Source organism: Apium graveolens, chromosome 5 (assembly GCF_009905375.1).
Source record: "Apium graveolens cultivar Ventura chromosome 5, ASM990537v1, whole genome shotgun sequence".
Lineage (NCBI taxonomy): Eukaryota > Viridiplantae > Streptophyta > Magnoliopsida > Apiales > Apiaceae > Apium > Apium graveolens.
Genome location: NC_133651.1, coordinates 236,363,272 through 236,435,360, shown reverse-complemented (window position 1 = coordinate 236,435,360; position 72,089 = coordinate 236,363,272). Strand labels below are relative to the sequence as shown.

The window sequence follows — 72,089 nt, the reverse complement described above, 5'->3', positions numbered from 1 at the left end:
TTTGGATAAATTTGTGATTATATTCATTGATGACATCTTGATTTATTCCAAGACAGAAGAAGAGCATGCAGAACACTTGAGGATAGCTTTGGAAATTCTGAGGAAAGAGCAGCTATACGCAAAATTTTCGAAATGTGAATTCTGGTTAAGGGAAGTACAATTTCTAGGGCATATCATCAGTAGAGAAGGCATCCAAGTCGATCCAGCGAAGATTGAAGCTGTGTTGAATTGGGAATGACCGAAGACACCCACAGAAGTTCCAAGTTTCTTGGGATTGGCAGGGTATTATAGAAGGTTTGTTAAAGATTTTACGAAAATAGCAACGCCGTTAACCAAGTTAACTCGAAAAAGTGAAAAGTTTGAATGGAACGATAAATGTGAAGAAAGTTTCCAAGAGTTGAAGAATCGGTTAATAACCGCACCAGTACTTGTATTGCCAGACGAGCAAGGGAATTTCGTTATCTTCAGCGACGCTTCGTATTACGGGCTAGGATGTGTATTGATGCAGCACGGTAACGTCATCGCATATGCTTCGAGACAACTTAAACCCCATGAGCAGAAATATCCTACGCATGATCTGGAATTAGCAGCGATCATATTTGCATTGAAGCTTTGGAAACATTATCTCTACGGTGAAAAATGTGAAATCTACACGGATCATAAAAGTCTGAAGTATATCTTTACGCAAAAGGAGCTGAACATGCGACAACGTCGATGGCTGGAATTGATAAAAGATTACGATGTCATGATCAACTATCATCCAGGAAAAGCAAATGTTGTAGCAGATGCGCTGAGCAGGAAAGAAAGATTGAATCGGTTAACTGCATGTGAAGAATTGGCCAAGGAATTCGATAAATTGGAAATTGAGATTCGTATTTCCAATGAATCTGCAGAAGCTATCTACACTATGACTTTCCAACCGGAGTTGTTAGAGAAGATTCGCCGTTGTCAAGATGAAGTGATGAGTCAAGACGACAACTTAACGGGAGAAGAGATCACAACTCTGAAAGATAATGAAGGAATTTTATGCTTTGCATCGAGAATCTGGATCCCTAATGTGGCAGAATTAAAAGAAGAAATAATGCGAGATACGCACAATTCAAAGTATTCCATTCATCCAGGAAGCACAAAAATGTATCGCGATCTGAAGGAAAACTTTTGGTGGCCGAACATGAAAAAGGAAATAGCAGAATGGGTAAGTAAATGCTACACATGCCAGCGAGTTAAAACGGAACATCAACGTCCGAGCGGATTATTACAACCGTTAGACATTCCAGAATGGAAATGGGAACATCTAGCAATGGATTTTGTGGTAGGACTACCGAGGACTAGGGCAAATCATGATGCGATATGGGTAATCATTGACAGAGTTACGAAGTAGGCACATTTCCTACCAATTAACGAAAGATTTTCGCTCGACAAATTAGTGCACATGTATCTCAAGGAAATTGTGATGCAACATGGAGTTCCAATATCTATCGTGTCTGATCGGGATCCTCGTTTCAACTCAAGATTTTGGAGACAATTTCAAGAATGCCTTGGAACAAAATTAAACATGAGTACCGCTTATCATCCGCAAACCGACGGGCAAAGTGAAAGAACTATTCAAACGATTGAAGACATGCTACGAGTTTGTGCGATCGATTTTGAAGGCAGTTGGGATGAACATCTACCTCTAGTGGAATTTTCTTATAATAACAGTTATCACGCCAGCATTGGAATGCCCCCATATGAAGCACTATATGGAAGAAAATGCAGATCACCAGTGCACTGGGATGAAGTTGGAGAACGCAAGATTTTGGGTCCAGAATTAATTCAGCAGACGAAAGAAAAGATTGAACTTATTTGGAAATGACTCGATGCAGCACAAAACAGGCAACGCAAACATGCAGACCAAGCAAGGAAAGATATGGACTATCAGGAAGGAGAACACGTATTACTCAAAATATCGCCATAGAAAGGATTGACCAGATTTGTCAATAAGGGTAAACTGAAGCCACGATACGTCGGACCATTTGAAATTTTGAAGAGAGTAGGAAAGCTTGCATACGAATTAGCTTTACCGCCTCATATGCAACATATTCACAATGTGTTTCACGTGTCAATGCTTAAGCGATATAATCCTGATTCTAGGCATGTAATAGAATATGAGCCGATAGAAATCCAACCTGATTTGTCTTTTGTAGAACAGCCGGTAAGAATTTTAGATCGGCGAGAGAAAGTGTTGAGAAATAAGTCTGTATATTTAGTGCGAGTGTTGTGGAGAAATCCTATGGTTGAAGAATCAACCTGGGAACTTGAGAGTGAGATGTTAGAAAAATATCCTCATTTGTTTTCATAGAAGATTCTGAGGACAAAATCCTATTAAGGGGGGGGGGAGAATGTAACGACCGGGAAATTTACGTTGTATTATATCATATTTATAATAAAATATGTGTAGTAATATGTCAATTATGTGTGATTATTTGTTAAACCCTAGTTGCTATGTGTTACGTGTATTCCGTGTCATTTCTGTATTTTTACGGTATTTTTCAGATGTTTTATTTCGTATTCATAGGTTTCATTTCAAACGTTTTACGACCCAAACAATGATTTTAAAGCCAGTATTTCAAATAAAATAATGGGCCTTATTTTTCATCAAACGGCATTTACAATCGCATTATTCGGAACATCTAGATATTTTATAAATTTTCTCGTTTTACGAAAAATGAATTTTTCGGGCCTTATTGGGTGTTAAAAACCCCACAAAAATCACATTTTTATTTTTATAAAATTATAGGACTTTTATTTATACCATTTCTTTGTATTTTTGAATTATTCACAATTTTTGGGAATTTTTGGCATATATATTATATATATAATATTTATAAATTAAATTTTAATACCCAAAAATTATGAAAATTAGGGCCAAATATTTTTATTAGGAGTGTAATTAGCCCCTTAATTTTATTTAGGGGTATTATTTTTCATAGTATAAATAGCCTAATTTCTATTAATTAATTACAAAAATTCAGAAAAAAATTCAGAAAATCCCCAAATTCCCAGAATTAGGGTTTGGAGTTCTTGGAATCAAAGTTGATTTTGAAGGCGTTTATGTTCATCAAATCGAGCATGTAAGTATCCGTTTTGAAGCTGATTGATTGTAGTTTTCGATTATGCGATCATTTTTAATGTTTGATTGATCGAATTTAAATTTGTATTTTCGGGTTTTAATTGCGAATTCGGGTTTGAATTTCTAGTTGTTGTTTGTTGATTATGTTGATTGGGTTGATTAGATCGTTGAGTTTACAGTTGAACGACACCGGTTTCGTAGATTTTGGCTTCGGTTTCGTCCTCATCGGAGAACCGCTGCCACGGCGGTGTTCTTCGTTTTTCCGATGACGGTGTCGACGAATGGAGAAGAAGGAAGGTGGGAGGAGGTTGTTATGGTGGTCAGGAACGATCACGCAGAGAAACGGGATGGAAAGCATCGTTTGATTGCCGTTTTTACTCGCCTGAAAAACCCACCGGAACGACGCCGGTGGGCTGTTCTTCGCGACCCGGGTTCGACCCGGTTTGCAACCCGGTTTCGACCCGGGGTTGATCCTAAAATTCCCTACCTGACTTCCAGAATTCTGTTTCTGCAAATTTTATTAATTAATTATATTTTAGTATATTAAAATCAGTTTTTAATAATTCTAAAAATCAAATAAAAATTAGATTTAAAAATTTAAATATTTTTGTAAATAATTTTTGAATTATTTTATTTTAGAAATTCGAATTTAATTATTTATTTAATTACTTAATTATTTATCTAATTATTTATTAGTTTTAATTAATAATTAGGTAAATAATTAATAATTAGGTAATTAATTAATAGATAAGGATTAAATAATATGATTAATAATCCGATAATTAGTGAATATTACATGTAACTCGTATCTATACGAGTAATTGAACGATGAGTTAGATTATTATATTATTATTCGAACGATAGTTAATTATTCAAAGAATATTATAATAAATATTATTCGTAACGAATAATTAAATACCGATAATCGATTAAATCGTATAAGTTGTAATAATAATCGTAATAATTCAATAATTATACGAGAAAGGTGAATAACTCGTATTTATACGAGTAATTGATTATTGAGTTGGATTATGATTCGAATAATAACTGATTATCCGATAAATAATGTAACAGCTAGTTGTATCGATAATTTATTTATAATCGATTTAATGAAATAAATAACGATAAGTTGTAAATATTTGTAATAAATTGTGATTAATCCTAATAATTAGGGATTAATTATTTTAAATTATTAAATAATTACTTATTAATTATTTATTGGTTATTTATTTATTAAATATTTAAAAGTTTCGATAATTGATCACATATTTTCAATAAATCGTAACTTCTTCATTTTAACTCCAAAAATTATAAAAAACATATTTTTGACTTTGATTTTTCTTAAATAATTATTTAAAAAAAATTATTTTGGATTTAAAAATTAGCAATAATTATTTATATTGAATAATAAATTGAATTATCAGTGTTTAATTGATAATAATTCAACCGTTAGTCCGATTTGAGCGAAACGGAAGCCTGTTGACTCAGAAAAATGAATTCTTTTCATTAAAAATAATATGAAGACCTAATTTCTTCTCGAAATTAGTTGAATTTATTAATTACTTGATTATCAGTCGAAATACGTGCAGAGACGAATCCAAAAATTCTGGAAAAATGGGAAATGAAGCAAAAGGTGATCAACGGAGCAATCAGCGAGTCGATTTTTGATCTAAAAATTATTTTAACTATAGAAATGATTATGTGCTTATGTGCTTATGTGTATTATGTGGTTAATCGAGTCTTACTTACTTATATGTAATATAAGAGTCAGTCATAAGGGCATGGGTAGATAATAGGAACGAAATAAAGTCGATTCAAGATGCAAATTGAAGTACAAAATGACTTAACCAGTCTATTTTGCTAACAGAAGCTAAGCCAGCAAGGCAGGTCGAGTAGGTGATAGACGAAAGTGATTTAATTGCAGTAAGTCGCGCAGAAGGCAAGTTTCTCCCCTATTCTATTTTCCAGAATAGTGATATTCTCTTCAGATTCTTATTACATTTGCACTATTTTAATTCCTTTATTCATATTTCAGTTCGATTCTTAAATTATTCTTTTCATTTGAATTCATTATTCATATTCCAATTGTACTCACAATTATTGATATATTCTGGTGATTAGAATATATCAAAGCATACCGATTGTTCCGGTTGCTATTCCAGGGACTGGATAATATTACTTTTGGGATTAAGTTTACTTAATCCTAAGGACCGGGACATAACCAGATCCTTGAAACGGGCCTTAGTGCCTGGGTGCCCGACGGGATCTATATAGTGAGACATAGATCTACACTGTATCCTGGCTGATCAGCAGGGTATAGCTGCGAACTTGAGTCCAGTTTAGTTCAATTGTATTCACCAGTAATGGCCTTTTTTCTATTCTTGTGAGGTTATATCTTTGCAGATATACCTGGGTTACGGATATATTTATATCGCTTTAACACTGTTTATATTTTGTAGACTTGTTGAGCAATTTTTGGCTCACCCCTTTTTGTTGTTATTCACCTTATTGTTTTCAGTTAAGAAGGAATATGAAACCCATCAGGACACGAGTGGTAAAGAAGCGGGTGAAGCCTCGGGATCCTCTCATACCCAAGGTGTTGATCCCAATCTAGGAAGAAAGATTTAAGTTTCCCGAACAGGTGGAGTGTTGATAGATAGTGTGTGTGTTTGAATAAAAGCTGAACTTAGTTTAAAATGAATTAGACAATGGTTTGTAATAAAGAGAGTTTGTGAGATTTTAAATGTAGGTTTGTAATAAAAGTAGTTAGTGGTTCTTGTTTTCATACTTCAACCTAAAAAGGTCATGGTTAGTGTTAAAGGAGTTTAGTTTCATTTCTTTATTATTATTAATAAGCTTGTACGGGTTTGGTGATTAGCTCGTAACCCCCAGACTTATACCCCAGGTTTGGAGGGCATTACAATCGTCAAATACGACGCCTCGTATTCATCAACTAAAAAGGTATAAAGAGGACGTATAATAATTTTAAAATTAGAATAAAATCAAAATAAGATATTAATTGAATGTTACTCGACTTCTTTTTCGATGATACTTCATATTCTATCAATAAAAAGTATAACAGAGGATATACAATAATTTTGAAATTATAATAAAATCAAGATAAGTATTTAATGATAGTTTCTCAAACGAAGACAATGCCTCGTGTTCGACAACTAAAAAAGTATAAAAGAAGATTTACATTAATTTTAAATTGGAATAAAATTAAAATAAAATATTTATTAATTGTTTCTCATCCTCGTATTTAACGATACTTCGTAATCAATAACTTAAAAGTATAATATAGGAGATACAATAATTTTAAAGTTGAAATAATATCAAAATAAGATATTAATTGATAGTTTCCCGGCATCATCGAAAATTACGTCTCGTATTCTGCAACTAAAATGGTGTAAAGAGGATATACAATAAATTTGATATTGGAATAAAATCAAAATAAAATATTCATTGAATATTTATCAGTTTCATTTTCGACGATGCCTCGTATTCTATAACTAAAATGTATAATCTACTATATACAATAATTTTGAAATTGGAATAAAATCAAAATAAAATATTCATTAACAGTTTCTCAGGGTCGTCTTCGACGACGCCTCTTATTCTGCAACTAAAGAGATATAAAAAAGGGTATAAAATAATTTTGAAATTGGAATAAAACTAAAATAAAATATTAATTTACAGTTTCTCAACTTTCTTTCCAAAGCCGCCTCATTTTCTATCACTAAATATTTTAAGTGTAGTGACAGGTACCCAAAATTGGTTTCAAAAATGAGTTCCAAAATAATGTGACATTGGTGATGTGGAAATTTAGGCTATTTTAATTAGGAGGATTAATGTGAATGCATGAGGTCCATCTTATTTAATTATGTCATGACCAATAAACACGTGACACATGAAATTTTGGAATGCTTTTGGGATTCAATTTTGGGTACCTAGCATATTTAAAATCATAACAAAGGATATATAATAATTTTGAAATTGAAATAAAATCAAAATAAAATATTTATTGACAGTATCTCAGCGTCATTTTCGACGACGCCTCATATTCTGCAACTAAAACAGTATAAAAGAGGATATAGAATAATTTTTTTAATTGAAATAAAATTAAAATTATATATTAATCCATACATTGTACACCGTTGGATAATGCTTACTTAGTACCCCGACGGATAATGCACAATTTATACCCCGATGGATAATGCACACTTTGTTTCCCGGTGGATAATGCACACTTTGTACCCCGACGGATAATGTACACTTTGTACCCCGACGGATAATCCATACATTGTACACCGATGGATAATCCATACATTGTACACCAATGGATAATGCTTACTTAGTACCCCGACGGATAATGTACACTTTGTACCCCGATGGATAATGACACTTTGTACCCCGGTGGATAATGCACACTTTGTACCCTGACGGATAATGTACACTTTGTACCCGACGTATAATGTACACTTTGTACTCCGACGGATAATGTACACTTTGTACTCTAATGGATAATCAGTTCAGTGCATTTTGTACCCCGGTGGATAATCAATTCAGTGCATTTTGTACACCGGTGTATAATGCACACTTTGTATAGTTTGAATGAAATGAAATCTAAAAAATTATTAGAAAAAGGATAATTTTAGGTTGATTCCCAATATAGTGTATAGAATATTTAATTAAAAGTAGTTTGATTAGTCGAGACTTGAATATAATTATCTGACAATAGGTCATTCATTAATTAAATATTTATATCATTTATATATAGAGATATAAATTTAACTAAATCAACTTAGTTGAAAATGATTTATAAATTAATTTATCTTTAATTTTTTTCATATATATTTATATAATGAAGGAGCAATTGCCAAAAAAAATCATCAAAATTAAAAAAAAATGTTTTGTGCCTGGAGACCATACAAAAGACACTTTTTTTTCTTTTCAAATATGACTCTCAATTCATTGTCTTGGAATATATTTTAGAAGATTTGCTAACATTTTTTTTACTAAATTATTTGTTATCTACCTTCTTGTGAGAAAACATTTTCAACCAACTTCATCTCCATAGTCTTGTATCACATAATTGACATTATATTTACCTATTTAGTTAGACCTAGTGTACCAGATGGACTATGCATAGAAAATTTACTCAGGCTGTTGTTTCAAATCTGGTGCATCTTCCAAATGATAATTTGATCAATTAACTCTTATAAATCCATGACCTTTCTTGCTCTATAACTTTTGAAACAAATTTATTAAGTGGATCTTGTCATTTGCAAGTGCTTGTAAGAGCAAGCTATACCACCAGAAAATTTAATATATAGAGGCAAAACGTGTAAAGAATAATGTACACAGTTTGACAATATTATATATCAATCGGTAATCATCCTCAAATTTTGTATCAACAGAGGATCCATCCAACAAAGTCTAAAGTAAATTTATAAACCTATATAATAAAAAATGAATTTTGAGTAATGTTTAATGATTAACACAATATTTTTTAAAGACACGGTACTCAGAGAAGATAATCAATTAGCATACAAATGATTTGAACCCATGGATACAACAAAAAGGTACTTGTAACCAACATAGGAATTAGATGAGGGCTAAACTCCCATTTCTTTTCCTCACGTAAAATAAAAAGGTTCTTGTATCCAACAACTTTACCACCTGTGAATGTTGAGCCCTCTTGATACGTGATGTGGTATCCCTCAATCTATTTTGACCTAGCTGAAAATACAGAGTCAACATGAACACATACAAACATACCCAGCATTACCCGAAACTATGAAATAAACCTTGCTCGTCCATGTTGCAATAAGCTGAGAAAAAAAAGACCAATGTCCAAAAAGATGAAACAGTTGTTAGTATTCCCTATACCAGCATTTTACAATATTGACAAATTTAGTAGAAGTATTTTAAGATTTATAATTATACCCATAAAATATATGGACATATATAGGAGAAAAAATTAAGGTGAAAATATATATGTAGAATACCTTAGCAAGTGATATATGTAGAATAACTTGAATATCACTGCAAGTGTACTGTAGTTTTTGTTCCTTTTATAGTATGTTCTCTAACCATAGACAACACGTTATAATCTGAGTAAAGCATTCCACGGTATTGCTTCCAGCGCCACTCCTTCGCTGACCATCAAACTTCAAACCTCTATAGCTTCACACTGATATTTTGTATCTACCATGACTTTGCAAGCTCCATCGCAGAGAAATTGAAACCTGCACCAATACCTTTCTTATACATTGCATTGGTTATGTGATGTGCCTTGACTGTGGCCACTTATACGAACACAGGATTTAGTGCCGGCAGTGCCATATAATGTGCTGGTCCTTCTTGATGTTAATGTGGAATTTATATTTAATGAGCTTATGTACATCATTCTACATAAAAATATTTATAGACATGATCGTATTTATGTTCAGTTAAAATCCATATGATCAGAAAAAAATCATGTTAAGACCCCATGCAAAATGAATTACCTTAAATCATTAGTACCACCTGAGTTATAGAATGCTTCAAACCAGCACCTCATGACAATATCAGAACACTGATTTTTAATCCCAGTACCCTAATCTAAGCCTACATTAAAATATGATAAAAAAATCAGGTCAGGCATGTAAGAATTTAGATCATCAGGCAGTTCATTTGGACTTGGTTACAAAACCTCATACTTCTGAATTAAAATAAATAAACCCATATACAACCTACTATGTCTCCCCTCGATTCCTCCAAAGTTTCTAATTTCTAAATTTCTTACCAACAAATGAAAAATAATTAAGAAAAGAAATTATTTTACCTTTAAAATTAATAAGATCAACATATGTAATCAATAAGATAAACATAACTAAGTTATTATTGTTAAAGACATGAAACATTAAATTTTATAACAAAATTAATTATACTTTAGTTTTTCTACGAAAACACCGATAATTATGATCCAATGATGACTGCACACCATCATTAATTATACAAGTAAGCTGAGAAGGTGCATTAAGTTCACATTTATCACTTGATCTTACTTTAAGTGTTAATATATGAGTTGACCAACATAAGAGTCTCCAGAGTTTGCACACTAATAGCTAGATTGTTCTTTGATTCAGCAATTTTAATGCTCTCTGTGGAAACCCATTTCGATAAAGGTTCATCAGGCATATTTTCTTTTACTTTTAATTCCTCTAAAAGGTAAAACTCCTTTAAAAGGGCTATACATTGCCATATATAATAATGAAAAGAAAAATGTTATGAACATGATATGACCCATCATAAATAGTAAGACTGAAAATTTGATCTGCCTAAGCTGCGATTTTATTGGCAAGAATATAGTTTTGCAGAAGTAGTTCTTTCGAGCAGCAACTATTGCTCTGCCAATATCTTATTTATCACCTTTAGTAATGTGAGAAATCACATCTCCTGTTCTGGGGTCCAAATCTTAAAATGTATTTCATGTAACAATGCTCATGTTCATGCATGAATTGCATCTATCCGACATGTCAAATAGTGAAAGAAATTATTATTTGTGAAACATCTCATATAATATTGCTTTGTCATTTCTATGTACCTGGGTGATTGTAGACAAACTTTATAATTTTCAACTGATACAACATCAACAAATTTTCCATCACCCATCTTGGAAGTTGTCGATATAACGGTGCACGTGCAATACAAACCTGAGTAGGAAGAGGCTGAAGGTGTTAGGTTGTTCTCATTTTGACATGCACGTATTCTAACATCAAAATGTATTTTACATATTATCTTCAAAATTAAATAAAAACAGAAACTAAGAAAACATGTGTTACTTAACATAGTTGATAGTACAAAAGGACATTTACCAGGATCTGAGGGATTCTGCATTTATTAGAGGAGTTAGACCACATAGAATTAGGCATCATATACTTTGTTTCTATAGTCGGCATATATAATAAAAAAATTTTTTGATAATCATTATGAAATTGAATAATTTCAAGATTTTAATAAAAATATCATGACAAAGCTACATTGCATTCAATAATCAACTTTCTTAAAATTTAAATATTCTGAAGAAAATATGACAAAATAGAGTTAACGTATTGTAACATTCAAATAATACACGCAATGTGCGGGTATATAACCTGAATGGTTGCAACAGTATAAATTTTCTCTTCAAATCTCACATCAATTTTCTCGAGCTCTTGCAATCCCCGTTGTCCATATAAGGGGAGATGCCTCTTCAAAGTGTCTATTCTACACAAAAATAATAATAAAATATCACGTAGTCATGAAGCTAAAAATTAAAGACACATGTATTCGAAAACTTTAATCCCTCTTAAATAATAAGAATATAGAGTCAAAAGGCATTAAAAAATACCAGAAAAAAATACATAGAAAATCATGAAGTGAGGGGCCTTCTCAAGATTCTTCACCGGGCCAAGATTTGTAATGTACCGGATTAACAAAGTACTGATCTGGAACCTCCATTTTAACATAGAACATGTCCACAATAGTGCTTTAGAAACTGCTAGTGACATTTCCTCTAGAAGGGTGAGAAAACTTGATTCGGTTTTTAAAAGCAGAATCTACAAAAAATGAAGCAGTTACCTGAAGTTTGCATTGTGTGTCCTCCACCATTGCAGATAATTATACCATTGGTTTGATATTCTTGATGAGTCTAAAATCAAAACATAATAAAAAAAAATTGTTGCATACTTTGCTGAGCCAATCCTGGAACTGCTGATTCGCTGATCTAGCATTGCTACGCGACAATCCTACAGAACCTGAAATAAAAGAAGTAAAATAATTTTGCTGCATACTTTGCTGAGCCATTGCCATTCATACATCAAAATTCACTGTCCAAAATATATAGCCTAGATATGTCAACATAATATGATAAATACAATAGCATATATAAACATTGTCCAAACCCGCTGAACTCTAATAACAATGAAAGAAAATAAATACATATGGAAAATGTTTAATCTGAATTCTAATAAAAAAAAATCTTGCAAGGTTGTAAAATACTTCCTCAAAAAAAACATTTGATGTTATATTCTCACTTGATCAATTTTTTTTGATGTATTGAGCTAACTATTTTTGAGTACCTGGTCATAGATATATCTATAAAGTCTTAGAATATTAGGGTGACGTGATGGGAAGGTGAGAAAACTTGATTCGATTTTTATAAGAAGAATCTACAAAAAATGAAGTAGTGACCTGAAGTTCGCATTGTGTGTCCTCCACCGCTGCAGATAATTGTACCACTGGTTTGATTTTCATGATGAGTATAAAATCAAATCATAATAAAAGAATTTTGATGCATACTTTGCTGAGCCAATCCTAGCACTGCTGATTTGGTGATTTAGCACTGCTATGCGAAAATCCCACAGAACCTGAAATAAAAGAATTTTGCTGCATACTTTGCTGAGCCATGACCATTCATACATCAAAATTCACTGTCTAAAATACATAGCCTACATATGTCAACATAAAATGATAAATACAATAACATATACAAACATCATCCAACCTGCTGAACTCTAATAAAAATGAAAGGAAATAAACACAGATGCTAAATGTTTAATCTGGACCCTAATAAAAAATTAAATTTTTGGAAGGTTATAAAAAACCTCCTCAAAAAAATTATTGTTATATTCTTACTTGATCAATTTTTGTTGATGTATTGAGCTAACTATTTTTGAGTACCTGATGATAGATATATCCATAAAGCCTTAGAATATTAGGGTACCATGATAGTTTTGGATACCTTCTTTGTGGCGTAGCTGAAGCTCCATCAAGGCCAACTCATTGTGCATATACTTTCCAATCACCACACAATCATCAAAAAACTAATATTTAGTTTTTTACAAAACAAAAAGACAACATATGGTGGAAAAGTAGATGGAGATCATGTATATGAATCCAAATGCTTATATGAAAATAACCTAAGTTCAAGAATATAAAGATTGAAAAAAGGACTGACCCTCTTTTCCCTCAGTAGATACACATGCCCAAACTTTCCTCTTCCAAAAGACTTTCCAATGTCAAAGTCAATAAGCGTCAACCATTTTTTCTTCGCAGATACAACCTCAGTGGATGCTTAGAAAATCACATTATCAAAAACAACAATTGAGGTCCATAACAAAATAAACAAATCATTCAGTTTCATCAAACTTTAACTTTTAGCTAAAACCTACGAATACGAAAATATAGTTGTTCCTAAAATCAAATTATGAAAATGAGGCAACATCGTAAGACAACATTTACATATACACAATTAATAATTAAATAATTAAACTCAACCTAATTTTGACAAACTCTAATAATCACCTACTTACTAAAAACACGAAAAATCATCTTTGGTTAGACTAATAATCTATAATAACATTGAGAACAAATTAGTTGAAACAATAAAAAAACCAAGTAAATATCTCTAGATAGATGAAAAATACAAACATACATAAGATAAATTAATTTACACTTCCTCATCCTTCATTTTAAAACCATTCTTTAAGAAAACAACAAAAATAACAAAACAGAGTTATTTAGAATCACAATCAAACAGTTGGAGTGCAAAACCTAAGTTTTTACATAATCGAAACATTAATGAAAACATAGGCATACTTTTGAATCATTAATGAAGTACAATGATTACCCGCTTTTCAGAGGCAGCCATCGGTAATCATCTGCAAAAATACAATTCAAAATTATGAGGATCATACAAATAAAGAATCAAATACATGGATAAGCATATATATATATATATGTGTGTACATATTACAGATTCACAGGGATATGTATGGATAATGATATCGTGATTGTAGACGTAGTCGACAGAGTATGGAACGAATGAGAAGATCAGAGGAGGCTGGAGTTATGCAGCAGTTTTGAGAGAGAATAATTCAAAAAAATTCAAACGTACTATTCAGTTGCTACAATCAGGGAGTGGGTTAGGTGTATATTAGGTTAGTTTCTAAATGGTTATAATGGATTTAAATGTGAAAGATCCATGGATATGTGTATAATATAAAGTTTTATGTGTAAAAAAATAAAATGGATCATGGGTCATGGGTAAATTTATGGGTAAATTTAGTGGGTAAATTCTAAATGGGCATTAGTAGCCTTTAAGATAATATAGATTATTTAAGAATAAGATCTCATCAATCATATACATATTTATATTATTTGAACTTAAATTAAAATTATACATAAAGAAATTATAATTATACAATCATTATTTAGTATTTAATTATTTATATAAAATTTTAATAAAATTATATAAAATAAAAAAAAATATATTTTTTTAATCAACCATAAGCTAGTAATCTATACTATATTGTAATAATCGAAATGAGGTATTGTTTGGTTCAACGGCTATTCTCTAATTTTGATTATTAAATAAATAAATAAATAGTGTTATATATCCGCTAAACTACTAAATTGTTAAACTACTAGATATAGTCTACTTATCCTATTAAGTTTCGATCACAGTTTATCCTATTATTAAAAAATAAATAAATAGTATTATATAAACGCTAAACTACTAATTTTTTAAACTTCTAAACGTAGTCTACTTATCCAACTAAACTACGATCACATGGTATCCTATTATTTTTTTATAAATTTATAATCATTAAATATTTATATAAATATTTTAAAATTATAATATGACGAAATAAATAAAAAATTTATATATTAATGAAACCGTGCATCACACGGAATTTAAACTAGTATAATTAATAAAGAAGAGAACCAAAATTATCATATAAGGTTTTTGTCGTGGGCCTACTCGACAAAGACCAATAATAATTGAAATCGGAGTTTGAATTTTGAAATGAGTAGTCCCACGTTTCCCGAAATTCTTCCCCAAAATTTTCTCCAAATGATGTGACAAACACATCGCATGTTTTAATTTGTGGACGTATATTAATGCACGCGGGGTACTATATTATATTCAGAAAAGTTGCTATTTATTATACGGCACATCAGTATTTGGGGAATTTTTTGGAGAAAAAATTTGAGGAATCTATCATTTCTCTTTTGGAATAGTTTTGCATGGGAAATAAAATTACCATCTGTATCTTTATCTCTAGTTTGAAAACAATTAAAGAGGATTTCGCATATATTTTTCTATTTAATGTATTTACATACAATATCTCTCTCTTTACCTTCTATTAAGTTATCAATATAAAAAAATCTTCTTTCATTTCCACTCTTTCCTTAGTATTTATATTTATAGTTTTAATACTAGATTAGTTCCCCGGCACATGCCCGGTTATATTATAATTTTTTTATAAAAATATATTTGAAATAGTTTAATTTCAATATATATTATATTTATAGCATGTTATGATGCTGAGAAATAGAATAAAATTATAAATATAAACGTTTAAAAAGAGTATGACAAAAATTATAATATTTTTATTATAATTTTTTTATTAATTATAAATAATATATAATAAATTGATGAATATTTAAATTAGTGGAAAATAGAATTAGTGGAGATTTTAAAAATGGGGGGAGAAATGAGAAATGAGGAAGAGAGAGAATGTTTGGAGGATATAAATGAAAGATAGACGTTTTGAAAGTATAATTAATTAGATGAACATGTTAGTGAAAGATGATGATATCATCAAATTAATGTGAGTTTAACACATAAGATTTGATTTAATGAGAGTTTGACACATAACAAAAATGAAATCAGCTGTACTTTCTTTGTTTTAGTGTAGTGTAGATTTATTTATATTTGTTGACGGAGGAATTTGGGAGCAACAAAGTCTGAGGTTCGTAGCCGGAAACAAGATCTGTGATGGTGGTTATTCGTCAGAAATGTGAACAGTAATCGGTGAATCCGATGAACAGTATTCGTCGGAAAAGATGAATAGTGTTTGATGGTGATGGTTATTGGTGGCTGAGATGGCTTAGGGTTAGTGGTGGCTCCTTTGCGCTCTCACTTCTGACTCTTTACAATTTGCCTACGTATCCCTATTTATAGGGAATCAAGCCAATGTAGTTCTGGGGCAACAGGAAACCTAATGGGCTTAGATCTCTTGTCCCAAGGCCCAATGGGAATCCCACTGAAAACCGTATTCTACTAGCTTTAGGAATGTCCGTCGATGAGGCCCAACCACAAAGGCCCAAGGCTCGTCCACGGCTTCGAGACTTCACGGATAAGGCATCTCCCTGGCCAAGAATAACCCTCCGCTACCAGTTGTTTCTCTAGTCTGTGGACGCAAGTATAGTCGTGGTTCACCCCAAATGTTGAACGCATCCTTGCCCCCGATAAGGAGCCCCTTCCAGATTGCAGGACAAGTCGTAGGCAAATTGTAAAGGGTCAGAAGTGAGAGCGCAAAGGAGCCACCACTAACCCTAAGCCATCTCAGCCACGTATCCCTATTTATAGGGAATTAAGCCAATGTAGTTCTGGGGCAACAGGAAACCTAATGGGCTTAGATCTCTTGTCCCAAGGCCCAATGGGAATCCCACTGAAAACCGTATTCTACTAGCTTTAGGAATGTCCGTCGATGAGGCCCAACCACAAAGGCCCAAGGCTCGTCCACGGCTTCGAGACTTCACGGATAAGGCATCTCCCTGGCCAAGAATAACCCTCCGCTACCAGTTGTTTCTCTAGTCTGTGGACGCAAGTATAGTCGTGGTTCACCCCAAATGTTGAACGCATCCTTGCCCCCGATAAGGAGCCCCTTCCAGATTGCAGGACAAGTGATCCCAAGCTTTTGGGTGCAAAGTGCAGGATACGCCGAAGTCTCCCAACGAGGACACCCGTTGACTACAGAGACAGAGCTTTCAAAGCACACACCATAATTTACCCCCCATCCCAATGAGGACACTCATTGACTACAGGAGGAGGCCTTCCGTCCAGGCATACCCCTGGAGGTCTCTAACCACGGACACCGCCTTCCTGTAGATGTGCTACAGAAAGGAGTTCTTCAATAGAGTACCTGCATCAAATAGGTTAGTAATAATAATTTCCATCTTCCTTGAATCTTTCAAAGAACCCGTCCAAGTAACCATGTTGAAGTCCTCTTCAAGACATCCTACTCACTTAGGGCGCGTCCTAAGATTTATCATTGGTGGGCATTTTCCAGAGATTTCCTCATTTCCCTACCAAGTCACTGGGCGCGCCTCCCCTCCATGATGAGGGTGCGCCTCCTTATACATGTGTTGTATTGACAACAACTTCTTCATCAGCCATCCACAATATAGGGCGGTGCCTACACACAGGGCGCGCCGACTTTTCTTCCATAAGGAAGATAACCTTATCCGTTCCTTAATTTTAGGCATTTCTTCCTCAATTTCGACTATTCTATCAATCTCAATCTGAATATTGTTTATACCAATTTTTGGGCATAACAACTATCCCCCAACTTTCATATGTCATTGAAAATGGGATTAGAATTTTTTCTCATCCCTATCAAAATCCGCATAAACAATATTTTTCAACACCATTTGACTGGGCGTGCCTTAAACAAGGCGTGCCTTTTTTAAGTTCCAAATTTTTGCATTAAGAATTTCAAGCTACTGTGATAATCACATGAGGCGCGCCTTCAAGAGAACGCGTCCTAGAATTTCAAACGGTTCGAAACAGTTTTCCCTATTCTTCGGGAATCGTGATTGACATGATTGATTTTGACAGTTCTCCTTTTTTGGCTATAAATACAAGTCACAATCAGTCATTTTCTTTTTTACTTTCACTTTCTCCCCTTTTTTACTCTCTCTTTCTCTCCAAAAGCTTCAACTCCGGCGGTGTTCCTTTATTGCTCGGAATCCTCATTCTTGGTCACCATTTCCCAAGTTTTTTCCGATCAATTTCTTCTCCAATCAAAAAGGTATATAAAACTTTTTTTATTTTAGGCTTTCATCAAGTAAATCATACTGCATGTCGTATTGTCTCTTCAACTTCTCATTCATAGTTCATCCTTTATTTATACGCATCTATGTGTATATATATGTGTATATTTGAATTTATGTGGTTTAGATCCAAAACTGTTTGGTAAAATTTTCAAATTCTTGTTTCTGGAAATATCAACCGGTTTCCCCTTAATTTACACTAAATTTAAGAGTATATATTGCAAGACAAGGCGCGCCCTTACATTCATACAAGGCGCGTCCCCCTTTTATTATCAGTAAAATCACTGTCATATAATCTCCCAATATCTTAATGTTCAACCCCTATTGCAGACTTTATAGGTTTTATAATTGATAGGATGCACCTTCTTAGCATAAGACTCGCCCTAGAAGGAAGCTGACATAGGTCACCCCTAACACAGGAAATACCATTCTCTTAAGCCCACCATTACTTGTATGTTTCCTTCATATTTTCTTCTTTCATTCTTTCGACTTGGGCGCACCCTCAAATTTTCTTTGGTTTTCTTGACAGCTGGAAGATGAGGGCGTGTCTTCACCCTTTCATCCTTTTAAGGACTTTTGCACTAAGATAGGGATCTACTCCCCTCCATCTATCTCTTTCAAGCCAGACTTCCTAGACGCCCACAGAACTCCCCACTTTTTGGAACAAGAGGCGTGCCTTATTCAGGAATTTAAAATTAGCGATATAATGGCAGAATCATCAACCGACTCTCAAGACCACGTTATCTAAATCAGAGAAGGGGTAAACAGAAGTTAATCCAAAAAGAAAGATCTCCAATCCCTGCTAACACAGAACTGGATGATGACGACTGGTTGGAGAGCCTGAACGCGGATAGGTATAGGGGCATCGAGATTGGTTTTAACGTTGGTGCAGGACCATCCAAAGTCTCCTACATGATTTTTTCTCCAAGCCTCTCTCCGCAACAATCCCAGGGCACGCCTACTTCTCCCATTCCTGATGGCGCACCTGAAGAGAATATGTCGCCTCTTCACACGAAATGAATTTATTTGATGAAGACACTCTTCAGTTTTCCACCTCTCCTGAACCTTCTCCAATCCCTTTCCAGCATTGGGAAGTCTCTGACAGTGAGTTAGACTTTGACTTGGATGAGTTCAAGTCATGCAGTGAAGCTGTGAAGAAGCAATTTAGGAAAGAATATGGGAAGCTTTTTTATGTGGGCCTACCCTCAGCTTGCTCCGATGAGCAACTAGAATGGCTCATGGAGTTCTATGATATGAAAGGCATTTGGGCGCACCCTCTTAGCATGATATGCCCTCATATTTTCAAATATGGGAGAAATTTCAGGATCCCTAAAATGGTAACCAGTCCTAAGCTGGTTTCACTAGGTGTGGGCGCGCCCTTACACCCTTTTCTTAGGGAGGTGATCGAACTTTATGACGTGGCTCCTCTCCAACTTTCTCCCAACAGATATAAATTTATCCCCACCCTATTCATTCTCTACACAGATTTGGGCTTTCCTCAACCCTCGATGGATGAGATTAGCCATTTCTTTAGCCTTAGGAAGTCTGACCATGGATATTATTATCAGGTCGCAGACAAGCAACATAATAAGAAAGGCTTCTCTTCAGGAAAGCTTAGCCATGAGAAAGGCTGGAAGGAGAATTTTTTCTATCTATATGATGTTCCCAGGTTGAGAATCAGATTCAATACATCTCCAAGTAAGGGCGCGCCTCCTTAGTTTTCTTTTTCATATTTAGTATTTACTCCTTATTCCTCATAAAATCATATTTTTCTAGACAAGCCAGTGGCGAAGACACTCGAGGGCGAGCCCAAAAAATGAGCAGAGGCCCTCCTTAGAGTAGCCGCCGAAAGATGGAATCTGAAGACATTGGTCACTAGTGTAACGCCCCCAAATCCGGGGTCAGAGGATTTGGTCGTCACTATGAAACCTCAATCCAAATCAACATGTTTAATCAATAAATAAATGCCAGCGGAAGATATTTAACATCTATGACCCCAAACTAATCCAAGATCTTTTAAGGTTACAGTTCTAGAAACAAGATATCCAAATTCCACAAAAAAAATTCACTTTCTTTTTAAAACTCTTTTCAATAATTCTCAATCTCAAAACTTAACCCGCTAGTATAACTTCGAAAAGAAGTATAATAGGCCCAACTATAAAATACACAACTCTAATATAATATAATATAAACAACTTTACACAATAAAAATTACACTAGTTCGTAAACCCTGGACCAACTACCTTCCAAAAACTTCTTCTTTGCTTCCTCGAATTACGCAGCTAAACAGCGCAAGCTAATCCTCACTGGAGGTTAAATTTGAAAACAGGCAAGTATGAGCGAAAGAAATGCTCAGCAAGATCATTATAGCATATACAGGGTCATTTTGATATAAAATCGACATCTGCATTAGAGCAGAACATTTAAAATTATAATTGCTGAATCATAAAATTTTAGTTGAGGAATCCCAGAATTGATTCCTTAATTATATTCAAAACCATTTTGATATTTTTGAGCGAAATGCTTCAGCAATACTTTGAATCTTGACGAGAATTAAACTCGTAAAAACAGTGTTTACGGAAATATCGTAAACAATAATAACAAGAAGCAATGACTATGGAATGAATCATAAACTTTACTCAAAACCGAACTCTTGATATTAATACTTATTTTGTTGTCATATCAAATTAGATATCAATACGAACTTTGATGCTCACAACATTCCATACTGAAGTCAACATCAATCATCTATACCAATACCACATTTGATACTTAACAACAACGTAAGTATCGACATAAATCCGAATCTGAATCAAAATTATATTTCATTTTTAATCCAAAACAGACTCAGCTGATAAATCATTTGTTCCATGATTATCCAAAACAATTTGGAAAACAAATTTTAGATTGGAACCAATAACATTTCATGTTGTTCCCGATGATCAGTCGCGAAACAACACCGGTATCCCGCAGCCATACCGTAAATATAGGTACTACCCGTATCCCGAAGACATACGATACCTATAGGGCGCCAGAAAAGTCATAACTAGCCTTGAAAAATATTATAACTGGACCGATATCTCGATCACCTACGCTGTAACCAGTAACCAGTAACCAGTAACCATTCCAATCTTGAAACCCTTTTTTATTGAAAAAGGAGCCGAATCAATCAACATCCTAAATAATTTTATTCCCCCATTTACTTGGGCAGGAATTCTCGCAACAAAATCATCTTTTTCAAAATCCAAAACAGTTATAAATCCGATAATTGGATAAGTAAAACACTTGACTATTCTGAACATAGAATAGCAGAAGAATATTTGCATAAACATAATCATTTAGTTCAGCGATATGTAAAACATTTATCCATCTTGAACTGAGAATAGGGAAAGCAATACTTGCATAAGAAGATGTAAAATAAATATCACTTGAATAATAAGTGATGATAGGGATAATTGCCTTTGATATTTATCAGTTAGTCACACTCGCAAAGACGCATCTATTCTGACATTCTGTCTCAAAATATCACTGTCTTTCTTTTCAACACTTTATTGATATGCTGCTCATGTGATTGCTAGAAGCCAGACATCCAATACCATTATATTTCATTCTTTATCCAATGTCTTGTCCTGATCAACTCAAATGATCCGCATCTATAATTAAAAGATATAACTTTAATTGTCTGAACGATAATTGCTCGACGAACTGCGCGTTAAAACCCTATCGTCTACCCATACGATAGCCCACATATAAAGGTAACAGTCAAACACAAGACTCTTGACTCATGTACGCACGCAATTCACATAACATATAAACACATAAGCCACGTATCAAATAATTCATACCACACATGACTCGATTCGCTAAAAGACTTGACTCGGTATTAAGAAATTAAAACGGGTTAAAATATGATTTATTGATCAATAAATGACTCAGAATGATCTCCAAAAATAATCGAGTCCCCGAAACAAAAGAATTTAGGTCTGGAAAGTATTTTTAAAGAAAGCAAAATATTTTGCTGAATCTATACGCGTTCGTTTCGTAATAAACGGATGAACAATTTATTTAATATGAATAAAATAAGAATATATCATTTAATAATATTTATCGAGCTTTAATAATATTTTAAAGCTCGAAACTATTTTTTGGAATTTTTAAATCATAAGAAATAATTAACTCTAATTAAATAATCAATTAAAATTCATTAACTAAAAATAATAATCTTCAGAACTAAAATTAATATTTTCTTGGAAATCGGACAGCATCTCCTCTATTTCTCGGACTGCCTGTCGATATCATATCGACACAACCAACAACAATCAGCACAATAATTTATATTTACGCATATAAACACTCAAAAAATGAATAACACGGTAAACAATGACTTCTACAACCACTTCTAAAAATTACGAAATAAATATATAAACACTAACATGCTATAATATACCCAAAATATAAAAGCAGAATCTCGGAATCCTTACCCAAAATAAATTCTGGTCACCCCGAGGAGAATATCTGATGTCCGGAAAATATCTCCAGAAAAATCCAAAATTAATAGACATAGACATATATACACGTTGAGATGCCATGTGGAGTAATCAACACCGTCATACTTCTTTTTAATGTCCCAAAAATAAATTAAAACGGAAATATAACGGAAATATGCCCCACAAATTTACTTCTCAAAATTATGCAATATATATACCTACGCGTAGGTATCGAAGCGCTGATCGTTTATATATATAATAATTGATATTTGGACGGACGATTTGTAAGATATGAATTTTTAAAAGTTAAAAATATATAAATATATGAGAGAAAGGAGAGACAGAGAAAGGGAGAAGGGACAGGAAGAAATTGATTCGTTGGGCAGGAGGAGTTTTCAACTTGGAAAAGAAAACAGGGGGGCGGTGATTCACAGGAGGGAGGGGGCGCTGCTGTTTAAAAATATGAATGGGATAATAGAGAAAATGGTGTGGGTTCGTGTATGTGTTTTTTTTCCTTTTTCTTTTGCTGAGAAACTGTCACGCATATGTGGTTATACGAAATTAATGACGCGTGTGATTTTCTCTTTCTGGCAGCCTGGTTTATTCCGTATTTTGTATTTTAACGAACCAAAGTGCGGGTGAAAAATAACCCGAAAAATTACCAAAATAATTTTAAAATTCTCGTAATAATTAAAAGTAATAAATATAAAAATTTTATAATTTTTAAAGTATTTTTGACTTGCGCGCTATACTCGCATTTTACAATTAACGAACCGAGCTGTACTAGAAACAAATTCAGAAAATCACGAAAATAGTCTAAAAATGTTACAAATATCCCGAAGTTTATAAAAACATAAATTTTGTAATTTTAAAATAATTTTTGAAATACAATTTATACCCGCTTTTGTCAATTAAACGAATTAACGTGCGGGTTGATTTAATCCCCAAAATTTCCAAAATAATTTTAAAATTCTCGGAATATTCCAAACTTAGATAAATACGAGTTTCATAATTTTTGAAGAATTTTGGAATCAAATACGGGTTTAACAAATAAATAATATCAGAAAATCATTTAAGGGTAAATAATCAATAAAATATTGATTTCTCAATTTTAAAAACTCCTAAAAATAATCAATAAAATTATGAAGCCATAAAAATAATTTTAGAGATAATCCACATATTTATGAAAATAAATCTTGAATAGAATCACCTTTAAATACAAAAACAAAACAACACAAGTTTCACAACTAATTACACAATTAATCCTAGAACACCATTAATCACATATAATTAGTAACAAAATAATATCCAGCTAACCGAACCCATATACATATTTTATTTAATAAATCTGAATCACATCTACACATTGGATCCGAGAATAGATTACTTAGCCGTTAAGTAACTATAAAAACGATACAATTAATATTAGCATCGGATAATTATCAAAGCCGGGCTTCTTATTATAAAACACTATATACGAAAATAATGTAAAAATATCCCGTCTCTCGAGAATACGGGTTTTGTGGATTTATCGAAATGGTTATCGTATCGAAAATCTTGCGCCTGGTCGCGCACGGGTCAAACCGTAATCCGGATCGAAAAAGTCAAAATATGGAAAATGTTCGGAATTACCAGATTAGGTTAGGAAGGAGTTTTCGGAAGAGTTTCGAGGTTATAAAAATGCAAAAACAGTTGAAGTTGGACGATTCCCGGCTTTATAAAATAGTTTTATAATTACTCAGAAAATAATTGTTAAATCTATAAATCCTTATAAAATCATATATCAATCCAAAAATTACCAGAAAAATACCATAATTATCGATATTTTATTCCGGACATATAAAAATTAAAATACTCAAAGAATATCACATATAAACATCCAAAACATCACTCCAATTACCAGATAATTCACCAAAATTCACATTAAATTCACATAAAATTCACATAAATAATTCCAAATAATAATAATAATATCTGAAAATATGGGATATTACAACTAGGACCAATCTTATGCGTGTGGGAATCCTCTCTGACCAAGTGGGAGTGAAGTGAAAATTTATCAGATTTAGAAAAGGTGTTTCTGTCTCTCGGGATGTCGACTTGGATAGTGATGAAGAAGGTGATGAAGAAGATGATGAAATGGAAGACAGTTCTTTTCAAGAGGAAATTCCCTCAGGTCTGACCACTCCAGGTCTTCATGACGCGCCTTATGTTATTGGCGCATCTTTGTTGTTTTATCACAAACTTTGTTCCACATAACACTTCTAGTTATTTACATCCTGTTGAATCATCATTACTTATTTAAGGCGCGCCCTACATCTGGGAGCCTTATACCTCTGACTACTTGCTCTACAGATTACACATTTATATTTATGCATTATGTATTTGCTTTTATTTTAGTTGCATCTCTGTACATTGTATATCTTTAAATCCTTGTTGGAAATTTTGATTCTGCTAGTGTGCCATATTTCGAGGTCTACTCATATTTTTCATGTCTTATGCAGAAATGGCTCCTCCCAGGATTCCTTCTGCAGCCCAGACATCCACTCTTGCCCCTACTCCTATCTCTCAGACTACTCCTATTCTGAAAAGGCCTATTATTGACTTGACCGACAAACAAGGCGCGCCCAAGAAGCTAAGGACCGATGGTGCGCCTTCCGGATCTTCTGTTGTTCTGAATTCCCTTGGCCCCCTGGGTTCCCTTCATATTACAGATGAGGAGGTGGAGCAGTGGCAAGCTATGAGCTTGGAGGAGGCCACTCGTGCTTCCATCAAGGCATCTTGCCAACTGTTCATTCATTCTAATCAGATGGTGGACAAGTTCCTAGAGGAGAAGGCGCGCCATGAGAGGATGCAGGGTGATAATAATATTTTGAAGAACACCTTGAAGAACAAAGATTTTCTACATGCCAAAGATATCAAAGCCAAGGACTCTGAAATCTCCTTCCTCAAAGGTGAAGTGGCCAATTCAACTACCCAGCTCGAAATAGCAAACAAAAAGGCCGAATCACTCCATATAGAGATAGCTGAGGCAAAGGCAAAGATTGAACATCTCGAGGAGCAAGAGAGAAGTGGTTGGATGAAGGAGAGGAGGATCCTAATAGATTATGCTTTCGCCAATGGCTTTCATTTTTACAGGATTGGATTCATGGCGAATGATCCTGAGTACACTTTCGAGAAGTTTGGTGAAGAGACCGTAGCTGAAATGGCTAAATTCAAGAGGGAATTTGCCAAGGATATTCGAGAGAAAAAGGTGGAGCTTGGCTTAGAGGAAGCTGAGGGCGCGCCTGCAGACGAGCCCGAGAAGGACGCACCTGAAGCTGACCCATCAATCCCTCTCCAATCCATTCCTCCAACTAGTGAAAATCAGGGCGCGCTCTACTTTGTTATCTTTTCTTATCTGTACTAAGTCTCTTAATACATTGATGAGCCAACACTCTTTTGATGCTGTGCAAAGTTGTACGACTATGTTTTGCTATTCTTTCACTTTTCTGTATTGTGATTTATCGTATGGTTTTATCTAATTTTGTATCTTTCATCATGCATATGAAGTTTATCAAGACGCCTCAACCATTTGGGCGTGCCTTGTCATATAGATTGCTGTTTTTAGTTCTTTTGCTAACCTTTATACACTTCTATTATGAGGCGCGTTCTCTCGTAAGGGCGCGCTTTATGTTTCTGCTTATAATTTTAGAACACAATTTTTTCTAAGGTCAACTGCATTTAGCGTGCCTTTCAATAGGGCGCGCCCTTTAGTATTTAGAGATAGTTACTTAGCACATTAATGGATATTTGTCTTTTTGCAAGATTTTGAAACTGTTCCTATATCATGGGGATCTATAGTACTCTGGAGCGCCTTGGTTCTTTTTAAAGTGCAAGTGCCAAGTATACCTTTCTTATCAGTAATTCTTTTACAAAAATTTATTTCAGTACCAAACTGATGGCGCGCCTTGATATGTAAGACTTATCTCTTCAAGGGTAAAACTATTAAGTACCAAACTGATGGCGCGCCTTGTTTTGTTTGGATCTTTGCCTTAATTTTATTTAATCAGCCACACACTTTATTTTTGTGCCATCATTTTGCTAAGTGTCATACTTTTAGGCACGTCCTTTTATAGAGGCGTGTTTTTATGTCATTTTTTGCATGCATAAGTTAACAATTCTTTAACTGGGCGTACTTTACTATAGGGCGCGCCCCTAATTTTAGGTATTTTCCTAGATAGCAGATTTTCAAGCTTCTGTCTCAGGAATCATGTCTTCTAGTACAATAATGGGGTTTTACTAGCATAACATATCATGGATATCTTCTGTATCATAAATAGATTTATAGACTTTGTTATCAGGACGCGCCTGGAATGTTTCTTACGATTTGTATGCTAAACAGCTAAAACAATTTAAAATTAACTTTTCTTTTATTGATAATGCGCTCTAGTGCAAAAATTACACCAGTCCCATGCCTACTATGCTCTGTGGGGAAATTATTTGAAAATTTTATCCTTCTGCTAGTTCGAAGGTTCGCAGTCATGTATACTACCCCCTAGGCTAGGAGGAATTTATTTGCTACTAGTCTATTACATAGGAATTAATCATAGAAATGAGAGGGCCAGAGCCACTACCTACTGATAATACTTCCGTAGATTCTCCGCATTCCAAGCTCGGGGAATAAGCTTGCCATCCAAATCTTCCAGGTAATAGGTTCCTTTCCAAAGTATAGCCTTGACCTTGTATGGTCCCTCCCAGTTAGCTCCAAGCACCCCATGCTGAGCTATTATGGCGTTTGGCATGACCTTCCGTAACACAAGATCCCCTACCTTGAATGGCACGGATTTTACCTTCTTATTAAAATACCTCGCGATTCTCTACTGGCATGCAGCAAGCTTTAATTGAGAGTTCGTTCGGGCTTCGTCTATCAAATCCAAGTGGAGCCTTTGATTAACTTCTGCATCTTCTTTAACAAAAAAGTCTCTTCGTAGGGATCCGACTCCTACCTCCACGGGAACCATAGCCTCATACCCATAAGTCAGCAAAAATGGGGTCTCTCATGTGGTTGATCTAGGAGTTGTGTTGTAAGACCAAAGGACCATGGGCATCTCCTCTGGCCAATCTCCCTTCTTTTCTTACAACTTAGCCTTCAAAGTATGCTTTATGATTTTGTTTATAGCTTCTGTCTGACCATTGCTTTGCGAGTGATAGACCGCGGCAAAATCTTTCTTGATGTTCAAGTCTTCACAAAGCTTCCTTACTCTTTACTGTCAAACTGCTTTCCATTATCTGAGATGAGCTTGTACGGAATACCGAACCTGCAGACTATGGAGTTGAAAACGAAGTCCTTTATTTTCTTTGTTTGGATCGTGGCCAGTGGCATGGCTTCCGCCCATTTAGTAAAGTAGTCAACAGCCACCACAACATATTTCACACCCCCTTTGCTTTGGGCAACTCTCCAATGAGGTCGATCCCGTACATGGAAAAAGGCCAAGGACTTGCCAATGAAGTAATAGACGTTGTCGGGGCATTGGAAAAATTAGCGAATCGCCTGCAACGGTCACAAGCCCGAACAAACTTGAAGGCATCTTCTTTCATAGTTGGCCAGTAATATCCTTGTTTGAGGACTTTTAATGCCAACGAACCACCCCCCGAGTGATTGCCACAAATCCCTTCGTGCACCTCCCTAAGGATATAATTTCTTTCTTCTAGGTCCATGCAGCATAACAGTGGTTGGTTAAATCCTATCTTGTATAATATCCCATCATATTCAACATACTTAGCAGCCTGGTAGCGAAGGCGTCGAGCCTGTAGCTTGTCTTCTGGAAAAGCTCCCGTTCGAATATAATTATGAATGGGGGCCATCCAACTTTCTCGTGGGATTACTTGTATCTGGAACACCCCCACCTCTGAAACACTTGGTATCTCCTGGATCCCCAAAGGGATTTTCCCAAGTTGGATACTGTCCATTTGTGATCCCATCTTTGGCAAAGCATCTGCATTACTATTTTCTTCTCTTGGAAAACTTTCTAGCCTGGAACTTCCAAATTTTTCCAATAGACGCTGCACACATCTCATATATAACTCCGTCCGTGGTCCCCGGGCTTGGAAACCTCCGTTGACTTGGTTTACAACTTACTCAGAGTCACTCCGAGCTATCAAATTCACAACCCCCACTTCCAGAGCTATTTTCAGACCATTGATCAAAACTTCATACTCAACATCATTGTTGGTGACATAAAATTTGAAGTGGATGACACTCATCAAATGATGCCCTTCTGGGGTGACTAAGACAATCCTGGCACCTGCTCCGTTATTATTTACAGCCCCATCAACATGCAAGATCCACCAAGGGTGTGAGAACTCGTCCCTCTCATCAGTAGGAGGATTTCCTTGCGGGGGAGGTTCTGCCAGCACTATGGTCTTGTTATCTACTTTAGAATCAAACTCAAGTATGAAGTCCGCCAATGTATGTCCCTTGATTATCGTGCGAGGACAATATTCTAAATCGAATTATCCCAGCTCTATCGCCCACTTTAACATTCTTCCCGATGATTTTGGTTTATACAGAATATGTCGGAGTGGATAAGTGGTGCGAACCTCTATCCGGTGAGCTTGGAAATATGGTCTTAACTTTCACGTCGCAAGAATAAGAGCATATACCAATTTCTCCATGCTGGTATATCTGGTTTCTGCATCCAACAACCTTTTTCTCATATAGTACACGGGCCATTGGTGGTTTGCTTTCTCCTTTACCAAAACCGCGCTGACGGAGTATTCTGAAATCGCCAAGTAGAGAATCAATGTTTCTCCGTCTTCCGGCTTGGCTAACATAGGAGGATTTCCCAACTGCTCTTTGATTTTCAGAAAAGTCTCTTCACAATCTGAGGTCCACACAAAATCCTTCCCCATTCCTTTGATTGCTTTGAAGAATTCTTTGCGCATATCTGATGACTTTGAGACAAATCGATTTAAAACTGCAATCCTTCCCGTCAGACTCTGCACTTGCTTGAAGTTGTTGGGTGATTTCATGTCCAACAAAGCCTTGATTTTTGCCGGGTTCGCTTCAATTCCTCGGTGGTTTACCATGAATCCCAAGAATTATCCTGATTTCACGCCGAATACACACTTCTGAGGGTTCAGCTTCATCCTATATTTTCTCAAAATATGGAACATCTCAACTAAGTCTGTGATGTGATCTTCCGCCCTCTTAGATTTTACAAGCATATCGTCCACGTATACCTCCATCGTCTTCCCAATCTGCCTCTTAAACATTTTGTTTACCAATCTTTGATAAGTGGCCCCAGCGTTGATCAAACCCAACGGCATCCCAATGTAGCAATAAAGTCCTCTATCAGTGATAAAAGAGGTGTGTTCCTGGTCAGGCTCATACATGAGAATTTGATTATACCCGGAGTATGAATCCATGAAGCTGAATAAGGCATGTCCTGCCGTGGCGTCGACCAACTGGTCAATTCTTGGCAAAGGGAAGCTATCCTTTGGGCACCCCTTATTCAGATTGGTGAAATCCACACATGTCATCCACTTGCCGTTAGGTTTTCTTACTAACACCGGGTTTGCCAGCCAATTCGGGTAGAAAGATTCCCTGATTAGTCCGACATCCAAGAGTCTATCCACTTCTTCCGCCAAGGCTACTTCCCTTTCGCCACTCACGACCCTCCACTTTTTCCTAACCCCTTTATGCTTGGGATCAATGTTAAAACGGTGGCACATCACTTATGGGTCAATTCCCACCATATCAGAATGGTTCCACATAAATACATCAAGGTTTTCCAAGAGAAATATTGAAAGCCCTTCTTTCAATCTTGCGCCAACTGGGATCCAATTCTCAAAACCTTACTTGGATCTTTTTCGTCGACATGGATTTCAATTGTGTCTTCCGCTGGCCCCATCTTTTCTGTTGGCATTGGTATTCGTGGATCTAGGTCGGGCAGATCACGATTCTCATCATTTTGCAGGGAAGGCGCATCCCCTTGGAGAGGAGCATCAACTTCTTTAGAAGGCGTGCCCTGTATCACAGGGACATCAACTTCCTTTAAACTTTCCGAAGATAAGGGCGCGCCCTCAGGGAGAGGGGCATCCACCTTATGCTCATCCTTCCCAAGACTTTGCAAGATATCAAATCTTCCTTCGAGCCGTTCCCCATTGAAATCTGCTTGGACTATGGCATTTGGGGGTTCCTCTTCTTCTAACATTTCAATTTGGATTGTGACTTCTAAAAACAACATTGCTGGAGGTAGCTCAGAGGGGCGCTCGTCGTTTTGCTCGACATAGTAATGGACTCGGATTTCTTCGATCGGCTGTTCGATGCTCCTTTCTCGATCATCATCTAATGCATCTTCGCTGTGGGAGTCCTTCCTAACGCCCCTCATAGCTTGCCTGTAGCATTCCCGAGAGTCATACTGAGAGCCTTTTATACTTCCCACACCATTTGGGGTTAGAAACTTGATAGTAAGGTGGTGGATTGAAGTAATGACCATCATCTCCCGAAGAAAAGGCCGCCCTAACAGCATGTTATGGGATGACTCTTGGTTTAGAACCTTGAACTCAAGCATCTTTGTCACGGACAACGGACTTTCCCCCAGGGTACATGGCAACCGAATTGATCCTATAACTCTAACTCCCGCGCCAGAGAAACCATAGACCCACAAATCTTCCCCCGACATATCCCGATCAGGTAGCCCCATCTTTTTAAAGGTGCTGTAGTAGAGGATGTTTGCTGAGCTTCCATTGTCTACGAAGTCCCTATGGATATTTTTGGTCCCGATCTGGATGGAAATGACCAGTGCGTCATTATGGGGGTGATGTACCCACCATGCATCTGCTTCTCTGAAGGTGATATCCATGGATTCGCCCTTACACACTTTGGGTGACCGAGTCTCCACCCTATGAATGTCTGTAAGAGGTCTGAACCGAGCTTCCCTAGCATATCTTGCCAAAGCCCTATTACTGCATTCCATCTCGGGATCTCCCCCGTAGATTGTTCGGATACTGTCGTCCCTGAAAAATTTATTTTCTTCCAGAGTTTCATTGTTCGACCCCCATGGGGCTCGCCCTCCTTCTTCCTTTACCCTGTCAGTGTTATCCTTGTGCCTCCTTACCTCCTTAACCACCCATTCGCCAAGATATCCTTCCTTGATAAATGCTTCGATCTCATCTTTTAGTTACCGACACTCATGTGTGTTATGTCCGGATGACTCATGATATTCGTAATACTTTTTATTATCTTTACTTTTCCAGGATGATAGAGCCTCAGGTTTTCTAAACAGCCCTCTATTTTTGTTCACCTCAAAGATATGCTCAATAGACGCGGCCTAAGGCATATACCGGATTGTTCCGTAGTCATAGCTTGAGGGAGGACTCCATTCCCTTTTTGTGGTCGTGAAATTCACCCGGTTTGGGCTTCGACTACTCCTTCTATACCTTGGGCTTGGAGATCTGTCTCTCTTCCTTGCTTTGTTTATCTGACTTGCCTGCGTTGTCGGTTGTACCTCTGCCAGAGACTGCTCTATGGCTTTAAACGATTCTGCCAAGGCAAAGACATCCGCTAGAGTGGCTGGGTCTTTTCCCTGTAAGTGCTTCCAGAAATCTGAACCAACCCTTAGCCTTGCTATTAAAAAGCTTTTCAAGGCTTCGTCTGAAGCCCCTCTTACGCTGGTGGATTCAGCATTGAAACCATTATTGGGAACTTTCTCTAAAAGTCGCCACCAAGAGCCGACATCGAGCCAAATCTGGGACTTGATATACATCCATCTCTATATTGAATCGGCCCAGTAATTCCACAGGGTCCGAGCTTCCGTGGAAACGGAGATCGCTAGTAGTGTTGCGATATCCGGCTAGCAACTGCGCCTCTCTTACAGCCACCGAGAACGGAGAAGGGATTTCGGCCGTGACCGTCACTCTACCTTCCAAGTGGTTAAGTAGCCTTTTCAGATCATCCACATTGAAAGTTCCCACACCTGGGATAGTCTGCATGTGAGGTTGCGGACCTTGGGCTGCGGTGGAGGTACTTCTGTCTGGTTCCCAATAGGAGGCGCTTGTTATTGGTTGGTGTTCTGGGCATCTTCTGGTATCATGATCACTTCTTAGTTTCTACCTTGATCTTCCCCCGGATTTTCTCCTTGACCTCGGCCGCGGCCTCGAGCAACCTCGCGATCATAATTTGCCACCTCTCTATGATCATCATACTCAGCGTAGTTATCGATGTCTGCTCGATTGTACCAGCGGGCAGCAGTGCGGCCATGGTAGTTGTCGCAGAGATACCCATCTAAGTACCTACCTCGACCTCCGCCTCTTCCCGTCCATTGAGGTCTTCTCCAACGGTCGCTTCCATATCCTTGACCATAGCGGTCCAGCGATCTGCGGGGAGGAGCTCTCTCATGATCGTGATGTCGCTCCTGATTCCCATGGGAATTTAGGGGCACACGCATTGTACCATGCGGCGTCACATCTCCACGATCAGCTTCCTTTTTCCATTCAAGTAACAACATTCTCAGATCATCGTCGCCTAAGTGAATCCCCAAGCGATCCTTTAAATCCGCGAAGCCTCGTTACTCATTCTCTGGCATGGACTCCGCTTGTCGGCGCTCCTCAAGACTACGCCCAGACCGGTACAGATGGGCAACCCCCTGGTTATCTATCTGCAGTATTTCTCGACCATCAGCATCTTCTTCCACAAGCTCGATGATTGGAGATGTATCATTAGAATAGTTCAGACGTCGCGCGTCCTCCTCCAGTTTGACTGTGACCGGCCGAGGCATCTTTATCAGTCATAGGTGCTTTCCCAGGTGCATGAGTAGCACGGCTGTGACGAAGGCCCCTTCTGGTCTTGCGTCACTCCACGGTTCTCAGCCTTGAATCAAAACCGTTCAGAACATCTCCCATACGATACAGTTGTTCCAGCAAGTCAGCGTTGCTGATGAGCACAGACGGATGTCCCCCAACATATGGAGTGGGGCGATCAGTCATGGGTGGAACGTAAGGTTCATGGCGTTCATAGCCATGATCAGATTCTTCTTCAGAGCTTCCATCATAAAAACTTCCATCATGATATTGAGACATCCTTCCTCTTGAATGCAGATCTTGATTAGTCCCTCCTTCTAGCGCCAATTTATTGATGAAGGAATTTGGGAGTAACAAAGTCTGAGGATCGTAGCCGGAAACAAGATCTGTGATGGTAGTTCTTCGTCCAAAACGTGAACAGTAATCGGTGAATCCGATGAATAGTATTCGTCAGAAAAGATGAACAGTGTTTGGTGGTGATGGTTATTGGTGGTTGAGATTGCTTAGGGTTAGTGGTGGCTCCTTTGCGCTCTCACTTCTGACCCTTTACAATTTTCCTACGTATCCCTATTTATAGAGAATCAAGCCAATGTAGTTCTTGGGAATAAGAAACCTAATGGGCTTAGATCCCTTGTCCCGAGGCCCAATGGGAAACCCACTGGAAACCGTCTTCTACGAGCTTTAGGAATGTCCGCCGATGAGACCCAACCACAAAGGCCCAAGGCCCGTCCACGGCTTCGAGACTTCACGGATACGGCATCTCCCTGGCCAAGGATAACCCTCCGCTACCAGCTGTTTCTCTAGTCCGTGGACACAGGTATAGCCGTGGTTCACCCCAAATGTTGGACGCATCCTTACCCCCCGATAAGGAGCCCCTACCAGATTGCAGGACAAGTAATCCCAAGCTTTTAGGTGCAAAGTGCAGGATACTCCGAAGTCTCCCAACGAGGACACCCGTTGACTACAGAGACAGAGCTCCCAAAACACAAACCATAATTTACCCCACATCCCCAATGAGAACACTCATTGACTATAGAAGGAGGCCTTCCGTCCAGGCATACCTTTGGAGGTCTCTGACCACGGACACCGCCTTCCTGTAGATGTGCCACATAAATGAGTTCTTCAATAGAGTACCTACATCAAATAGGTTAGTAATAATCTCCATCTTCCTTGAATCTTCCAAAAAACTCGTCCAAGTAACCATGTTGAAGTCCTTTTCAAGACATCCTACTCACTTAGGGCGCGCCCTAAGATTTATCATTGGTGTACATTTTCCAGAGATTTCCTCACTTTCCTACCAAGTCACTGGGCGCGCCTCTCCGCCATGATGAGGGCGCGCCTCCTTATACATTGGGTGTATTGACAACAACTTCTTCATCAGCCATCCACAATATAGGGCGCGACCTGCCTACACACAGGGCGCGGCCTGCCTACACACAGGGCGCGCCGACTTTTCTTCCATAAGGAAGATAACCTTATCTATTCCTTAATTTTAGGCATTTCTTCCTCAATTTTGACTATTCTATCAATCTCAATCTGAATATTGTTTATACCAATTTTTGGGCATAACAATATTATGTTGGTTTTGGTTTACTCTATAAAAGTTAAGAAAGAAATCCACTCATGCAGTATTAAAATTACTTTCATACAAGGATGTCTACAACCTACAGGAATGCTAAGGTACCACGAGTACGCTTACCCTAGGTAGGGATATCGAAAAAGGCCCCAAATGTTACTATTTGGGGAAGAATGGCCCTGAATGTCACTTTAAAAAAAGGTGGCCCCAAATGTCACTCCAAAATATTGTTTCGTTTTCCGTTTTTCCTATTAAATAAAAACGTGATTGTGCCTTCCGTTTTTCTTATTTTTTTCTTCTTTTTTAATGCTTAAACGTGATTTCATCTTATGTTTTCTTATCAAAACGCAACAACAATTGTTGTTTTCATGAATAACATGAAATGGATCAACGTTTTCATGTTTTTTTTTGTTTTTTTACCCAAAATGCTAAATAATGTTATGTTCTCAAGCTTGAAACGTTATTTTAAGCCGTATTTTATTCATATAATATTAAAAAGTGGGTCCTGATTTAACAATTTTTAACATTTTAGAGTTCAGCAATCCCCTTCTGGGTTTTAGAAATATTAAAAAAATTAATTAATAAAATGTACACCGATTTAAGATTTAGGATTTAGGGCCTTTAGACCCTAAACCCCAGAGCCTAAATCCGAATTTAATCTAGTAAAGGCCCTAAATCCTAGGAACCAAATCGTAATTATTAACAATTTTTAATATTTTAGAGTTCACCAATTCTCAATTTGGGTTTTAAAAATATTTATAGATATCAATAAAATACGAACAAAACATCCCTTAGAATAACGTGTTAAACTCAAAACATAATATTATCCAATATTTTGGGTAAAAAAAATAAGTAATAAATAAATAATTGCAAAACAGAACTTGAACTTGAACTTCAACTAAAACCAAACACCAACCTCCGTTTTACTAGCATAAAAACATAAAAAATTGAAAAACGCAACACGAATCTACGTTTTGCATGTTGAAAATTAAAAAAATAAATAAAAACAAAACGCGAAATTGTATTTTTGGGTAATAAAAAAAACGGATCCCAAAATTCTATTTTGAAGTAATATTGAGGATCATATTTTCTCAAAATGACATTGAGGGTTATTTTAACCCAAAAACTGACATTTGGGGCAACACCCAAGGATATCAACCTCATCTCCCTTGCCAGAGACAAGGGAGATCAAATTAACAAGTGAAAGCATAAGTTTCTTCTTCCTAAAGGCCTAAACATTATCATATTAATATAATTATCTCCACCAAAATGGACGTCAGATGATAATAACAATTAATGTTGGATCCGGCAAAAGATAAACTATATTAGTTTTTTGTTATCTCCATCCTAATCCCTCTCAACTGATCGCCTATTTTTTTGCTTCTTCTTCAGGCCTTAATGATTTGATTGTCTGGTTGTCCTACATGGACACAAGAAAAAAAAAATCAGAGCCAGCTGTGGAGATCATGCACCAAGAAAAGGGATAGAAAGTCTACCCGTTGAAATCTCCCAGAAAGTGCTTGCATGGCTACCTGTGTTGTCCTTAGTACAATATAGATATGTATTGCGAGCATTGCGCCAGTTATCACATGAGGTGAGTATTCTCAGTTGCACTTTATTACATGTACAATCCTTTTACTAAGAAATTCAAGGAGCTTTCAAAATTAAAGCAGTTCTCCATAATCAAAAAGTAGAAGTTGAGTTTGGTCTAGATCCAATAGGCAACGAGTATAAGTCAATTAAGATGGTTTACTATGATGATTCATATATTGGACTCTGGACTATTGCCCCGGAAGGTATATATACATGTGGATTCCATCATATCTACACTCAGAAGTTCAATATGGGATATTGTTTGTAATAGATGGAGAAGTAACGGAAGCATGCCTTGGCACTCCGAAAGACATGCAAGGGGACAATTTGAATCACCACAAGATATCTTTTGTCTAAATGGGAAGGCTATACTAGTTGATGGGATATGAGAGGCACAACATGGCTTTATCAGTGTCAATTGCATCCCTAGTATCATTTCATTTGATCTATCTAATGAACAATTTGATGAGGTTCTAAAACTACTTGTAGTAGCCTTAAATAAGCATAAAATACCTTTCGTTGGTTCTTGGAGGGTGTCGTTCAGCAGCAGTTCATAGTAATGATGAAAAGTGGAGGTGGAGGTTTGGATCATGAAACAGTATAACGTGAAAAATGGGTATATTTTGCAGTTTTTGCTAGATTACAAAGATGGGAAACTAGCTTTGTACAATTCAAAGAATGAGAAATAACAGACCTGCAGATTCAGGGACGCAACAAAGTTCAACAAGTTGTACACGTTAATTGGATCGACCAACAACAGACTCCTAGTGGTCCAGTGTTGTAGTGCAGGTATCGAATATCTTGAAACTTAAAGTGGATATTAGTGACCAGAGGTAACCTGATCAGGCATTTAAGCCAAAACATATATATGTGTAATGATCAACAAACCTTATTTGCTAGTACCTTGAATTAAAATACAGATCCAGTATGTCAGATACAAGATGATAAAAATCAATACCATATATTAAGATGATAATATCAGTTAAATTACAGACAACCAAAACTAATAGCAACAATAGGGTGTATTTTCTTCCATTTGTACAGTTCAAAAAAATTTTGAATTTCACATAACAATTAAAATAAATCCTGCAAAAAATTACAGCAACAGTTGTTCTCACAAAATACTAATAACAAAAACAAGATACCATAAATTTTGTTATTTAAACAAGTCTAATATTGTAGTTTAGTGAATATATGTCATTCTTTTTTACAAAGAAACAGACGGTTCAAGTACAAACGTGTGAAAACATTACAGGGTTAACTAAGAAAACTATTTTGATAATGTCTATCTTCTGCAAGCTCAACAGTTGCTGGTAAGAGAGATTGGGAAAAAATAGATCTATCCCAATAACCTGCAAGTAGAAGTGAAATTATAACCATGAAAATAATGAACTGATTTCATTAAACAAGTGAAAATCTCTACTATAGTTTATGTCCCAGTATAGGACTATGGCAAGATGAAGGTATAAGTACTTCCAAGTTAAATACTTAAAGCTCGGAAAAAGAATGAGCGCTACTATTATATCTTGTGAAAACGCCATGTCTATATCTCCAACCCCATGTTGTAATCTTGCATGTTATAATGTAAACTGTACTATTTGAGACGGAGACTATTAATTATTTTTGTAAAATTAGTGTATCTACCTTACCTGGTTGACTTGATCCAGATTGCTGATAATACGAAGACGTATATTTGGGAAATTGGGAGAAACTGTTGAATTGTTGCATCTTGCAATACGTCTCAAACACAAAACCGATTATGATAATATTATTGGTTGTCGTTGAGGGATGATCATCAGTTCAACAATTATATGCAAGAAATCTTTCTTTTTTGAAGAGCAGATCAGCCAACAAAAATCACTATAGATAAACTCAATAAGGGTTAGCTGCTAAACCATTAGGCGCATACTACCTGCATAACTGTAACTCTTTTACCACAATTAACATGTCACACAAATCCTAAACCATGAAAGTGATAAGATAAAGTTTTAAAACCTGATAGAAGAAGAAGAGTCTTGTCATCTGACATGCTTGTATCTGTGAAGTGAGTCACTTCGTCGTTTCATTTTATTCCTGTGTCTATTGTTTCGTTTAAACACCTCAGTTTTTGTTATCACAATCAATCATTTCAACCCTTATTCCTATCATTATGTATAAGCAAAAGTCAAGTATGGAGGAAATGGAGGAGGCCTTTGCCGCAATCCAAATGGAGGAGGAGGAGGATGGAGATTTGAACTATGCAAACACGACGGAAGATCTTAGCGATATTGATATGAGATGGTGTCTCGTGGGACGTTTTCTTACTGATTCACATATCGACTTTCAGGCCATGCAACACAAGATGGCCTCTCTGTGGAGGCAGGCAGGGGAGGGGATTATATGTCAAACAACTGGAAAATAACAGATTCATTTTCCAGTTCTACCATGAAATCGATATCACTAGAGTTATCGAAGGAAGCCCGTGGACCTTTGGGAGATTTCATTTGGTTTTGGAGAGACTTAAGGAGGGTGACAATCCAAAAACTGTAGACATAAATAAGATTGATTAGTGGGTGCAATTACATGGCATGGGTACAGGTTTCATGTCACAGCGTGTGGCAACGGACATTGGTAACTATATTGGCTCATATGTGGATGGCGATCCTAATAATTTCGTTGGTGTATGGAGAGAGTTTTTACGCATAAGGGTGTCTATACCGCTGAATGTACCTATTAAAAGGCGTATGAAGCTGAGGAAGTCGGAAACGGAGTGGTGCTGGGTAAACTTTCAGTATGAAGCAATTCCTACATTCTGCTTTATCTGTGGTTTGATTGGACATAGCGAGCGATTCTGTGATAAAATATTTGACACTCCTCTTGAAGGTCTTAGCAAACCATACGGGGCATGGTTGAGAGCTGAGCCTAGGCGGAAAATTCACACTATGGGGTCAAAGTGGCTGCGTCCCGGTGGTAGTTCTCAGGGGAAGTTTTCCGGTGAGGGAGGGAATACAGAAGCAGATAAGGCAAATTCCAACAATGTCGCGAAGGAGAAACAGACGGGCGAGAATTCAGGGTTGGTTACAAGATTTGCTTTAAAAGAAAATAATATGGGCATTATTAGTGGACGGATAGATACAACTAATCATGCTGAGCCCCACAAGGCAATTACTCAAAATTCAAATCTTTTATTGGAGGCTAATGAGTATGGGCCGGACTCTCCAGAACTGATTGTAGTAGAGTCCAAGAGACGTCGAATGGGCTTAGTGGTGGAAAACAAAACTATGGAAACCCAGGACCAAGATACAGAGATGGTAATGCAACATAATACTTCCGAGGAGTCAAAAAACGAGGAATTGGCGGGTGCTGCTGTGCAGTCCCGCCAGTCATTATGAATGCGTTAGCTTGGAACTGTCAGGGCATGGGTTCCCCTGTTAAAATTCAGTTCCTTCAAGATTTAACCCGTACGGAGAGACCTTCTTTTATTTTTCTTAGTGAAACTATTAGTAGTTATCCAAATATGGAGCGGTTGTGTAACAAGTTACAATTCGATGGTTTTGTGGCTGTTGAGCCTCAGGGAAGGAGCGGAGGAGTAGCGTTATTCTGGAAGTGTTCGGGAGATGTTAAGCTGATTAGTATGTCCAGGTATCACATTGATGTGGAGGTTAGTTCAAATAATGCTAGCACATGGAGGTTAACAGGGTTGTATGGGGAGCCAGCGAGAGCAGAGAGGCATAAGACCTGGGAGCTCCTTCGAAACTTATCTCGGGATGCAAACTTACCGTGGTGTGTAATGGGTGACCTTAATAATATGACCTCACAAGCTGATAAAAATGGGGGACCTCCTTATCCGAATAATCTTATCACTGGTTTTAATGACTGTTTACAGGAAGCCGGACTATATGATCTTGATATTTTGGGGCACCAGTACACTTGGGAAAGAGGAAGAAACACGGACCATTGGATCGAAATTAGATTCGATAGAGTTCTAGCCAATTCTCAGTGCTTAGACTTATTTCCAACGTCGAAAGTGTATAACTTGGAAGGCTCACCGTCCGACCATAGCCCTCTTTTGGTGATTCCTGAGAGCCAGTTGACAAGTGTTCGGCAACACAAGTTTCGTTTTGAGAACGCGTGGTTACTGGAGCCTGCTTGCTTTCAAATTGTCAAAGATTGTTGGGAGGGCCAGGACACACTTTCAGTCATGCAAAAGCTCCGAGGTTGTGCTGAGAATTTACAGATTTGGGGTCGTGAGATCACAGGTTGTTTCAAAAAATGTATTAAGGAGTGTAAGAATAAGCTTCGAATTTTGAGAAATAAGCGTGATAGCAAGTCTGTGGAGGAATTTCAGCTGACAAAGAAACAGCTTTTTCTGGTGCTTGATCAGAGAGAGATTTTTTGGCGTCAAAGGTCGAAACAATTATGGTTGCAAGCGGGAGAGAAAAACACTAAATATTTCCATGCCTCGTGTAACATTAGGAGAAGAACCAATCACATTCAAAGGCTCCAGAATGAAAACGGAGAATGGGTTGATTGGAATGGGGGTTTACATGACCTTATTCGGGATTACTATCAACATCTGTTTACACAAGGGTCGTGCCAGAATAGAGAGGTGCTGGAGTGTGTTCCTCGAACAATCACAGATGTGCATAACAATATACTCTTGGAGCCAGTATCGGACAGTGAAGTTAAGCAAGCTATTTTTAGCATGCACCCTGACAAAGCGCCAGGGCCGGATGGCATGACCCCGATATTTTATCAGAAGCATTGGGCGGTTGTAGGGAATGAAATCACTCAGTTAGTTCGGAAATTTTTCGAAACTGGAGAAGTTATGGAAAGTATGAATGACACCAACATTGTTCTAATACCGAAGAAAAAGAACCCCTCCCTTTTGTCAGAACTTCGTCCTATTGCGCTGTGCAATGTTGTGATGAAAATTATTACGAAAGTGGCTGCCAATAGACTTAAGCAGGTATTAGAGGTGGTAATTTCAGACACTCAAAGTGCTTTTATTCCGGGACGCCTTATTTCTGACAACATTATGATTGCGTTTGAAATTAGGCATTATTTGAAACAAAAGAAGTTTGGCAAAGAGGGTTTCATGGCTCTAAAGCTTGACATGTCAAAGGCGTATGATCGTATAGAGTGACAGTTTTTACAAGAGATTATGGTCAAGATGGGTTTTAATAATTGGTGGACGCATCTCATTATGTAATGTGTCTCATCAGTTATGTACACTATCAGTCATGGGGCTCATGAGATTGGTCCAATAAAACCAGGCCGTGGATTGAGACAAGGAGATCCACTATCTCCTTATCTCTTCATCATTTGTGCTGAAGGGCTGTCTAGCATTATCAAACATTATGAGAGGAAGAACTGGATTGCGGGCGTCAAAATTTGTAGGAGAGCACCAGTGCTTAGCCATATGTTGTTTGCGGATGATAGCTATGTGTTCTGTAAGGCGGAGGAGAATCAAGCAGGTAAAGTCAGGGAGTTGTTGGCTTTGTATGAGCAAGCCTCAGGTCAGAAAATTAATAAAGCCAAATCATCTGTCTTCTTCAGTGCTAATGTGATTGAGTATAATAGAGAGCTGGTATGTCAGGCTTTGCAAGTGCAGCAAGCTGATAACTCTACTAAATATCTAGGTCTGCCAATATGTTGGGCGAAATAAATCGGTGGTTCTTGGCTATTTGAAGGACAAAGTTAAGGCTAGTATTCAAAACTGGCAAGCTAAAAATGTGTCAAAACCGTCGAAGGAGCTTCTTATAAAGACTGTTGCTCAGGCACTTCCAAATTTCGCGATGAATGTTTTCCTTCTTCCTTTGGAATTGATCAAAGATGTAGAGAAAGAGATGTCTAAATTTTTCTGGAACTCTTCCAACAAAAATAGCTCTCACATCTCTTGGATGTCTTGGGAACGAATGGCCAAGCATAAACATGCTGGAGGTCTGGGCTTCAAATGCCTTCGCGATTTTAATCTTTTGATGCTTGGGAAGCAATGCTGGAGGCTGATTACAAACCCAGATAGTTTAGTGGCTCGGGTTTATCGAGCTAAGTATTATGCTCAGGGGGAGTTTTTAGGTGCAAAGTTGGGAGGCAGCCCAAGTTTTATTTGGCGGAGCATTTTCGAAGCAAAGCAAGTGATTTCCTCTGGAGCTTGTTGGCGTATTGGATCGGGGAAGGACGTTCAGATCTCTAATCAACCTTGGCTTCAAGATTCTCATAATTCTTATATCAGTACTGAGTCCTTATCAATTGTGGGTAGAACTGTCGACTCACTCTTCCAAACGGGCACTAGAGATTGGGACTTGGAAATCATCAGGGATATTTTTAATGATAGAGATCAGAGGTGCATTCTCAACACCATAGTTGAACATCAACTGGATAAAGACACTCTCTTCTGGAAGCATGAGCAATCGGGGGATTATTCTGTTCGAAGTGCCTATAAGCTGTTACAGTTGCAGAAAGGGGTATGGAATGTAAATAACAATCTTTCTTTTTGGAAGATAATTTGGAGCACAAAAGCTCCACCGAAGGCCTTGCATTTGATCTGGCGTGCTGCTAATAATTGCCTCCCCACAAAAACTCAGCTAAGAGAGAAGCATGTTCATATTGATGATCGATGTCCAGTTTGTGATAATGGTGTGGAGTCGATTATTCATGCTTTGGTTGAATGTACTGTAGCTGCTGAATGTTGGCATAGTTTCGATACTGATTTGCAAGTGCAGTCGGGAATGAGTTTTTCGGATTGGCTACATGCTAATACCAATGGCCAGACGATGTCGAGGAAAGCTAAGATGCTTACGCTATGTTGGTCGATTTGGCGTGCTAGAAACGATCTTGTGTGGAACAGGAAGAGATGGTCAGCAATGAAGATTGTTGCAAAAGCTTGGGAGTATCTTTCTCAATGGAATGGAGCTCAGGCCAGAAACTACAAGGTACCACTTCAACCCATGCTTGCTGGGGATGGTGCGGTTTACTGGGCAAAACCTAAAACTGATGTAGTAAAGATAACGGTGGATGCAGCAATTTTTTCTGACCAAGGAACATGTGGCATTGGCATCATCTCTCGGGACCATGATGGCAGCTTACTGGGAGCTAAATCAAAACAGTATGCAGAGGTGTTGAATCCTTCTATGGTGGAAGCCATGGCCATAAAGGAAGCTTTGAGTTGGGCTAATGACAGACAGTGGAGCTCGGTTATACTCGAATCAGACTGCCTGCTTGTGGTGCAACTGATTCGTAGCGCAACACCAATGAGATCGAGGTTTGGGCAAGTAATTGAGGATTGCAGGAGATTGATGAGTCATTTTAACAACTTTGAGTTGTACTTTATTAAGCGATCTGCGAATATGTCGGCACATGAACTAGCTCAGGTGTCCCATATCTATCCTGATTGCATTTTTGACCGGAGGTCTGTTCCAGTTAAAGTCAAACATTGTATCTTGAATGTTTTGAATGAGGATTGAAATTGCATTTTCGTCAAAAAAAAAAAAGTTTTAAAACCTGATAGTCAACACAGCTGACTTTCCCAAATACCCAAATACTTGTAAAGTTAGTTACAGCTCATCAGGCATGTGATATATATAGTGATGTAGGTGTTGTATAACAGAGAAGAAAAATACAAAACATTTTTACACTCTCTCTCTCTTACTCTCTCTCTAATCTGTTATCTCTCAAAGTTCATCTCTGTAACTCTCTGGGTATTTCACAAGTTCAATATCTTCTTTCAAGATTATATGAAAGTTTCATGAATGCTTAGTTCAAATATGGTATCAGAGCACTAGGAATCATTGATTGTATGTCTTCGATCATCAATTCATACAACGATTGTTGAAAAATTGATTCATATTCATACAAGAATCAATTCATTGATTCATCTCAAATCGGTATGTGTTTCTCGATTCATATTGCTCATTAAATTGAAGATTCAGATCAGTTTGTTAATTGAAGACTGCTTGATTCTAGATCTGTGATTTACCTATTCAATTGTCCATTGTTAAGAGATTGTTAAGCTGTAATTGTTGAAAACAAAATGTCAACTAGTGCTTCATATTCAGCTGCAACTGCAGATTCAACAACTATGCCATCCACACTAGATTGTAATCATTCGTATTACATACATCCATCTGATAGTCCTGGAATGCAAATCACAACTGTAATTTTGACGGAGAACAATTATAATCAGTGGCGTAGATCAATGGAGTTAGCGTTGTCATCTAAGTTGAAACTTGGATTTGTCGATGGTACATATGTAAAACCTGCTGCTAATTCTACGTTATTGATTCACTGGACTAGATACAATAATATGATAACGTCTTGGATATTAAATTCAGTAACCGTAGAAATCAGGAACAGTATTGTCTACATTCAGTGTGCTAGAGTCTAGAGATATATGGACTGACTTGGAAGTTCGTTATGTTGTAAGCAATATTCCAAAACTGTTTCATTTACGCAAAGAAATTGCAAGTCTCACACAAGGAACTCTTTCTGTATCTTCATATTTTACAAAATTTCACAATATTCATGATGAATTGGAGTGTTTGACATCAAGACCTAGGTGCACTTATAATCTGTGTACATGTTCAGTAAATGCTAAGTTGAATGAGTTGGATTAGAGTACTCTGTTAATGCAGTTTTTAATGGGTTTGAGTGACGTATATACCGGTATCCGAGGGCAGATATTGATGATGAAGCCTTCTCCTACCCTCAATCAGACTTATGCCATGTTATTACAAGAAGAAAGTCAAAGAGATTCCAACTGCGGCATAAACACTGGTTCTGAAAACCTTGTCATGTCAATAAAAAATACTTTACCTCCTAGAACTCATAACAGGGGTGATTTTCAGAAAAGAGATTCCACAATCAGTTGTGAGTATTGCCATATTCCAGGACACCTGAAGGATAAATGCTATTGCATTCATGGCTATCCTTCTTGGTATAAACTATTTGGTAAACCGAAGCCAAAACCTAAATTTCTAACTTCCAGAAATTCTGTTGTGGCAAATGTGTCTCATACTGGAAACAACACTACTGAATCTGTGAGTGCCGGTGTACAAATGACTTCACAGTCAGAATTGAATTTATCTGAGTCTCAGTGCAGACAGCTTATTCAAATGTTACAGAAGAATATACCTGATTCTCAACAGTTGAAAGATAATGTTGCTGCTCAGCCTACTGTTTCAAGCTATGACTGGCCGTCTATTAATTAAGTTCATTTTTCAGGCATGACTGGTCACTTTGTAAGTCAAGTCCATGCTTTAACCCCAAACAACTACTCTCAGTGGATTATTGACACAGATGCAACTGATCATGTTACACCATTTCTACATCTGTTACATGAAGTGAAATCTTGTGATAGTCGACTACAACTTCCTAATGGTGATACCTCTCCTATTACTCATACTGGTAGTCTAACTTTATCTTCAGCTATCACTTTACATAATGTTCTCCGTGCACCCACTTTTGCCTATAATTTGCTATCGATTTCTAAACTTTTGTCTACTGTGTTTGATACTGGATTGCCTCTTGTGTCTCATATCACTAACAGTAATACTTGGCATGCCAGATTAGGGCATGTGTCTGCAAAAATTCTTCAGTTGTTGCCTATTAATTACATAAACAAAGTCCCAGATGTGTGTGACAGTTGTTTTCTTGGCAAACAGTCAAGACTTGTTTTTCCTCAAAGTACAAGTCACAACACATGTTTGTTTGATCTGGTCCATGCAGATCTTTGGGGACCGTATAGGTTCCAAACTCAGGACAACTATAACATGTTCTTAACACTAGTGGAAGATAAATCTCGAACCATATGGGTGTATCTCCTCTCTAATAAAGCTTCAATTCCCTTACTAATCAGGAAATTTGTGGTTCATGTACAGACACAGTTTCATAAAACTATCAAGGTCTTGCGCATAGACAATGGCACTGAGTTCTGCAATAAAGTTGTCAATAATTTTCTGCAGGAACATGGCATTATACATCAAACAAGTTGTGTTTACTCGCCTCAACAGAATGAATTAGTGGAGCGAAAACATCGTCATTTGTTGAATTGTGCTCGAGCATTGAGATTTCATGCTTCTCTCCCTATTATGTTTTGGGGTGACTGTATTTTAACTGGTGCTTATCTCATTAATCGGACTCATTCATTAATTCTGGGTGGCAAAAGTCCTTGTGAGGTTTTATTCAATGAAGTACCAGACTATAGTCTTTTAAGAGTATTTGGCTCCTTGTGTTATGTTACGGTGTTACCACAGTCCGGTGATAAATTTGCTGCTCGTGCAATCAAAGGAATTTTCCTTGGCTATCTGTATGCAAAGAAAGGATACAAGGTTTTGGATTGGACCACTAAGCAAATTCTTATTTCTCGAGATGTCAGATTTATTGAGACTGTTTTTCCCTTCAAAAATATCTCAGTTAAGACTCCACAATCGTTGCTTCCTCCATCCCCTCAATATGTTGATGATGACCCCCTTCACGTCACTCCAGTTACTTCTGATCTGCAGCTTGAGTCCAGGCCTGCAAGTATTTCTGATGTTGTCCCTGTAAGCATTCCTACAAGTGCAAATTCAGATTTGCCTACAGAAATTCAACTTGAGTCTTCCTCTGACCCTTCAACTTCTACTATACCCTGTGACAGACCTAAACGCACCAGAAATTTGCCTTCCAAATTGATGGACTACACAGGCTTACCATCACACTTGATACATCATGTTGCTGATACTGTTACAGAAACATCTACTCCTTCTGATAGCTCTGCTAGAGATGTCTCAACTTCAGCATCCGGTGTTCCACTCGAGCCTCAAACTTATAAACAAGCAGTGCAATATTCTGAATGGTGTGAACCTATGTCCGTGGAGTTGGTTGCGTTGGAGGCAAATTCCACATGGAAGTGGTTCCTTTACCAGCCACAAAGAAAGTGGTTGGTTGTCGATGGCTTTATAAGATAAAATACATTGCCAATGGTCATATTGATCGTTTTAAAGCACGGCTGGTCGCAAAGGGGTTTACTCAAATAGCCAACTTGGACTATTTTGAGATATTTGCTCCAGTGGCAAAGATGACTTCCTTCAGGTTATTGTTATCCATATCTTCTATGAATAAATGGAAACTTACCCAGTTAGATGTGATGAATGTATTTCTGCATGGCACACTTGATGAAGAAGTCTATATGACACTTCCTCTGGGATATTCTGTACCTGATCATATCGTTGCTCAGTTCCCTAATCAGAAATTAGTTTGCAGACTCTTGAAGTTGCTCTATGGCTTAAAGCAGGCACCACGCCAATGGTTTATTGATTTATCCGATGCACTCCTCTCTTTTGGTTTTCAACGGACTGTTGGTGATCCTAGTCTCTTTGTTTTCTCTCAAGGATCAGATTTAGTCTACTTGCTGATATATGTTGACGATATGGTAATGACAGGTAATAATCCTGCTCTTATGACCCTTATCACTGAGTTTCTCAGTTCGCATTTCAGGATTAAAGATATTGGCTCTCTACATTACTTCCTTGGTATTCAAATTCAAAATACTCCTGAAGGGTTGCTTATGTATCAGACTAGATATTTACCTGGAATTCTTCGTGACTTTGCTCATTTATCTGCTAAGGTCTCATTGATTCCAATGGATCAACATCATGACCTTCTACAGGAAACAGATAGTCCCTTTCTTACAGATGTCACTGGCTATCGTCGTTTAATTGGACGACTCATTTATCTCACAATCTCACGCCCAAATTTGACATATCATGTGCATGTTTTAGCTCAATATATGGCTACTCCTCACTCTGTCCACTTGAATGCTGCGTTAAAACTTATTCGGTATCTGTTTACTACTGGAACTCAAGGTTTATTCTATTCCGCTGCAACCAATCATGTGTTAACTGCATATTGTGATGCTGACTAGGGGAGCTGCAAGCTTACTCGTCAATCTCTCACGGGCTACTGTGTTTGTATGAGTACCATTGTCATTTTCTGGAAATGTAAAAAGCAGCATACTGTGTCACGCTCGTCCGTAGAGGCCGAGTATAGGAGTATGGCCGATGTGTGTTGTGAGTTGTCTTGGATGGTGTCTCTGTGTGCTGAACTGCATCTACCCAATCTTACACCTATTCCACTGTTTTGTGATAATCAGTCTGCTCTGTACATTGCTTCGAATCCCGTTTTTCATGAGCGAACCAAGCACATCGAAATTGATTGTCACTTGGTTCGTCAGAAGCTCAAGCTTGGTCTTATCTCTCCTCAACATATCTCTATTCATGATCAACCAACAGATCTTTTTACTAAAGCGTTGTCTTCTGCGCAACAGCTGTATTTGCTGTCCAAGTTAGGTGTGGTTCGTCCTTCTCCTTCCCGCTCTAACTTGAGGGGGATGATAGTCGTCAACACAGTTGACTTTCCCAAATACCCAAATACTTGTAAAGTTAGTTACAGCTCATCAGACATGAGATATATGTGGTGATGTAGGTGCTGTGTAACAGAGAAGAAAAATACAAAACATTTTTACACTCTCTTACTCTCTCTCTCTAATCTTTTATCTCTCAAAGTTCATCTCTGTAACTCTCCGGTATTTCACAAGTTCAATATCTTCTTTCAAGATTATATGAAAGTTTCATGAATGCTTAGTTCTAATAAAACCACATACCACCAAAACAATACAAAGGAGTCAACTGAAAGATACTTGCCTTTCCTGATACAGGAACCAAGCCGATTATAACTCCAGATTTATTGTAGTTATTCAACAGGACTACTGGACTAACATGTTGAGAGGAATCAGAGGACAACTCCTACATTATATTGTGGTTATTCAATAAGACTACCGGACCAAAGACTGAATCAAAAAATTAATGCAATTGATAAGAGCTATACAACACCACCTTTACACATGAAAGGATGTCTGGATTGCAAGCTCCAGATCAAGAATCGGGCAGAACTTGGTGACTTTGCCAGGATCAGCAATACTTCAGCTTCATTATTTCGTAGAATTCGCACATATGCAGGAACCAAATCTTCCCTTCAAACATATAAATTGTCACATTTAACTAGGTACTAGCCTAATATTACATTCTTCCAAAGTAGATGACCATTTTACTTAAGTTTGTCAGCTTTATAATGTTAATCCTTTCAAGCACAAATATACTGTAACTTGCTATAATATTGGGATAATCCTTGTTAATTATATCAGTTGCATAGTTCTTTTCTTTATAAACAATACAATATTGGTGGAAACAGAATTATACTGCACTACTTGAGTTTCAAGTGTGTGCATAGATATTTATTTTTCAAGTATAGTAATTGAGTTAACGGGCATGTTTTTTAAATCTGTATCTTATACGAAGAGTCATTTCATGTTTTAAATGACTGGTAGTATATAAACATCAACTACTGTCATCTGTTTATACTCCTTATATGCTTGAACTATCTCAAGTTCGGTTGATTGTTAAAATATAACATTTCAGAAATTATTAGTATGTCATTTATACTCTAGTATCCTATATCTACATATCTATAGGAATGCTCTCAGCAAAATACTTGGGGATATCAAAGCAGTATCGCCATCGTCTCCTTTAAGGAAAGGTTGACAAAAGAAACTAGGTGTGCAGATGAACAAAAATTCCTGGAAGTAACCACACATGGGTGCATAATTTTATGTATTCTGATTTCTACGCCCGACAAATAACAGAACATTATCTTAGTCTTCCTAAACACTATCATAATATATATTCTCTGCTAATATGGATATAGGATAATAATAACAATTAAAATTGGATCCAACAAATTAACTTCATTAGTTTCTTGGTGTCTCCGTCTATTCCCTCTAATCTGTTTGCCTATATATTATCTTCATGATTTTTTTTTTATACTTTAAGCCTTCATAATTTGGCTGCCTGGTTTTTCTACATGGATACAATTACTTATAAGAAAAGAAACCTTGGATCAGATGATGATCATGAGAGGAAAGGGATGGAAAATCTACCTGTTGAAATCTCCCAAAACATATTTGCAAGGCTACCAGTGTCTTCTTTGGTCCAGTCCAGCAATGTGTCACGAACCTGGAGCCATTTGTCATATGAGGTGAGTCTTTTAAATTTACACCTTTCTCGAATAGGAAAAAAGAATCCCAGCCTCATATTTCACAGCTTAAATCCTGCGAGAAACCAACTTCAATTTGTGGAATTAGCTAGTCCACTTTGTGAAAATGAGCTGATTGGGAAAATAAAAATTCCTTTTCATACTACAATGCCTGAAAAGATTCATATACTAAATTCGTGTAATGGTTTGTTATGCATCTCAAATGAATTCTGCAAAGATCCTTATTACATATACAATCCTTTTACTAAAAAATACACGAAGCTTTCAGAATCAAGGCAGTTTGAAAAACAGATAGTAGAGGTTGGCTTCGGTTTAGATCTAATAGCCAACGAGTATAAGTTAGTTAAGATGGTTTACTATGATAATTCACATACACGTGGCTTTCCTTATTATCGGCACTCTGAAGTTCAGATATGTAATGTTATTAACAATACATGGAGAAGTATTGGAAGAATACCTCGTCACTTTAAACGACCATCAATGGAACATTTTTCATCACCACAAGATATCTTTTGCCTAAATGGAAGATTGTACTGGTTGATGGGATCAGGGGAACAGAATGGAGTTACCGATACTGATTGTATCCCTAGAATCGTTTCTTTTGATCTATCTAGTGAACAATTTTACGAGGTTCCAAAACCTGCTTGTGGTGGCCTTAACAGGCCTAATTATCTTTTGCTGGTTCGTGGAGGTTGTCTTTCAGCAGCAGTTTATATTAATGAAGGGAAGGTGGAGATTTGGGTGATGAAAGAGTATAATGTGCAAGAGTCTTGGATCAAAGAATTTGTTATTGAAGCTCACCCACGGAATATGAATGCACCATCATCGAATGTACATTCCTTTTGTGTGCATGGGATCTGGGCGAATAGAGTTTTGCATGGCAAATCAGTTCGGGTTTTGTGTTTCCTAAAGAACAGGGATATTTTAATACAGTACAGAGATGGGAAACTGGCCTCATACAATCTAGAAAATGAAGAAACTACAGACCTACGATTTCAAGGACTGCCGTCAAAGTTTAATACAGTTGTACACATTGGTAGCCTCAGTTGGATCCACCAACAATAGACTAAATACTAATAGTGCAAGCATTGAGGATCTTAAAACTTGTAATGGATATAAGAGATCAGCTGTCATGTAAATCTGAGTTTTAAATTCAACAAGATAGTATATATATGTGTGATCAAATTATCAAGTCTTAGCCGCCCTAAATATGATCAAATCAAATCCACTAAGATATAAAATGATTACGACAATTCAAACAGATAGTTGAAAAAATAATAGCACAGTTTTCTTTGCATCTGTCTTCCATACTGTTTAATAATTTGTTGTCATCTGATCTCGTCATTGTTAACTAAATTCCGCCTCAATTGTCTTGTTAATTTGGTTATGTACTTCTTTCTACGATTTCTCTATGTTTTAGTAATGGAGTTAGTAGCTGTAAGACACAACAAATCCAAATGTTGTAACTAAGCAGCTTATTTTACATCCTCATAATGTTGTAAAAACTCTGAGACTTCTGTATAAATGGATACTGAATGGTGCTGGCTTTAAAGAGCTGTGATTATAAGATACACTGGACAAATTAGGGGGCATAATTGTCTTACCACGTGGATTAGCGAAAGTTAAGTCCATACAATCACAAACCAATTCAGTAACAAACAATCGAAAACATCAATACAAGTGGTATTTTCCAAATTAAGGGCATGTAATGTAGACAGGCAACCGAACTTGAATCATAACTTCGAGACCCGACGATATTTTTTTACATTTTGATGTTTGGGAGAAGTCATACGAAGTATGAAATGTGAGTAGGCAATACCATTTTGGTTGTGTTTGGGATATTTTCGAGTTAATCTTTAAAATTTCCCAAATTTTTAGAAAAAAAATTATGTCTAAGGATTTTCATGAACTGCTATGTCTACTACACACCTAAATAAAAATATACCCAAATAAAAGTACCAACTCATTTTTTGATGGATATGTCAATCCAAAAATAATATAATATTTTGTAGAACAATATAACAAGTTTGTAGAACAGCAATGTACTTGCAAATAAAGTAGAAATGGAGAATCAAGAAGGAAATGTGGTCCATCAATCAATCTTGCAAATAAAGTAGAAATGGAGGATCAAGAAGGAAAGGTGGTCCATCAATTAATATAACAATTTTCACCATTTAAAAAGCCACCACAAAGAGAAAAAGAAATAAAAAGAAAAAAATGAGCAAAAAGGACATATATGAAATTTATAATTGTTGCACATATATTATTATTAATTACTTTTTAACTCATTTATTACTTATATGTTCATATTTTATCAAAATATGTTCCAAATCATTTGAAAATATTGATCAAACAGAAAATTCAAAAGATTGCCAAATACCAGAAAATCAAAAAAAAATGTCAAATATCACGTGCTTTCACCTGAAATTTAACTAGCAATGTGTGTTAAAAAATCAGGGAAATGTAAGCATCCCGAAAAGAAATACCCACAATCATAAGCTGATGATAATTTTTTTCGTGCATGTATGTACTAGGCATTTCCTTTCTTATTATACTCCAGGTGAGTTTGAGGTATGGATTAATATAAAATTATAATATTTTCATTTTATTTTAAGAGTATATATTAACTTAAAATTTTGTATAGGTTATATGAGGTAGTTCCTTATAGGATTATATATACAACAAATATGGATTCAAGTCATCCGGATGAAACACATACTAGCCTTCTGTCCTCATATTTTAGAAATCAAGTAAAAAAGAAATAATGAATGAAATGTTTTAACTTGAAAAGCTATGAAACATGTTCATTTTTATTTGATCCAAATTTGGTATTTTTAATTGTGAATACAAGTTTGTTATGATTTTTTTATTAAGACTTGTTATTAATTTTTATTGATACATATGATTTTATTATTGAGTCCGTTGTTTTTTTATGTTATAGAGTTTTGATTATATTTTACCAATATTATTTGTTGTGATTTTTATAATTAAATTATTTTTTATGAATTTAATATAAAAAATTAAACATCTAAGTAATGTATTTAAAAGAAACTATGCCAGTATTAAAATATAAAAAATAAATACATACTACAAGAAGATATATAAATAATAAAAATAAAAATAATTTGTTAAATAATAAAAAGTAGACACATAGTATAAGAAAATATGGGGACAAATTTAAATAAAAAAATTGTAAGTGAACAACAAAAAATTATTATAATTTTTAGATAAACAAATAAAAATAAATTGTAGTGGTACAATTACCGTGGATAACTTTAACTATAATGACGAACAAAGATTCATAGTTAGCTCTTCCACATCACAGTTACCTAGCATTATTCAATTTTTTGTGAAAATGAACCAATGTCTTTTATAAAATTTCTAACTATATATATATATATATATCTTTCATTCACAAAATTTATTATCTAACGAATTTTATTCGAAGAGATGTCTCTGAAAATTTAGATAATACAGTCTTAATATCTAAAAAAATAGTTCATAAAAAAACCTCCTTCAAAACCTGGCATGAGTAAAATTCTATATGGAAGAAACTCATAAAAAAAGAGTGATTTCTATAAAGTACATTTTACATAAATTAATAAAAAAAGTAGTGTCTTCCGACAAGCATAAGAATTTTTTTGTCATCAAAATTTATAGCTAGTACTCTGAATCTACTAATCATGAAAAGAGAACAAAACAAGAAAAATAAGAAAAATATATATTAAAAAATAATAAGAGATTTATAGCTAGTACTCTGAATCTACTAATCATGAAAAGAGAACAAAACAAGAAAAATAAGAAAAATATATATTAAAAAATAATAAGAGAAAATATATCTGATAATAATTCATTATAAAAAACGATTGTACATATAATACTGCGTGAAGAAAAAATAAAATAAGGTCTACTAAAAGAAAATCGTTAGCTAGATCCTACTATAAATGAAGTAATTTATAATCAAATTAATTAGAAGCACAAAAAAGCAAAAAAAAAATGGCACATCTGCATTACTCGTTTTTAGATATTTTACCCAAACTATTCATTAAATATGTCAAATCGTCTCATGCATCTGTTTTTTAAAACATAAAGGAGATACACATGTTCGTGTTGCGTATGCTGATATGCTAATACATATCACTAGCTGATACACAAGAGGACTAATACGGCAGACGGAATGGCGCAGCAACTCGATATTACATACGATTTAGTGTGTTTGACTGATATTTTGAGCTAAAATTTTAGAATATTATATGTGAAGTTTTGAAAATTGAAATTGCGGCATTTTGATAACAAATCCTTCGTTTTACGAGGTTTTGAATATTTTAACAATATAAGTTTTTAGTTTTAAAAAAAACAATATAAGTTTTTGTTTTCAAAATAAAATATTTTTCAATTGCACATTATATTTCCCGAAAAAAATTTATGTTTAGGTTCGTGTCTCATATTTGTAGTTCTCTATTCTCCACACGTCCTTGATATTTTCTCACTAAAATTTAAATTTTGATGAGTCATTTTCTTATTTTTCGAATAATTAAATTTATACATATTTTGCAAATAAGTATCATTTAATTGAGATAAATGTAATAGAAACTAAAATTTGGGACAATAGGGAATGAACACTTGGTTCTTGTGACAGTGCAAGTGCCCGCTTGTGATAAATTTTTAATTAAATCAAATCAAATCAAATAATATGATAATACAATATCGTATTTGTATCATTTGGAACTTAATTATTGTTGATTAATGATTAGTCTTAATGAATATTGTTGACGGAGGAATCTGGTAATAACATTCTCGCCGGAACTAAGATCTGTGACGGTGGTTCTTTTGCCGGAAACTTAAGCGGTGTGTGGTTGATTGTGGTTGTTTTAGGCTGTGATTGATCAGAGTAAGTGGTGGTTCTCTTATCAGCTCTCAACTTTTTACCCTCTTAATGTGCCTACGTACCCTTTATATAGGGATCAAGCCTGACGTAGTTCTCGTAGAACAAGAAGTCTAATGAGTTTAGACTTCTTACTCCTAAACCCAGTAGAAGCCCATCCGATATCCATCTTCCGCTAGCTTTAGGAATGTCCAATTATGAGGCCCAACCGCGAAGGCCCAAGGCTCGTCCGTAATCGTAGGACTTCACGGATAGTGTATCTCCCTGCGCAAGCATAACACTCCGCTACAGCTATCTCCCTTGATTTACGAACGCAGGTATAGCCACGGCTCACCCCAAATGCCAGACGCGTCCCTGTCCCCCGAATGAGGATAACCCACCAGATAGCAGGACAGGTGATCCCAAGCTCTTGGATGCAAAGTGCAGGATGACTCCAAAGTTCTCCAACGAGGACACCCGTTGAATACAAGAACAGAGCTCCCAAAGCACACACCAAAGTAAACCCCACATCCCCAACGAGGACACCCATTGAATACAAGAGGAGGCCTTCAATCATCAGGCATACCCCTGGAGGCCTTCAAGCTTTTCACGGACATCCCCCTCCTTGACCGTCTCAAGGAGGGAATTCTTCAAGGAGTACCTGCAACAAATACATTAGTAAAAATAACCTCCATTGCTCCTCTCCATGCAAGCTTTGTCCTGAATTCAACATCAAAAGTATATAGATCAAACACAGGACGCGTCCTCACCCTTTGGGCGCGTCCTCACCTCCATAAATCCAAACCTATTTCCTCATCAACCGTTCGTTATAGCATTCAAGATAAAAGGACACGTCCTAGAATATAGGGCGCGTCCTTAACCTTATTAGACTTGCACCGTCTCCTCTAAACCATCATGCACAACATTTCACCTTCAATGACGCATCCTTGCTAAAGTAGGCGCGTCCTAGAGCGTCCATCACCATAAGATTTCATCTGCCAAACACTTTCATAAACATTGATGCGTCCATAAAGCCTGGGCGCGTCCTTCCTTGACCATGCACTCTTCTCGCCTCGTAACATATCCCTTCTCAAGTAGGCGCGTCTTGAACACTTGGACGCGTCCTCACTTTTACAACGCAATACTGAGTTTGACTGTAATTAGCCCGCGTTTGACCCGAGTCAATCCAATGCCAAATTTTGGGTATAACAACTACCCCCCAAATTCCATTTGCAGTTAAAAACAAAATTGGAATTTCTTTCCAAGCGAAATTTGGCTCAAAACAGGTGGACGCGTCGTGACAGGAAGACGCGTCTCACTTTCACCTTCTGCATGTGGTGTACAGCTGTCGTCCTTAGGGTCGTCCTTCTTCTATAAATACCCTAGGTTCACCATAATTGCACCTTATTCTATCTTCTTTTCTCCGGAAACCACCATTACCGCCGCTCTCAAGCTTTTGAGCTCGAAACCCCGTCGATTTAGCCGGTCATTTCCTGATTTCTTTAGTTCAATCCACTCCTAAACTCAAAAGGTACACAAATCTTCTTTTACTTTCTTATTTACTTGAGTAAATCGAATTTAACGAGCAAAAAACCCGTTCATATGCTTCAAGTTTCCATGCACCGTTCTTAATTCTCCTTGTATGTATATGTGTATATATATGTAACTGTCTCATACTTTGCTTCTTCAATCCTGTAGTCGCATGTTTCTAGTTTGTTTTTCTGTAGAGAATTTTCCCAAAAATCGACTGTAATCGATTAAGACTTTATTACGCTGCAACCATAACTGACGCGTCCTCCCATCAGGGTGCGTCTTACATCTTATTATTTAAGACACGTTTAAACTGCTCTGAGCAAGTAGTGTAACACAAGGCCAGTAGCATACTAGGACGCGTCTTTTTTCTACACCCTTTGCGGTAGACTTCTAGGACGCGTCCTTCCATATTTCTAGTTTTTTTTAACATATGGACGCGTCCTCAAATATTTATTCATTCTCTTGCAGCTGGAGGACGCGTCTTCCTTCTCACCATTTCATCCATTCAAAGCCCTCAACAAACGCCTTGGAATCTACTCCCCACATCTGATCACTTTTAAACCCGACTTTCCCGAAATCCACAGGACGAACTCCTTCCTTAGAGCAGAAAGACGCGTCTTTGGTTCCCTTAAATAAAAAAACTCAATAATGTCTGATTCCAGCTCCGATTCCATGGACCATGTTCCCATAATTTCAAGAATGGAAAAGAAGGGAGTCAAAAGGCAAAGAACTCCAATTCTCCATACAAGGGCCGCCATCGAAGATTGGACGGACGGCGAAATTATCCCTACTACAAGCCAAAAACCTCAAGGAATGGCTATTTCTGATATGGACGCGTCAAACACACAGGACGCGTCATCTTCTCAGGGCGCGGCTCCTTCTGGGGACGCGTCCCCACACAGTGTAAGTGAATTCGAAAGAAGGATTCCTGACCCTGAGACGTATCCCGTATCTCCTCAAAAGTCTGATCCTCCCCTAGAGCATTGGGAACCTTCAGATGTAGAAATAGATTGTGACTGGGCGAGGCTCGGTACCCTTACTGAAGCAGAGAAGAATGCCAGAAGGAAAAGAGAGGGTAAGCTGACATGCGTAGCTCTTGATTCTACTGCGTCTGACCTGGAAATCGAGTGGCACATGAAATACTACGACATGGAAGGCATCTGGGCGCGCCCTCTTCGAACCATGAGGCCACATATTTTTAACATTGGGAATCAAAGGATTCCCCGAATGGTGCTTACTCCAAAATTGATTTCTCTAGGCGTGGGCGCGCCCTTGCACCCATACATTAAGAAGATCCTGAAGTGGTATGACGTCGCTCCGATCCAGTTGTCTCCAAACTCATACAAACTGGCTTGGGCTTTGTACATGATGTATCACAACCTCAGGCTGGGCGCGCCCTCTATGAAGGAATTCAGCTTCTTTTTCAGCATAAGAAAATCAATTCCTGGTTATCACTTCTTCGTTGTCAACAAGTGGCTGAACAACAAGGGATTTAATGAGGGGAAGATCAGCCATGAAAGGGATTGGAAAGAACCCTTCTTTTATATCTATGACGTCAAGAGATCCCGTGTTCGTTTCAACCTAGAACCAAGTAAGTGACTCAAAAAACATGTTTTCATACACTGGACGCGCCCTCTTGGTATGGCGCGTCCTCCCTTTTTCTTTAACAAATTCTTACCATCCTTTATCTCTAGACAAAAGAGTCCAGAAGGAATTATCAGGGAAAAGGAAAAAGAGGGCAGACAAGGTTCTCCAGTATGCAGAGAAGCATTTTAACCTCAAAGACATGATTACAGAAGACAACCTCAAGCTAGTGGGCGCGTTATCACCCCGGGTTGGCTCTATCTGCAAGTTCCGTGAATTTCATAACGGCAAACCTGTTCTCACAACTTCAGAAAAAACCAGGGGCCTCAGTGCCGCAGAGGTGGTCAAGATTGACATTAGTAAGCAATTCAACTTAGAACAAGGTAAGTTTAAGTGAGGGAGGACGCATCATAAATTTTGGACGCGTCCACAGCTACAAAAATTAGCTCCCCATTCAAAAAATGTTAACTTACATAAGAATCAAAGGTGTTTTATGCACATACATCTGCTAAGGGCGCGTTTTTTCACAGGACGCGTCCTTCTTGTTCAATATTCCTACAGCTTGTGTTTTTCCATAACCTGTCATAACCAACATGTCTCTAGGAAGGGCGCACCATATGTGTAGGGCGCGTCATTCTTTGCTTGATACATATATGAATTACTCATGTCTTTCATTTTCCTTGTTATATCTTTATGCATTTATTCATTTTGGTTACCATCTTTTCATGTACCTTCTTACTTTAATCTGCCATGCATGTAGAATTTTATATCACAACATGGGCGATCTTGCTCCCTGGACGCGTCTTAATGCCTTTAACTAATATCTTTTCCTGTTTATATCACAGGTATGGCCTCACTCCCCAAAGGATTCGCAATTGGGGCTTCCAAAAAACTAAGGGCAAGGAAACAGGCTCCTACAAAGGTTGATTCAAAAGCAAAAACCCCACCTCCTATTGCAACTCCTTCTCCTCCTCCCAAGATAATCGACACCACTGTGCTAGACATTCCTGAAAGCGTGGAGAACGCGCCCTCAAAGCGTCAAAAGACTGTCCCTGATGACCAGTCTTTCGTTCTCAGATACCTGGGCGCGTCCTCTGTTGGGGATTTCACAGAGGATGAAGTCAGAGGTTGGACTTTTAGAACAGAGCAGCAAACAGAGGAGGCCATGGTGAGGGCTGCAGCTGAGCTTCACCTGCATGCCAGGCAGAGTGCTAACATGGCCGCCAGGCTCAGGGCACATCTTGCTGTTACAGATACTGCGAAGATCCAGGCCGAAGACAAAGTTAAATCTCTGGAAAAATACATTACCCTGCTTGCCCAAGAAAAAGATGCTGAGATCAAACGTCTGGAGGGGGAGAGGACGCGTCTAGAAACAGAAAAAGCTATTTTGGAAGGCAATGTCTCCTCAATAGAGAAGCAAATGGACAGCGTCATCGCCCTGAATTCCACCATGCAGCTGGAGCTTGACACCCTGAATGATGATAGGCTGCATGGATGGACAGAGGAGAAAAAGCTAGTTTACCAGCAAGGCTTCCAAGCTGGGTTTGAAGAATGGTGCTCTGGGTTCATTGCCAACGACCCAGAGTATACATTCTCAAAGTTTGATGCAGATACCCAGATATGGGTAAATAATTTCAGGGTCAGGGCCGCGGACTCTATCAAGAACAAGAGGATTTTTCTAGGTTTAGAGAAAGAGGATGCGTCTCTTGATCCTGCTCCACTTCAGACTCAGCCTCCCCTTGCAGAAGACCAAGACAAGCCACAGGACGCGCCCCCTGCCTAGGACGCGTCCTATGTTTTACATGCACTTTACTTGAACTATTTTAAGGGTGCGGGCCCCTTGAAGCCTTGCAAATTGTAGTGTCTATTTTTGAACTTCATTCGCTTGTACTTCTTTATGAAGCCTCTTTGCCTTACCCATGCATATTTTTACTTCAGTATTCTATTTTGCCATTCATATGGACGCGTCTTATATTTAGGACGCATCAATTTTTACCGTTACAAGTCAAGCGAATATCCGTTATGGGCGCGTCCTCTCAGTTGAACGCGTCTTTTAAAAAATATACAAGCATGTCCCCATGTTATACCTGCGTATTTAATCAAGGCACAAAGCACAAGTGGGCGCGTCTTATTGTTTTGACGCGCCTAACCTTAGATCCAAAAATACATCATCCTTCAGGCAGGGCGCGTCCGTAGCAAGGACTTTTTCTTTTTCAATTATGTTTTGTCAAAATTATAGTAACATTCAGCTTAAAGGAGCATCAACCAAGATAACTTGAGCGCGTCCTTGAAAATAGTACACTTCCTAGTTCCATTTTTCTTGAGTTTCATTGTTCCTTTTGACAACCATTACTTCAGTTATCATTCGTATAAAGCTCTCACTTAGGGCGCGCCCTATGTTTAGGACGCGTCATGCAACTAAGCAAACCAAGCAAATATCTTTTTGAAAATTTTCAAAATTTTATTTATAATGCGCTCTGGTGTCAAAAGTGCACCAGTCCCACGGCTACTATGCTCTGTGGGGAAATTATTTCTAAAAAATGACCCTTCAACTAGTCCCAAGGTAAGTAGTACATGCACTACCCCCCTAGGCTAGGAGGAATTTATTTAATTCTAGCCTATAATCTGGTCATAACCCAAAATGATAAAAGAACTATGCAAGGGGCCAAAGCCACGCCTTACAGGTAATACTTTCGGAGATGTTCCGCATTCCAAGCTCGCGGTACTAGCTTCCCGTCCATATCTTCAAGGTGATAAGTCCCCTTCCACAGGATGGACTTTATTCTGTACGGTCTTTCCTAATTAGCTCCAAACACTCCATGTTGGGGGTTCTTTGTATTGCGCATCACTTTCCTAAGTACCAAATCCCCCACCTTCAGCAATTGTCCTTTTACCTTCTTGTTATAATACCTTGCGGCGCGCTGCTGATATGCCGCTAGCCTTAGCTGAGAATTTTCCCTCGTCTCCTCTAAGAGATCTAAATGAAGCCTTTGATTAACCTCAGCATCTTCTTTCCCGTAACAATCTCTGCGAAGTGATCCCAATCCAACTTCCACGGGGACCATAGTTTCGTAGCCGTAAGTTAGCATAAACGGCGTTTCTCCCGTAGTAGATCGCGGCGTAGTGTTGTATGACCACATCACCTTCGGGAGTTCTTCAAGCCAATTCCCTTTACGTTCCTCTAGCTTGGTTTTGAGGGTATGCTTTATTATTTTGTTAACAGCTCCTGTTTGTCCATTGCTTTGAGGATGATAGACTGCCGCAAACTCCTTCTTGATTTTCAACTCCTCACATAGCTGTCGCAACTCCTTGCTATCAAACTGCTTTCCATTGTCGGAGACAAGCTTGTAAGGGATTCCAAATCTACATACAATTGAGTTAAAAACAAAATCTCTGATTTTCTTTGCGGTGATAGTAGCCAGTGGCATAGCTTCCGCCCATTTAGTAAAGTAATCGACCGCAACCACTGCATATTTGACGTCTCCTTTAGCTTTCGGCAATTCCCTGATAAGATCAATTCCCCACATGGCGAATGGCCACGGGCTTGCCATAGGCGTCAAGAGTGTCGCCGGCATAGACGAGTAGTTTGCAAAGCGTTGGCAGCGATCACATGCCCTGACGAAATTTGTAGCATCTTCTCTCATTGTGGGCCAATAATACCCTTGGCGCAAAACTTTCATTTCCAACGAACTACCCCCCGAGTGATTGCCACAGATTCTTTCATGCACCTCTCTTAGGATGTAATTTCCTTCTTCTTCTTCAACACACCTAAGCAGAGGTTGGTTGAACCCTCTTTTGTACATGACTTCATCGTATATCACGTATCTTGCAGCCTGATAGCGGAGTCGGCGAGCCATAAACTTATCCTCGGGGAGTGTTCCCTTGCGAATGTAAGCTAGAATGGGCGTCATCCATGTTTCCTTGGGAGCCTCATCCACTTGCATAGTTTCTACCTCTGGGATACTAGGAATCTCCTGGATTTCAAGGGGGATGGATCCTAACAACACAGCCTCTTGTTGCGACCCCATTTTTGCCAGAGCATCCGCATTACTGTTCTTCTCCCGCGGAACACATTCCAATCTAACTTCTTTGAACATTCCAATCAGGCGCTGTGTACATCTCAAGTATAATTCTGTTCGTGGGCCTCGCGCTTGAAATCCCCCGTTCACCTGATTCACTACCAACTCTGAGTCACTTCTTGCAATTAAGTTCTGCACCCCCATTTCCAAAGCGATTTTCAGGCCATTAATCAGCGCCTCATACTCCGCATCATTATTGGTTGCATAAAACTTGAAATGAATGGCGCTCATCAGATGGTGGCCTTCCGGAGATATAAGTACTATACCCGCACCCGCTCCTCCATGGTTAACCGCCCCATCCACATGCAAGATCCACCAAGGATGCAGAAACTCTTCCAAAGACTCCTCAGAATGAGGCGGATGCAGCATTACCTAAGCTTTATCATCTATTTCAGAATCAAATTCCAACAAGAAATCGGCTAAGGCTTGCCCTTTTATCGCTGTTCGAGGTACATATTCCAAATCAAACTGTCCCAACTCCACAGCCCATTTCAGCATTCTGCCTGATGACTCTGGTTTGTGCAGAACCTGTCACAGCGGGTACGCTGTACGAACTTCAATTCTATGGGCTTGAAAATACGGTCGCAATTTTCTTGACGCAAGAATTAAGGTGTAAACCAGTTTCTCTATGCTTGTGTAGCGAGTTTCAGCGTTGTGTAACCGCTTGCTCACGTAGTACACTGGTGATTGCTGCCCATCTTCTTCTCTTACCAGAACTGCACTGATCGAATATTCAGAAACTGCGAGGTACAGTATTAGAGACTCCACATCCAACGACTTTGACAACATGGGAGGGTTTCCCAGTTGCTCCTTGATTCTTTTGAAAACATCTTCACATTCTGGCGTCCATACAAAGTCTTTCCCATCTAATTTGATCGCCTTGAAAATTTCCTTGCATCTATCGGACGACTTGGAAATAAATCGATTTAACGCGGTGATTCTCCCAGTCAAACTGTACACTTGTTTCATATTGGTGGGTGACTTCATATCCATCAATGCCTTGATCTTTGTGGGGTTGGCCTCAATTCCCCTGTGGTTGACAATGAACCCAAGAAACTTGCCGACTCCACGCCGAACACACATTTTTGCGGGTTTAATTTCATACGAAACCTCCTCAGAATGTCAAACATTTCCATCAAGTGCTTGATGTGGTCACCCGCTACCTTGGACTTTACCAGCATATCATCCACATACACTTCCATAGTTCTTCCGATTTGATCCTTGAACATCATGTTTACCAACCGCTGGTAGGTCGCGCTAGCATTAATCAATCCAAACGGCATTCCTATGTAACAGTATAACCCCCTGTCAGTAATGAAAGATGTATGTTCTAGATCGGGGCCATACATCGAAATTTGATTGTAACCGGAGTATGCATCCATAAAACTCAACAACGCGTGCCCCGCCGTTGCGTCAACCAACTGATCGATTCTTGGCAACGGGAAGCTGTCCTTTGGACAGGCCTTATTGAGATCTGTGAAATCCACACATGTTCTCCACTTCCCGTTCGGTTTCTTCACTAGTACCGGATTTGCAAGCCATTCGGGGTAGAAAGACTCTTTGATCAGCCCCACCTCCAACAACCGGTCCACTTCCTCTTTTAACGCTATTGCCCTTTCTCTACTTACCAGGCGGCGTTTCTGACGTATGCCTTTGTAATTCGGGAGGATATTCAAACGGTGACACATTACCTCCGGGTCGATTCCTATCATATCTGAATGACTCCATGCAAAAACATCAAGATTTGCAATTAGAAAGCGGGCAAGACTTCCTCTCATCTCATCATCCAACTGGGATCCCACTTTCAAAACCCTGCTCGGATCATTTTTATCAACTGGAATAGATATCGTGTCTTCGGCCGGTCCCGTCTTTTCGGCGGGCATAAGGATCCTGGGATCCAAATCGAAATCAAAGTCTCGGGGGTCTTCGACTTCCACTTTCGTATCTGAGGGCGCGTCTTCGTTTGGAGAAGCATCAACCTCAATTTCATTCAAGGGCGCGTCCTTTTTCTGAGGAGCATCCACCTTGAGGTTATTCCCGAGACCTCGCAAAATCTCACTTCTTCCCTCCAACTTTTCCCCGTTAACTTCTTTCTGTATGATCGCCTCGGTATGGTTCACCACCACTTCCTCCACGCTATGGATCCTCGAAATACGTCCCCGCGTCAAAAAAGAGTTCCCAGAGACATTGGTTTCTTCCTTTCTGGGGCTTTCAACGAAGTAGTGGGCATGGACCTCTCCACTTGGTTTTGTATGAATATCTTCTACATCCTCAAATGGGAGACCTTTCCCTTCATACCTTCTTCTACGAAATTCCTTGACAGCCTTATGATAGCAGTCGCGTGACTCATACTGTGACCCTCTCAGACTACCAACCCCGTTTGGCATTGGGAACTTTATTATCAAGTGGTGTATCGAGGTTATCACCCTGAATGCTCGTAACCAAGGTCTGCCGACCAGCACATTATGCGCGGAATCCTGATCTAGCACCTTGAAATCTATCATTTGGGTAACCGACAAGGCTCCTTCCCCGAGTGTGACGGGAAGCCTGACAGAACCCATAACTCTCACTGCCTCCCCAGTAAAGCCATAGACGTGCGCATCTTTGAAATACATGTCACTATCTGGGAAACCCAGCTTTTTGTAGGTGATGTAGTACAAGATGTTTGTAGAACTCCCATTATCCAAGAAGACTCGATGTACGTTCATTGCCTCAACGAGCATGGTAATCACCAATGCATCGTTGTGAGGATGATGCACCCACCTAGATTCTTTTTCCTTGAACGTAATATCAGCGGACTCCCCCTTAAAGACCTTCGGGGGTCTATCTTCCAAGCTGTGGATGTTGGTGAGCAGTGGATGTCGCGCTTCTCTCGCGTTTTTCTCCAGTGCTCGATTACTATCACCAACAAAAGGGTGTCCTCCAAAAATTGCCCTGATACTGCCAGCCCTCTGAAACTTGACCTCTGCTGTTTTTTCAACATCCTCCGCCCGCGGGGGCTGTTTTTCATCCTTACCCTTGTCATCAAGTCCCCTGCATCGCTTCACCTTGTCAATCCATTCTCCTAGGTATCCTGCCTTGATCAATTCCTCAATCTCATCCCGCAAGTGACGACACTCATGGGTGTCGTGGCCAGTAGACTCATGGTAGTCACAATATTTCTTCTTGTCTCTACTCTGCCAGGAAGTTAAACGGTCGGGCTTCTTGAAGATTCCTCTATCCTTATTTACCTCGAAGATATGATCAATGGACGCTGCCAGCGGTGTATAATTGTTGACTCTTCTCTCGTAGTTCGATGATGGGCTTCATTCTCTCCGCGAGCTCACAGCATTTACCCTGTTAGGGCTTCTGGCGTTTCGCCGATAATCTGGGCTGACGGATCTGTCCCTTCTCTTGGATCGCCCTTTGGAGTTATAGGCATTGTCATTCTTTTTTGTTTCTGCAAGCGACTGCTCGATTGCTTTGAACGACTCCGCCTGCGCAAGCACATCAGCCAACGACACTGGGTCCTTCCCTTGTAGGTGCTTCCAGAAATCCGTCCCCACACACAACCCAGCTATAAGCAATATTTTCAATGTTTCATCAGTTGCACCCCTCACCAAAGTAGATTCTGTGCTAAACCTCTTGAAATACGAAGTCAAACTTTCTCCTTCCTTTTGTTTCACATTAGCCAGCGTGGTAACACGTGGTGTGTACTTCACCGCGGCTTGGAATTGTGTTAAAAACAAAGTTTTCATCTGTTCCCAGGATGTAATTACACCTGGACCAAGTTTTTGGAACCACTGCTGAGCGCCTTCTCTGAAAGTGGCTGCCAAGAGACGGCATCGAGCCAAATCAGGTACTTGATATACATCCATTTCAAAGTTAAAACGCCCCAAGAACTCCACAGGATCAGAGTTCCAGTGGAAACGCAAGTCATTGGTTGTGTTCCTGTATCCCGCAGGCAATTGCGCATCCCTCACAACAGCAGCAAAAGGAGAAGGAGCTTGCGCAGTCGCCGTCTTTCTTCCTCCGTCGAGATGGTTGAGCAACCTCTTGAGGTCGTTCACGTCCCTACCCCAGGAATGGTTTGAACATTAGGCTGCTGGGGTTGCTCTGCGACTTGCTGAAATTCCCCTTGATTACCCCACGGGTGTGGCGGAGGATCTCGCCGCCCCTCGCCCCGAGTCTGCGGCGGTGGCACGTTACTATTTTGGTCCTGGATATTTTCCCGTACGCGAGGTTCATCTTGACCGCGTCGCAGAATTTCATCATTGTTCTGCATTCTCACTTGAATTCGCCCGCCGTCCTGGTCATGAGGACGCGCCCCAGACCCATTACCAGTAACGCTGTGGGAAGCTACGGGAATAACGGCGGGGGCTTCTCCAGCGGAGTGCGCTCCACCTCTCCTACCATTGTAAGGGGCTTTTCCATATTGATATCCCATTCTTCCTCGTCCATTCCTCTGATATCCCCGGTAGTAATTCCCGGGCCTTCCTCGCGGAGGGGCACGCTCGTGCTCGCGGTGCCGCACCCCGTCATCCATTTGGAATGCGGGGGGCACATGCGCCGTATCACGGGGCCTCGCTTCTCCGGCGTTTCCTTCCTTTTGCCATTCTACCAGCAACATCCTCAAATCGTCGTCCTCCAACCTTATGCCAAGCCTCCTTTTCAAGGCTGAAAGATCCCTTCCTCCCTCGTCTTGGTTTTGAGTGTTCTCCGCACGACGACGCTCGTCCATCGTACGCCCAGACCTATGCGGGTGTGGCACTACCTGGTTGCCCAGGCGAGGCCTTTCTCTGCCTTCAGTGTCCTCATCCGCAAGCTCCACAATAGGTTCTACATCATCCGAATACTCCAAACGCCGTGAAGTGATTCGGGGGTTTTCCCCGCTCCCCTGGGTATCTCCTTCAACTACAGGGGCTTTTCCCAAGGCATGACCATGACGGGGGAAACGACGACCTCTCCCCGTCTTTCGACGCTCCACCGTGTTCAGTCTTGAGTTAAAACTGTTAAGAGTATCCCCCATGCGATATAATTGCTCCAATATATCAGCGTTGCTGATGAGAACTGGAGGTGTCCCCCCTACGTCCGGAGCCCTTGGTGGATCTGCCATGTTTCTGGGAACGTAAGGTTCATGGCGAGTATAACGCCCCCCGCCTTCTCCTTCTGACCTACTGTCACTTCCATCATAAGAACTTCCATCACGATTGTAAGACATCTTTTCCTCCCAAGATTGCGACCTTAATTAACAGCCCCTCCTTCTAGCGCCAATTTGTTGACGGAGGAATCTGGTAACAACAAAGATTGAGGTTTCTCGCCGGAACTAAGATCTGTGACGGTGGTTCTTTTGCCGGAAACTTAAGCGGTGTGTGGTTGATTGTGGTTGTTTTAGGCTGAGATTGATCAGAGTAAGTGGTGGCTCTCTTATCAGCTCTCAACTTCTTACCCTCTCAATGTGCCTACGTACCCTTTATATAGGGATCAAGCCTAACGTAGTTCTCGTAGAACAAGAAGTCTAATGAGTTTAGACTTCTTACTCCTAAACCCAGTAGAAGCCCATCCGATATCCATCTTCCGCTAGCTTTAGGAATGTCCAATTATGAGGCCCAACCGCGAAGGCCCAAGGCTCGTCCGTAATCGTAGGACTTCACGGATAGTGCATCTCCCTGCGCAAGCATAACACTCCGCTACAGCTATCTCCCTTGATTTACGAACGCAGGTATAGCCACGGCTCACCCCAAATGCTAGACGCGTCCCTGTCCCCCGAATGAGGATAACCCACCAGATAGCAGGACAGGTGATCCCAAGCTCTTGGATGCAAAGTGCAGGATGACTCCAAAGTTCTCCAACGAGGACACCCGTTGAATACAAGAACAGAGCTCCCAAAGCACACACCAAAATAAACCCCACATCCCCAACGAGGACACCCATTGAATACAGGAGGAGGCCTTCAATCATCAGGCATACCCCTGGAGGCCTTCAAGCTTTTCACGGACATCCCCCTCCTTGACCGTCTCAAGGAGGGAATTCTTCAAGGAGTACCTGCAACAAATACATTAGTAAAAATAACCTCCATTGCTCCTCTCCATGCAAGCTTTGTCCTGAATTCAACATCAAAAGTATATAGATCAAACACAGGACGCGTCCTCACCCTTTGGGCGCGTCCTCACCTCCATAAATCCAAACCTATTTCCTCATCAACCGTTCCTTATAGCATTCAAGATAAAAGGACACGCCCTAGAATATAGGGCGCGTCCTTAACCTTATTAGACTTGCACCGTCTCCTCTAAACCATCATGCACAACATTTCACCTTCAATGACGCATCCTTGCTAAAGTAGGCGCGTCCTAGAGCGTCCATCACCATAAGATTTCATATGCCAAGCACTTTCATAAACATTAACGCGTCCATAAAGCCTGGACGCGTCCTTCCCTGACCATGCACTCTTCTCGTCTCGTAACATATCCCTTCTCAAGTAGGCGCGTCCTGAACACTTGGACGCGTCCTCACTTTCACAACGCAATACTGAGTTTGACCGTAATTAGCCCGCATTTGACTAGAGTCAATCCAATGCCAAATTTTAATGATTAGTCTTAATGAATATTAATCTCCTCATCATGATTGGGAGAAATCTTTGGTATTTCTATTTTAGTGATAGCAGCCACAATTGAAATGTGAAAGTGACAGTATAATTAAATGTATGTGAAATATACCAAACCACTATACTTGTATTCACGAACTCAAGATCAAACTTAATCGAGTAGCTCGAGAAGAATAACATTAACAATCGCCAGCACTCTTGCATGCCAAAGTTTTATATCATTAATCAGGTGGATTAATCATCATTCCTCGTGCAATAAGCCCCACAAGTGGAAGCAAAAAGCATCCTCGCGGCAGACTCATGCATTCTCTTTCAAAATCTAGTACTATTATCTATTGTGGAAAAAATAATTACATGTAAACATCTTAATCTCCCCCTCAACCTCTAATCATTTACCGTACTTTTTTTTCAGAAAATAAAATATTTACTGGGTTAATTACTACCCGGCCGGGAACGTGGCAATTTTCTTTTGGGATTCTGTACAGATATTTAAAACGGGCCTCAAATTTGTATTTTAATATAATTGTTATAGATATTTGATGAAATAAATGATCGTAATACAAACCGACTAACGAAATAATTAGTAAAACTGGGGGGGGGGGGTAGAAGGAAGGTAAAGTTCATAATTGGAGGTAATGAAACCCAATTTTCACAGCTGGTATTAACGTAGAAAGCAAGAAAGCAGAAACTGAAGTGTGAATGATTAAGAAAGGGCCTACTCCTTTATAATCCAAATAATAATCGCAAACATAAAATGCGATGATGAGCATGCATGTTTAACACTTGAATATTATACACATTCTTTGATGATTCGTGTAATTTTGTGGAATTGTGGAGCTGCTTGTATGCTTTCCTGAATAGGCAATTCCACATTTTGAACTTCTTTCTTTTTCTCTTTGCTATTTTGTAATAACTTCAGCCCTTGAGTATTTGCAAATCTGTTAAGTTGTGTTAATGAAATCGAACATGTATTATTATTTTTGATTAATTATACTTATATATCTTATAATTGAGTATTTATATTAATAAATTTTAGAGGTGAGCCAAAATCCAATTCGTTGTCAAAATATAAGCCTTTAATCACTTGAGATATTTATAATATTTTTTAATAATACTACAAGACATGCAGTAAGTTGAGTTATAATTAAATTTCTAAATTAACTAACTAATATTCCATTCGTGGTTTATTTTAGACAAACATTATAATTAAACTACTACTCAATCACATAGGAATGGAGGATATTATTAGTATGGGCATTACATAATAAATTATTGTAGCTTTTTAATTCAGACCCACAACTTTGAGAAAACAAATTGGTGCGGCGGACTAGAAGTAGAAAGCCAAAGTCACAGGGACATGTCAAAAACTTTTATAAAAACTTTTATTAATTAAAATTTAAAACCATCAACAATTTACAACTTTACTGGCGTTCAAAGTTGATGTCTCGCGTTGTGGCGTTAAATGCAGTTTCCCTTCACAAACCAAAGAAAACAAATTCTGTGCCCGGCAAAAATAAATTTTCACATAGATTGTAAAAGTTGTACTTACTCGAAGATAAATTATATTACGAGCTACGAAGATGCAATTAACAACAATATAGTATTCACTATCCACGATTATTTGATTATTAAGAATTGTTGGATACAAAAAAATACCATTTATAGCATTAGCATTAATTAAGATTTTATACCATTATAAATCAGTTAAATTATATACATGTGAGGGGTAGAGCGAAAGTTAAAAAAATATAATTTAGAGAGAAAATGAATAAAATAGTAGGATTTGTTAATTTTTAATGTATATAATGAGTAAATTTTTAAAATATATAATGAATACACTGAAATAAAATAGTAAATAATGAGTGGATATAGTTAATTTATATATTATAAAAATTAATTATCATGGTATAGAAAAATGAATTGGACCGAAGAAGTATTATGTCAATGGAGTGTATGATGTCAATCAAGGGCGAATTTATGTATGCGACAACATAGACACGTGTCACCACATAATAAAAATTAGTGATTTTTTATTAAAATTTTATGGTATAAATATGTATGTTTTATAAAGTACCCCCACTAAATAAAGTTTAAGTGCCCTTAAAATTTTAATAATTTTTTTATTGTTTGAGTCATATTTAATTTTATTTATTATATTATTATATATTGAAGATTAAATGATTAAAATAGTAATTTTCAGGATATAGTTTCAAAAAAGTCAAAAATATAGTATAAATAACCAAAATAAAATTTAGATTTAGATTACTAATATGCAATATAATCACTTAAATATAACGGGTGGTTGATCCGCAGCCGATGCCAACGGATATATTAAGAAAGATCACATGTATCTTCCGGTTTGATTTATATGTGCAAAAAGTGGGGGATGGAAGCGGGTCGTAGACCACTTGTAAAATTGGACCCCATAACAGTTTTATAATACTGTGGACTGAGGTATGTACTACTCGCTGGATGTAAAATAAATACAGATATCACATAACTTGTGAACAAAAAAGCTAGCTAGCCAGTCAGCGACAGACATGTGCTGTTTGTAATACTTGGGTGCAAATTACATCATCATAGAAATTATAGAGGTGAAAGCGTGATGGCATAGGGGCAAAAGAGCATGTGAATCCACAAGGTCCAAAATGGTCCCAACTCCCAATCGACTTTATATGTGAACACACATAAATTACATATACTAGATTAAGAAGATGCATTGATTTTTTTAATATTACAATTTTTTTTTTAATTTAATCAAACATACAGGTTTTTTTTATCGTAGATAACTCGCAGCCGCTATCCTTTCGGTGTGCACCGGGTAAATCTTATGAGCTCACGTAATAGCCTGCAAAGCACGTGAACCAAGATAAACATGCAGGTTTTAATATTACTAGTTTAAGATTTACGATGTTTTTTTATGCGGTGCAAAATATGCTTTCACATAACAATAAT

The 72,089-nt window shown here is 38.0% G+C and overlaps 2 protein-coding genes and 1 long non-coding RNA gene across 3 annotated transcripts; all 3 read left to right on the top strand.

Annotated features, from left to right (window-relative positions):
• The first annotated feature begins 36,010 nt into the window (after positions 1-36,010).
• Positions 36,011-37,343, top strand: LOC141723363 (uncharacterized). The gene is made up of 2 exons (XR_012576254.1): positions 36,011-36,425; positions 36,696-37,343. It is a non-coding gene; the product is annotated as an uncharacterized LOC141723363 (long non-coding RNA).
• Positions 37,344-44,435: 7,092 nt separating this feature from the next.
• On the top strand, positions 44,436-44,789 carry LOC141660806 (uncharacterized). The gene has a single exon (XM_074467790.1). It carries the CDS (start codon positions 44,436-44,438, stop codon positions 44,787-44,789), a length of 354 nt encoding a protein of 117 aa, XP_074323891.1.
• A 5,447-nt stretch (positions 44,790-50,236) lies between these two features.
• LOC141660805 (F-box protein At3g07870-like) lies at positions 50,237-51,556 on the top strand. Its single transcript, XM_074467788.1, has one exon. It carries the CDS (start codon positions 50,300-50,302, stop codon positions 51,554-51,556), a length of 1,257 nt encoding a protein of 418 aa, XP_074323889.1. The 5' UTR covers positions 50,237-50,299.
• The last annotated feature ends 20,533 nt before the right edge of the window (positions 51,557-72,089 follow it).

Bases quoted from the DNA above. Each gene is read 5' to 3' on its own strand.
- LOC141660806 (XM_074467790.1), top strand. From the start codon at position 44,436: ATGTCAACTAGTGCTTCATATTCAGCTGCAACTGCAGATTCAACAACT.
- LOC141660805 (XM_074467788.1), top strand. From the start codon at position 50,300: ATGGATACAATTACTTATAAGAAAAGAAACCTTGGATCAGATGATGAT.